Source organism: Pocillopora verrucosa, chromosome 3 (genome assembly GCF_036669915.1).
Source record: "Pocillopora verrucosa isolate sample1 chromosome 3, ASM3666991v2, whole genome shotgun sequence".
Lineage (NCBI taxonomy): Eukaryota > Metazoa > Cnidaria > Anthozoa > Scleractinia > Pocilloporidae > Pocillopora > Pocillopora verrucosa.
The window spans coordinates 10,427,665-10,487,664 of NC_089314.1; the positions used below are offsets into that span (position 1 = coordinate 10,427,665).

The 60,000-nt window shown below is 39.8% G+C and overlaps 3 protein-coding genes and 2 long non-coding RNA genes across 6 annotated transcripts; 4 read left to right on the plus strand and 1 right to left on the minus strand.

Annotated features, from left to right (window-relative positions):
• The first annotated feature begins 18,857 nt into the window (after window positions 1-18,857).
• On the plus strand, window positions 18,858-20,543 carry LOC131794668 (uncharacterized). 2 transcript variants are annotated; one of them, XR_010717081.1, is made up of 3 exons: window positions 18,858-18,883; window positions 19,188-19,464; window positions 19,741-20,543. It is a non-coding gene; the product is annotated as an uncharacterized lncRNA (long non-coding RNA). The 2 variants fall into 2 exon arrangements; XR_010717080.1 differs by lacking the exon at window positions 18,858-18,883 and adding an exon at window positions 18,894-19,109.
• Window positions 20,544-22,916: 2,373 nt separating this feature from the next.
• On the plus strand, window positions 22,917-29,280 carry LOC131794669 (uncharacterized). Its single transcript, XM_066164485.1, has 3 exons — window positions 22,917-23,414; window positions 26,236-26,496; window positions 27,453-29,280. Exons 1-3 carry the CDS (start codon window positions 22,940-22,942, stop codon window positions 28,742-28,744), a joined length of 2,028 nt encoding a protein of 675 aa, XP_066020582.1. The 5' UTR covers window positions 22,917-22,939; the 3' UTR covers window positions 28,745-29,280.
• Window positions 27,050-41,425, minus strand: LOC136279953 (uncharacterized). Its single transcript, XR_010717078.1, has 2 exons — window positions 41,220-41,425; window positions 27,050-27,139 (listed from the first exon to the last, which is right to left on the minus strand). It is a non-coding gene; the product is annotated as an uncharacterized lncRNA (long non-coding RNA).
• On the plus strand, window positions 31,267-37,496 carry LOC131794665 (uncharacterized). Its single transcript, XM_059112200.2, has 3 exons — window positions 31,267-31,792; window positions 35,003-35,263; window positions 36,150-37,496. The coding sequence occupies exons 1-3, from the start codon at window positions 31,318-31,320 to the stop codon at window positions 37,439-37,441; spliced, it is 2,028 nt and encodes a 675-aa protein (XP_058968183.2). The 5' UTR covers window positions 31,267-31,317; the 3' UTR covers window positions 37,442-37,496.
• Window positions 40,211-50,843, plus strand: LOC131794666 (uncharacterized). Its single transcript, XM_059112201.2, has 3 exons — window positions 40,211-40,747; window positions 45,276-45,536; window positions 48,923-50,843. The coding sequence occupies exons 1-3, from the start codon at window positions 40,264-40,266 to the stop codon at window positions 50,194-50,196; spliced, it is 2,019 nt and encodes a 672-aa protein (XP_058968184.1). The 5' UTR covers window positions 40,211-40,263; the 3' UTR covers window positions 50,197-50,843.
• The last annotated feature ends 9,157 nt before the right edge of the window (window positions 50,844-60,000 follow it).

A 60,000-nucleotide genomic window follows, 5' to 3' on the forward strand; every position in this document is an offset into this window, starting at 1 on the left:
GGTCTAGTGGAGTTGTTAGAAATTACCAAGCAAAATTAATCCGCGACTTTCTTCCTTTGGGTGTTGTGCAAAAATAGATCAAGAACCCGATGAATGGGTTTGTCCTTCATGTGAACAATTACCTAGAAAATCCGTTTCCACGAAAAAAATTCCCTCGATTGCGGGCAAGCCATACTTTTCCAGTAGAGCATACTGTAAATTAAAAACATCGGTGGCAGCGTCACGCAACCTTGCGTGATCTTTCAAACATGGTATGCAGTTGCTGTATTATTTTAAAACTTAGAAACTAAATCACCCTGTAGAAATAAAAGAGGGCTTCATTTGCAAGCACTGTAGACTTCAACATAAGAAGAACCTAATAAATAGCTCTTTCACTTTTTATCTGTATATAAATTATTTAGCCAGAACCAAAAAATTAATATACGCATGAGTTGGAGCCATTCCTGTCAGCGGTGAAATACAGGAATGGCTCCAGTCTCTGGTCGTCCGCCTAGACAGACTAAATTAGTTTTGTCAGCGGAACTTGGCAGCGGATGACTTTTTCATCGCCGGAATATCGCTGAACGACCTAGCTGAAGAAGATAGACTCTGCCTTATCTTCGTTATGTAAGTAGCCATTTCTTGTTTGACACGTCGGTGTTTTCGCATCGATATTTCATTGTTCCGCTTCGGTACACGCGGTTAACAATACTTACGTGCAAGGAGTTAAGATATAACTTATGAACTTTTACTATTTTTATCATCCAATCACAGGTCGGAGCCATTCCTGTATTTAGTCGCTTGTCTAAAGAGGGAAATAAAAAAAGCAAAGCGATTTTTCAACAAATACTTGACATAAACCCCCGTTAGAAAGGCGAATCCACAATAGAAAGATACAAAACTGTATGATATTGAGATCAGGGAGGTTGACAAAATCAACAAGAGAGGTTGAAAATTCATGACGTTGGCTATAGCACATGCTTCGATGAATGGACACCCTTGAGGGCCGATAGAGGATCTGGATATTTTCCGTTTGTTCGCAGCGAAAAGCTGTTCATTCCCTCGGAAAACTCTCTAGAGGATAGAAAAGAATCGTTCCATGGCCAACTTGCTCGTGAAATAAAGAAAAAGCTTTGGTCTGGACGGCGAGAGGACCCTGATATAAACATAGACCTTAATGTTGACCAAGATGTTTTCATGGAAGGTGTTGGGAGTGTTTTGCCCGGCGTTCTTCAACGAGGGAAGATGGTTTACCAATCGGAGTCAAATAGGGTGCTTGATTCATATCTGGGGCTGAAGTGGGATGAAAGAATTTTAAATGTAGCTGAAGATTTTGCCTATGTAATTCCAGGAACTATTTAGTATCGGCTGGGACAAAGAAGTCCAATCATTGAATACAAGTGTTATGATAGTTAAACAAACGTTTGGCCTCATTTCTAAAGGCTTTAATCTACAAAAACCTCGTGCTACATATACTTCACAAAATGGCGTCTTCACAGAACGAGTCCGCTGACATATGTGTTGACGGGCACTAAAAGGTATCGGTATCCCGGATTAACAATAACATCAACAATGTAAATTACGAGTACCGGTAAAGTTACTTAAATGAAGTTTCCAATGTTTGACTGTCACTACATTCACCCCTTCCTATAAATCGAGCCTATCTACAGGGCGGCGCTCTCGCTGTGATCTCCTCAATTCTGTGGGTTCTGGTTCTTTAGTTGGTTCTTGCGTCTTATCAACATGATGATCGTTGACGGGAGAAAACTCACTAGAAATATTGGGTTTAACGACTGGGAGCTGGATTGAAGAGGGTGGTTCTAGAAGTTCCACTTGACCACAAGGAGCAAGATTCTTGGTTGAAACTGTTGTTTCTCTGCCATTAGGGTAACGAACGTGAGCGTAGTGAGTATTGGTCTGGAGAACATCAGCTTTTTCAACCAGAGGATCAAACTTACTGTGTCGTACATGACGCTTTACATAAACAGGGCCAGGTTCAGCCAGCCAAGAGGGGATCGAACTACCTGTGGATGAACGGCGTGAAAAGTTCAGGAAACGTTCATGCGGAGTCTCATTCGTTGCGGTGCACAGAAGAGAACGGATCGAGTGCAACACATCTGGCAGGACCAATTGCCACTGTTCTGCCTGAAGCTTCTTTGACTTAAGAGACGTTGTAATCGCCTTCCATACAGTGCCATTGTACCTCTCAACTTGACCATTACATGTGGGGTTATAACTGGTTGTACGACTTGTAGATACACCTTTGCTAGAGAGGAATTCCCGTAACTCTTGACTCATAAACGAAGCCCCTCTGTCAGAATGCACATAGGCAGGCATACCAAATAGAGAAAACAATGTGGTGAGACACTTTATAACGGTCGGAGTAGACACATCAGGGCAAGGGAAAACGAACGGGAACCGTGAAAACTCATCAACAACATTCAGGAAGTATTTGTTCTTGTCGTTGGAAGGAAGTGGCCCTTTAAAGTCAATGTTGATTCGTTCAAAGGGTTGGGTAGCTTTTATAAGTTGAACTGGGTCCGGGCGGTGGAATACCGGTTTACATTCACAACAGATTGGACAGGAGTTCACAGTCCTCCTAACATCTTCTAGAGAATAAGGCAAGTTCTTGACTCGAATAAAATGCCATAATCGGGTAATCCCAGGGTGACAGAGCGAATCATGGAGCTTGTAGAGAGCATCACTGACGCTAGAAGCACACGTGGCTCGTGAGAAGGTATCCGGTGCTACATTATCTCTGCCTGGTCGATACTCTATGTCAAAGCTATAGCAACTCAGTTCAATCCTCCAGCGCATTATCTTGTCATTCTTAATCTTTCCTTGATGACGCTGGTTGAACATGTAGGAAACTGACTTTTGGTCCGTTTTTAGAGTGAAGTGGGACCCGGTGAGAAAATGTCTCCAGTGCCTGACCGACTCAACTATTGCTTGAGCCTCCTTTTCTACAGCAGAGTGTTTCAGTTCACTACCTTGAAGGGTGCGGGAGAAAAAGGCTACAGGTCTGCCCTTCTGATTTAGGGTAGCGGCTAGCGCTACATCTGAGGCGTCTGTTTCCACCTCAAATGGAATACTCTCGTCTATGGCAGAGACAGCAGCTTTGGCAATGATCCTCTTTAAGTCTTCAAATGCTTTCTGTGCTTCAGAAGATAAAGGAAATGATCTACAGCTGGTTATGGGTTTAATTCTGTCGGCGAAACAAGGAACCCATTGAGAATAGTAAGAGAAAAGTCCCAGACATCTATTAAGAGCCTTTGAGCTTTGCGGCAGTGGGAGCTCCAGTAGAGGCCTTAATCTTTCGGGGTCTGGACTAATAGAACCATTTTCAATGACATATCCCAGTAACGGCAGTCGTTGAGCAGAGAAGACGCTTTTGCTGTCGTTGAATTTAAGATTCGCCTTTTGAGAAGCCTCCTGGAATAATATGAGGTTAGCATCATGGTCAGCTTGATCCTTTCCACATACAGTTATGTTGTCGATGTATGGAAACACAGCTTTCAAGTGGTTATCTTCAACAAATCTCATCATTTCTCTTTGGAAGCAGGCTACACCGTTGGTTACACCGAAAGGAAGCCTGGTAAACTGATAAAGCCCACCTTTAGCTTCAAACGCAGTGTAAGGCTTGTCATCTTCTCTTAAAGGTATTTGATGATACGCACTCTGGAGGTCAAGGGTACTGAACACTTTGTACTGAGCTATTTCGTTGATCGTATCACTGATCCTCGGCAGCGGGAAAGCATCTAGTTGGGTGAATCTATTGATTGTCTGGGAATAATCAATAGCTAGGCGTTTCTTGTGATTTTCATCCTTTGTGACAACTACTTGTGCCCGCCAAGGGGACCGGCTTGGCTCAATAATACCTTCCTTGAGCAACCGTTCTACTTCATTGCCAATGAAGTTCAGGTCTTCTTTGCTGTAGCGCCTGGACTTTGTTCCAATAGGATGGCAGTCGGCAGTGAGGTTTGAAAATGGTGATGGCGGCTCTATGTTCAGAGTAGTGAGACTGCATACCGACAGCGGCGGTTTTGTTCCGCCATACTTGAATGTGACACTATCATGTTGAGACTGAAAATCGAGTCCTAAAATCAGATCAGAGCAAAGCCCTGGCATAACCAACAGGCGAAAGTCTTTATAAGTTTGACCTTGGTAGTTAATAGTAACAGAGCAAGAGCCCTCGGTCTTTGTACTTAACAAAGATGTTACCATGGAGACCTGGCTGACCGAAGGGTTAACAGAAATAGCAGCTACTTCAACGAGGCTTGGATGTATGTAGCTTTCACTGCTTCCGCTGTCAAAAAGTGCTTCTACACTCCAGACCTTGTTGACAACAACAGTAGCAGTTGATCCTTTAAGAGATTGGGGAATTCCTACGGTGGCAAGAGTAGGTGGCCAGAGAGCAGCTGAAACTTCGCTGGGTTTAGAGGCCTTGCTTCGGCAGACTTTCGCAAAATGTCCCCTCTTTTGACATTTATTGCAAATTGCATCTCTGGCTGGACACTTGGAACGAGGGTGTTTAGGATTTCCACAGAAGAAGCACTTTGAATCAATTGCAGCGAGTGTGGAGTCTGACTGAGCAGAGTCGACTTGGATTGGATTCTGAGCGGTCATTTCTTGTGCTGAGGCTGCAACGCTGACAGGTTGAGGGACAGAGTAACTCTCTGAACTGCGCATGGCAGAGTCGAGCGCCCTGGCCTGGTCAAACATCGTTTTCAGATCTAGAGTTTTGTTTTCTAGTAGCCTTTGGCGTATTTGGTTAGAATGTAGCCCAGTAATGAAAGCATCCCGTATATATTCCTCACAATATTTGGCAGCGGTGACAGATTGAAAGTTGCAGTCTTTGGCGAGAGTTTTGAGCGCTTGAAGATATTCGTCTAGAGTTTCACCAACCTGTTGTCGTCTGGTAGCGAGCACGTGTCTGGCGTGGATTTCGTTCGTCGGCTTCACGAAAATATTTTGAAGAGTTTCGATTGCAGATTCGTAGTCGGCACATTCTTCTACATATTCGAATACCGCAGGCGAAATAAAATTTGTCAGGACTCCAAATTTATCGAGGCCTTCTTCCGTCAGTACGGCGAGGAAATTTTCGAAGGTTCGACGCCAGGCCTGAGGACTTTATCCATTTGTTTTTTTTTTTTTTTTTTTTTTGTAGATTAAATTGTTATGATAGTTAAACAAACGTTTGGCCTCGTTTCTAAAGGCTTTAATCTACAAAAACCTCGTGCTACATATACTTCACAAAATGGCGTCTTCACAGAACGAGTCCGCTGACATATGTGTTGACGGGCACTAAAAGGTATCGGTATCCCGGATTAACAATAACATCAACAATGTAAATTACGAGTACCGGTAAAGTTACTTAAATGAAGTTTCCAATGTTTGACTGTCACTACAACAAGCTCATCGTTGTAGGTGTTCTTAAACCCTTTCATAACCTGCTGCCTCCAGGAACTGAATCCTGTTTTTCTTCAGAAACAGTTGTTTGAGGGCATCAACCCCTTTGTGAATTGTGGATCTGAAGAGATCTTTAGAAGCTCTATTATTGTATTTTTCCAAGCCTTGCTGTGTGTAATATGCTATGTTCTGATAAAGTGACAGGAACTCAGGAACATGATAACATAGTGCATGCATGTAGGGAGTGACATCTTTTGCTTGGTAAACTTTGAGAAAGTGCTCAAACCATGATTTGCTATTTCTTTGCAGTTCAAGAATACCCTCTTCAGATGTAAAATCTAGCCTCAAATCACCAATTATGTCCATAAATTTAGCCCAGATCACTTGTGTGTCTTTGTTTTGACAAGCATAGGTCAGAATTTTTATATTCTGAAAGAGTTTCAACTTTTCTGGTTCAGTAAGATCTCTATATTCCAGCTTTTTGCTCTCTTTGTTGACTCTAAAATTAAAAGTGATTCCCATACTTTTGATAAATTCTTCATAACATGCCATGTGTTTATATTTATCTCTTGGGAATCTATCAGAGGTTTTTTTTCTTGTAAACAAGTTAATCAAAACATCTGAAATCCTCAGAAAAAAATGTAATATATCTATGATGACAAGGTCCATAGGTATAAAATCAAATAATGGTTGTGCCTTACAGTTTAATTTCCTTCCAGTGGAAAACCTTGCTATTTCGGTGACAGTTCTAGCACCAAATTTGGGGTCATTAATTGACCATGTTTTGCTTGTGTCCCACCATTGCTCCCTGGGACACTTGCACCACACACAAGCATAATCCTCATTTGCCCTGCCTAAACCACATACCAGTGCTAAAAATTTCAAATCTCCACCTAAAAAGTATTCAATTTTATAGGTGCAATTATTTGCACTTATCTCCTTTAAGTTTGACATTTCCATTTGAAGGTCTGCTAGGCTGTCTCTCAGATTATGATGTCTCTGTAGTTTTTATAACAGCAAGTACATAATTTCCCTTCTCAGCCATTGCCACATCCTTTTCATTGAGAATAGTAAATGTGAAGTTGACAACTGTAAGCCGCTTTCCAATATTTGTACCATCACCGCTAAGCTTGATCTTAATAGTTTCTCCATCATTGATTTCTCCATTCTTCTGAAGCCTAACAATGTGATCTTGCAAACTTTCTGCAAATCCTAACTGAACACCTTCAGCATCTCCTGGTGTTGGTTTCAAGTTCCATTTACTGTTTAGCTCATTAATTCGCTTCTTGATGGAATATGTATTGGGGAGACCATTAGCCTTAATGGCAATTTCATGCCAGGCTTCATTTGAAATATTGAATTTATCTTTGAGGTAGAGCCACATATTTATGTTATCAATGTCATAATTATCAAGGGCCTTTGGGTCAGACTCTGTAAATGGTAGCTCTCCCTCTCCAACAAGATTGAAAGTTTCATATTGATTAGTCTCAGTGTTGAGGACTTCAATTTTGGTTGCAACAAAATTGTACAGCCCAAGAAAAGAGAGTGTAGTTTGGCACTCGTCCTTCAGTTGGTTTTTAATTCTCTTTTGATGGTGCTTAGAATAGTCATAAAACTTCTTCTTAGCAGGGCCTCTACCTTTTTTCCCATTTTTAATCACTTTTTTGGCCAATTGAATAAATTTTTTCTTGTAGAAGGCCCCTTTCTTCTCAGCTTTCTCGAGAGCTTCTCGGGCTTTTTCATCCACTCGCAATCGCTTTGCCTTCTCCTGTACCAACGATTCTTCTAATTTTCTTTTTTCTCCCCTTAACTGGCTGTTCTCATCTTTAAGCTGATGCACATCAACCTCGTTGTAATACACCTTAAATCGATACCGAGGGCCCGCTTCCAAATTGCTAAGAAGTGCATTTAATTGCCTTCTGCCACGATTACTAGCTTTCTTGACAGCTTTCTGAAGGCTGAATATTTTCTTTCTGAAGACTTCTGAAATGCGGCTATTGATTATTACACCTCGTATACCTGATTGCTCAAACACTTTGTTTACGATTGTTGAAAGGACCGACTCATGGTTTTCTCCGTCTTCGTCTTTATATTGCTTTGAAATAGTATAGATTAGTAAGCTGAAACGAAAAATTAATCGGGGAAGTTTACGAAAAATACAGCCAACAAGCTTAGAAAAGGCATTTATTTAGACTTCATACTGCGACAAACTTCACAAATCTTACTTGTTTATCTCGTAAGTAAACGATGGCAGATTAATTCCCGAAGCGCTCTCTGATTTTCCAGATCCCTCTCCTACTGCTTTCACGCTTACAAAACAGGAAAAAATCAAAAGGAGGAAGATACAGCTGTTTTGAAACGCCATTTGACGAGGGTAAATCTGCTTTTTGTTCGACACTTTACATATCAAAACAAAGGAAATTTGTTACTCTTTTTGATTCTGGCGGTACATTTTTAATTTGCGCCTGCGTAAAAGAGGTATCGTTTGAAACCCTTCGCTTGGTTGTGTTTTGATCAAAAACGCCTTGTTAATTTCACGCAACCGCTCGGAGAAAAGGTAAAAATGACGGGGGAAAAACTTTACCTTCAAGTTAGAAAATTAGCGAAATAGAAAGCCAAAATATTATAGTTTAAAATTTCAGAGGTACATTGAGTGCTTTTTCCGTAGAGAATTCGCACGATGGTAAAATATTCGAAAATTACACTCGATTTGAGTGGGGCGTTGAACTGGGCGTGGTCGCTATATTCATGTTAAGACTATTTGTACCCCATGAGTTTGATATGGATAACAGAAATACGTCATTTGTAATAAAATTCAAGCTCTTCCTGAACTCAGTGACTGATATCCTGTTGCCTAAACAGTGCGAAACCTCTGGCAGATACTGGCATTAACACAAGCTTGAAGGGACCGTGTATTTTCCCAACCTAGGTTTCCGAAAATCCATCCCACGAGCCATCAATTTCCCCCTGCCCTCAAGTAACTAAAAATACTAACAGTTGCAATTTCATTGTGACAACAGCAATGCAACGAGATAAATAAAGAAACACAAATATTATTATTGAACTAGCTGGTAGTGAATCCAAGTGCCGTATGAAAGTCGATGCACACGAAATGTTCGTTTACAACACTGATGTCAGTTATTTGCCCGTAGGCAAGATGGGTCATGTGGCGATGAAGAATTGAATAAAGGAGAGGTCATTTACTTTTCCGAGGCATTTTCCGGCCAGAAGGTTCTGTCAGTCGCGTGTTTTGCAGTAGCAAGTTTTAGGTTCTGCAATTACGTAGGTTCTGTTTTGCTTCATGTCTTTGCTGGCCACCCTTCCTGGAGGGGCCAATGGTTTTTTCCAGGCAGATGCTGGCCACAATGCTCCGTCGGTCGGGTGTTTTGCAGTCGCGAGTTTTAGGCTCTGTAATTACTTAGGGTTTGGTTTGCTTGACGTCTTTTGTGGCCACCCTTGCTGGCGGGGCCAGTGATTTTTTCCAGGCAGTTGCTGGTTACAAGGCTCCGTCAGTCAGGTGTTTGCAGTTGCAAGTTTTGGGTTATACCGTGTTGTTTTGCTTTTTACCTAGTGTGGTGATTCTCATTCGGTTGGCCACGGATTTTCGAAGGGGTTTCCCTCAACAGAGCTCGGTTAAGGAAAAGGATAACCGTAGCCATATTTAACGTGGGCGAAACACCTAGCCGTAGGGCTAATTTACGGGTTTTCCACAACAGGTTAAAAAATAAAAAGATTAATACAATAATAATACTAATTATAATAGAAATTAAAAATACATTGATTAATTAATTATCTACCACAACTTTCCAACCACTTTCCAAGAAACATGCAATGGTCCTTCCCCAGAATTATCGAAAATTGTATGATACAAAATTGATGAGAAGTCTCGGAAACTCGCCAACACTCGTTTCGAAATAATTTACCTTTTTAAAAGCTAAAGAAACAGATTTCCGCAGTCACATTTGCATGTCAACCAACGAGCTGAACATGTGAGACGACCTTTTTCTCTAACAAAACAAAGATCATAATCACGGGTTTCCGGTTCCTTACTCACGTGTTTCCGGTCTCTCAGTGACGCAACAACAACGAAATGGTTGGCTACACTCCCCCATGTGGCGCGCGGTAACGAGGCATAAACAACATCGGAACTGGTTGACGAGTGAACTATTGAAAATAGATCAAACAATATTAATTGCCGCTCTCGCTAAGAGCGGTACTCCCAACTTCCCGTGAAAAAAAGTTTCCCTTTATTTTTTGCCCACGAAAGGATTTAGGACACATGTTTCAAAAATAGTCTGGTTGTTCTCCAATTCCCTTTTTTTTTCGTGTCGCCACAAGCCAAAATTGATTTTAAGCTAGACCCCCCGTGTAGACAACGCTCGAAATTGTAAATTTCACAGCTTTTGTCGAGGGTGGACCGGTGCTGCGACTGCAATAGTTTAGGTCACGGAATTCTATCTTGCTACAAGTTGCAAGATGCATTCAATGAGTTCACAGACAAAATATGGAAACTTCACTTGAAAACGTACTCATACCAGCGTGATCAGAAGAGACCCTTCCCTTCGACCTTTATTTGCATATCAAAAATTCTCCAATTTATAAGAAATAATTCTTATAAATAATAACTTAAAAAGTATATTGGTGGATAGTTTACACACCAATGAAGTGACTGATTTCCTCAAACCCGCGGGTATATCTGTAGCTTTCATCCACCAACATCTTAGAAACAACGCAAATCCATGTGTGTACTCAATGACGCACATGTCAAAGCTCATTTGCATAATCTTGAAAATTGACTAAAATATCTCTTTGACCGTTCAAACTTCGTTTGTTTATCTTCTACGCTTATTAGTTTAAGTTTTTGTAACAATTAGATGGAAAATAAATCCCAAGTTGTCCTAAAACGTTGCATAAACGTGATCAGTCGTAAAGCTAGCCGGACCAACAAAGTAAACAAAGGCGTTCGAAAGATGCCTTAAAAATTAAAGAATACAACTTGGCATTCTGGCCATTGCAGACATACCGCGTAGCTTAAAGGCACACACAAACAAGTTAAAATAAATGTTTGTTTCGGTGTTATCTCCAAAAAAATCACGTTTACACTCTGCAAGAATTATTGCAGTTCCGACTAAGGTTTGCTCACAAAATATGATCAACAGGCCTTCCTTCTGAAAATTTGCCGCCATCATTTAATATTTATGCTCTTACAGTGCACAAGGTTGTTTGCGACTAATTTAACCTTTCCCTGCGACCATCAAAACTTGCTAGGCAAATATTGAGTTAAGTTCCTCTTTATGCTTGTTACGGTACTTCACCGGTCCGGCAAGATCTACACCTGCCACGTCAAAGGCTGTATGTCGTATTCGTGCCTAAAAGAATGCACGACGTAGGTCTCCAGCAACTGCTACAGGATGAAATTGGTTACGAACAATGACACTTCACAGCTTGTTTGCAAAGGAGGCCCGGCGTGTGGGCAATCGTTCAACGACGGGGCTTTTTCTTGTGCACGTACAGATGCGTCGTACACGACTCTGAATTTTTTCGTCTCAGCATCTTCTTTCACAACGACGCGACGTTGTCATAAAACTCTCTTCCTGTAACCTCAGCAGGTGCTCGTTCTACCACACCTTCTTCTAGCTGTTCTCTGATCACTGAGTAAAACTCGTCCAGCATATCGGTTCTTCTCAACCTCCTTACAAGGGTATTCAATCTGTGCAAGCTTTCTTCTCGGTTGTTTGGTGATGAAGGAAAATTTCCTTCCAAGGAGGTCCAGGCTAGTCTCGTACCATTCCTCTGACGATCGAGCCAATTGTCCTTTAAATTCTTCATAGTTTTACGGGCATTACAAGCCTCTATACTTTCTCTTTAAAATTCCTAAAAAATTAAGAAATTAAGTCAAGCATATCCCCAGTATCAGTAAGAATCAAAAACAGACATAAACACAATTTGATGTGTAAAATCAAAATGTACAAAATTTAAACCAAAGGCAACTTTCATCGTGTTTTCACCCATATTCTTTCTTCACCCTCCGCATTTCTTCTGTTCCCCTAACCTTTTTAAATTCTTATTTTCCCCTATTGTCATGGATTCTTGCGCAGAAATTTCCTTCCTCAAAATGCATCTTTCGGAAAAACAATATTCAAAGAATGTTATTCAGTAGGAGTTGAAAAAAGTCAAATTTAGTTATAAAATTTGTTTTTATTTAGGGCGCCACGAGCAATCATTTCCAATCTTTAAGACTCCTCGCGACCTATTTCCAAAGGAACTGTCTTTGTTCATCATATTTTGGCGATTTGTTGTTTTGCAGCACATCAAGCGGTGAGATGTTCGTCTTTTTCATTCCTAGAACCTATTTTTGTTCACCTTAAGGCAACCAATTGTATTGGTGCTCGTAAGGCAGGGACATGTTGGTCCAAATATCTTGACTCGACCGTCGAGCCTCTAAAGTACTTAGTTGAATGAGGCACTGTGAGGAGCAAAGAGTCTTGTCGAGTTTCAAAACTGTTAACCGATTCGTAATTCAGCGAAAAAAAAGGGAAAGAAATACATAATTAATTGATAAACAGATGAATAAAAGATAATGACAAAAATGATTCAAATAATAGAATAATAGGGGTAACTTGTATCTCTCTAATGAAAGGCTATGTAGATTTTTTCAGTACTACATTCGATACAGATCAACAAGATGTGTTATGGGTATTTTCCATTTTATAATTATAGTTGCTTACGGACTGCGTATTGAAAACAGGCAATAGTAATACGTCGATACGGAAAACTCAAAATTCTGATTAAAAGACGTGAATGAAAAAAAGATTTATTATTTCACTTAGTAAGAATACACTGAGGAAAAAATATATATATTTCCAAACAAAGGGAAAATTCCTTGTCTGGGTATGTATCATCGATCACATGTCCGCTTCAAAGTGTGGAACACCGTACTTCATTCTAACAGACGCTTTGTAAAATCCTTCTGCGTTGAAAAATGAGAAATTTCACCATGTGAGGAGTATGGAACATCTTACTTCATTCTGACAGACGCTTTGTAAAATCCTTCTGCGTTGAAAAATGAGAAATTTCACCATGTGAGGAGTATGGAACTCCTTACTTCATTCTGACAGACGCTTTGTAAAATCTTTCTGCGTTGAAAAATGAAAAATTTCACCATGCTGAGGAGTATGGAACTCCTTACTTCATTCTGACAGACGCTTTGTAAAATCCTTCTGCGTTGAAAAATGAGAAATTTCACCATGTGAGGAGTATGGAACTCCTTACTTCATTCTGACAGACGCTTTGTAAAATCTTTCTGCGTTGAGAAATGAGAAATTTCACCATGCTGAGGAGTATGGAACATCTTTCTTCATTCTGACAGACGCTTTGTAAAATCTTTCTGCGTTGAGAAATGAGAAATTTCACCATGCTGAGGAGTATGGAACTCCTTACTTCATTCTGACAGACGCTTTGTAAAATCTTTCTGCGTTGAGAAATGAGAAATTTCACCATGTGAGGAGTATGGAAATCCTTACTTCATTTTAACAGACGCTTTGTAAAATCCTTCTGCGTTGAAAAATGAGAATTTCACCATGTGAGGAGTGTGGAAATCCTTACTTCATTTTAACAGACGTTTTGTAAAATCCTTCTGCGTTGAAAAATGAGGAAATTCACCATGTGAGGAGTATGGAACTCCTTACTTCATTCTGACAGACGTTTTGTAAAATCCTTCTGCGTTGAAAAATGAGGAATTTCACCATGTGAGGAGTATGGAACTCCTTACTTCATTTTAACAGACGTTTTGTAAAATCCTTCTGCGTTGAAAAATGAGGAATTTCACCATGTGAGGAGTATGGAAATCCTTACTTCATTTTAACAGACGCTTTGTAAAATCCTTCTGCGTTGAAAAATGAGGAATTTCACCATGTGAGGAGTGTGGAAATCCTTACTTCATTCTGACAGACGCTTTGTAAAATCCTTCTGCGTTGAAAAATGAGAATTTCACCATGTGAGGAGTGTGGAAATCCTTACTTCATTTTAACAGACGTTTTGTAAAATCCTTCTGCGTTGAAAAATGAGGAATTTCACCATGTGAGGAGTATGGAACTCCTTACTTCATTCTGACAGACGCTTTGTAAAATCCTTCTGCGTTGAAAAATGAAAAATTTCACCATGCTGAGGAGTATGGAACTCCTTACTTCATTCTGACAGACGTTTTGTAAAATCTTTCTGCGTTGAAAAATGAAAAATTTCACCATGTGAGGAGTGTGGAACTCCTTACTTCATTCTGACAGACGCTTTGTAAAATCTTTCTGCGTTGAGAAATGAGAAATTTCACCATGCTGAGGAGTGTGGAACACCTTACTTCATTCTGACAGACGCTTTGTAAAATCCTTCTGCGTTGAAAAATGAGAAATTTAACTATGTGAGGAGTGTGGAACTCCTTACTTTATTTTAACAGACGCTTTGTAAAATCCTTCTGCGTTGAAAAATGAGGAATTTCACCATGTGAGGAGAATGGAACTCCTTACTTCATTCTGACAGACGCTTTGTGAAATCTTTCTGCGTTGAAAAATGAAAAATTTCACCATGTGAGGAGTGTGGAACTCCTTACTTCATTCTGACAGACGCTTTGTAAAATCTTTCTGCGTTGAGAAATGAGAAATTTCACCATGCTGTGGAACACCTTACTTCATTCTGACAGACGCTTTGTAAAATCCTTCTGCGTTGAGAAATGAGAAATTTCACCATGCTGAGGAGTGTGGAACACCTTACTTCATTCTGACAGACGCTTTGTAAAATCCTTCTGCGTTGAAAAATGAGAATTTCACCATGTGAGGAGTGTAGAACACCTTACTTCATTCTGACAGACGCTTTGTAAAATCCTTCTGCGTTGAAAAATGAGAAATTTCACCATGTGAGGAGTGTGGAAATCCTTACTTCATTTTAACAGACGCTTTGTAAAATCCTTCTGCGTTGAAAAATGAGAAATTTCACCATGTGAGGAGTATGGAACTCCTTACTTCATTCTGACAGACGCTTTGTAAAATCTTTCTGCGTTGAGAAATGAGAAATTTCACCATGCTGAGGAGTATGGAACATCTTTCTTCATTCTGACAGACGCTTTGTAAAATACTTCTGCGTTGAAAAATGAAAAATTTCACCATGTGATGAGTGTGGAACTCTTTACTTCATCGTGACAGACGCTTTGTAAAATCCTTCTGCGTTTAAAAATGAAAAATTTCACCATGTGAGGAGTGTGGAACTCCTTACTTCATTCTGACAGACGCTTTGTAAAATCCTTCTGCGTTGAAAAATGAGAAATTTTACCATGTGAGGAGTGTGGAAATCCTTACTTCATTTTAACAGACGCTTTGTAAAATCCTTCTGCGTTGAGAAATGAGAAATTTCACCATGCTGAGGAGTATGGAACACCTTACTTCATTCTAACAGACGCTTTGTAAAATCCTTCTGCGTTGAGAAACGAAAAATTTCACTATGTGAGGAGAACACAAACTTTAGTCGATCCTTATTTCCACGGAAGAAACTCAAAATATTCTTTATTATACTCTCCTATTGAGGCTATTCAGAATTAAATTACAATGTAAAAAATGATATCAAAAGAAGAAAAAAATTATAGTAATGTCATGGTGCATATGATAATTATATTTAAAAACTGTATCAGTACTCCTTTAAAATATTCTTTAAAACTAGTTTAAAACTTGGAAAAGAGTCAATATATCTAACGCTCTCGGGCAGATTGTTCCACTCTGTAACTGCTCCATACAAGGAACTGCGGGGACCTGTAGATGAACAGTACTACGGAATCTGCAACAGATTCTTATTTCTTGTGTTGCGGCCGTGGATGTCTGATGGTATGATAAACCTGTCGCTCAAGTACGATGGAGCTAGACCTTTGAGGCACCAAAAAGCCATAGCAGCATCTCTTAATCTGACGCACTGGGAGCCAGTCCAACTGTTCCAAAGCTGGCGTCATATGATCGTATTTCTTAATGTTAGTTACCAGGCGTGCGGCAAAGTTTTGCACGTTATGTAATTTTGTGATGTTCTTCTTTGACGTGTTACACCATACAGATGGTCAATAATTCAGCCTACAAAAAGCTAAAGCATTTACAATTTTTATCAGAGACCGCTCATAAAGGATTTGTTTCACTCGATTTATCTTACAAAGGCTGGCAGTGTATTTTGACACAACTTCGGTGACATGCCCATTATAATTTGGAGTAGAGTACAATATTTTCCCGAGATCTCTGGCCGGAGGTACTGGCATAACCTCTTTCCCATGGAGAGTTAAATGGAAGTCTTCTGGTATTTTTATTTAGCAACTGACGTGTTCCTTGAAGTTTTGTCTTATCCTTCTAACCAGGATGGTCTGCTGTTATTTTCAGTAGGAGGGTCTCGGAAAACGAAAATCGAATGCTGCGCTTTGTGGTGTATCTTCTGAAAAACCAGTGGCCTTTTAGGTCTCTGAAAATCCAGCCCCAGCTATCGACAGTTGTCGATGAACTTATTCCTTTTTGTGCTTTCTGTGACGTTCTTTCCAAAAAACATCGTAACAAATTGGGGAGATTGACCAAAAGCGTTTTCCTCCCAAACCTTTCCAACAAGATGGTCTGTTGGAGCAATCTCAATAAATAGTAGTAGATATTTTATTCTGATTAAAATCGCAGCCAAAAGCTGAATTAGATTAATCGTTATAATAGTAAAATCTAATAAAAGTATGAGAAAAGTATAAGAAAAATGTACACAGATTAACTACAATTACTATATATGAATGTATTCATGAGTCTCTTCGTCTTAGCCAGAGGAACATTGAATTTCCTCTTTCGTCTCAAATTGAGTTCACAGTTGTTCTGGGGAGGCAGGAGCTTATACAGTTTATGGTCTGAGTTACAGGTGATGGAATCAAGAAGCTTAGTTGTGATAGACTGCCTGCGTTGGGAGAGCGTCTCCAAGTTAGCTTGATTTAATGCGTCGAAGAAAATAATTCGCATGGCACGTTTCTGTAGCTTTTCTAACTCAACAGATAAATATGCAGGAAGCGCCTTGTAAAACACCGGGCATGCGTATTCCATTACTGGGCGGATACAAGTCCTGTAAAAGATTAGCAGATCTTTGGTGGGAATATTCGCTCTCTTCAGTTGTTTAAGAAAATATAATCGACTTGCAACTTTTTTACTTATTTCAGCAACATGACAGTTCCACCATGTGTGATGGTATTATCTCGTAGTGGTGATAATAAAAATGATAAATAAAACTTTAAATTTAAATAAATAATAATAACATTAATAATGATAATAACAATAGTATTAAAATAATTTATTCAGTCCATTCGGTCTCTCAGGAATAAAAAAGTAGAGTTCTTTTGGCCCCAGTGTTCGTTTACGGATATCTGGATAATTTGACTTCACAAACCTCACCCATGCACACAAGCCTTAATGCAACAACACTGATGTTCCTCATGCGCCTCGCGTCCAATATCAATGGCACGCTGTTTTATCCCTCCACGCCGGACGCACCAATTGGGGCGACAATTTCAGCGAAATCGAACGCTTCAATATTAGAGTTAAACCGTCTTTCCACGAAACTTCTCACTGCCAACCACAACAAAAACCATTCCACCGCACACAATAGCAACCGGCGGCAGAATTATTGCCATGAGTGGAACCGTAACGGCTCCTGCAGCAGCTCGCCTCAACAACAGGGTGCAGAACATATTTGTGCATACTGCAAACTTCCGGAGTTTGCCTAACTCTCCTTCGTTCCGCAGATTTCGTAGACCCTATCTTAGCTAAGGGCCCTGGCTGTTACATTTTCAAGAAAGACTTGGAACGCCCATACAGGCAAATCCCCGTAGACCTAAAGGACTACATCTTTCTTGGTTATCGCTGGCAGGATTTATTACACTGTAAAATGAAAAGAGCCAAATTGACCCCAAAAGCCAAATTGGCCCCAATTTCTCGAGGTCCAGTTTGGCCCATCAAGGTTCGTTTTGGACTATTTGAGCCAAAACGGGCGGGACAGGTACCATTTCGACCCCTCCAAAATCTGAATTGAATTCTACTATGGAACTATGAATTCTACTTTGGAACTTTTTCTCAATTTGGCCGTTCCAAGAGCCAAGTAGGATTGACCAATTTGGCCCCAACGAGGTGCAATTTTTGAAGAAAAAAGAAAATATAAAAATAATTTTCTTTTTTCGACCATATTTCGTTCCCTATACTATTCCTTATAAAGTGTTCAAATTTTCAATGGTTCCTCTCGTTACTGAACACTGAGTCACACAACGAATTAATCGTTGGCTTTTTCTCGAGACGTGAGCGTGAGCTGCCTGTGATGGCATTAGTCGAACCTAGACCACGTGCGTTGGAAACAATAATGAATTATAGCAGCGAATTCGTCACTGAAGAGGCTGTTTCTTGGCTAAAGTCGCATGGAATGAGACTTAAGAAAGGAAAGGTAGGCAAAAGAAATTTCTTAACAACGTATTTTACTGCAACTTTACATTCACAAACTCGACCGCTCCATTGATCTTTGTTCGTATCTTATCTTGCAGAAAAAGACAGTTGCGATGGCCAAGATCTCCTTGCCATCGCCCAAGATGCAGACGTACCAAGGCACTACATCCCTATTATAAAAGAGCGTCTAAAGCTCAAGAAATTGATTGCAATGAACGTTGAACCTAGAGATGACACGAGTTCTTCGTCGGTACGATAATTAATTTTCCCACCAGAGAATTTGACGCATGAATGGTTCGCCTCTTCTCCCGAGTCTTGTTGAGTCTCAGCGGTTTCGCAACTAAAGTCACGTGATCAAATTTTGGCGCCGAGAGATAGAGACGGTTACAGTTCGAATACTGCATTTGCGCAAGATGGATTTAACTTATTTCAAGATTCTCTGATTTTAGGATCTCTCACTCTGAATTCTTAATCTTTTTCTTGAAAAGATGAACTGATATTTTTATGTCTATGTCTTTGTTTGTATCCACTTAAGCTGATTTTCTGGCTCTCACTCTTTCAGCGTGCAGAATCAAGTCCTTCGAGTAATGCACCTATCATCGGCCATCCCCTTGGGGGGGGACCCCGGGCAAGGGTGGGGACTTTGTAAAGGACCCTGTCAAAGTTCTTATTTTCCCCCTCCTAGGTGGGGACACAGAGGAATCAAAGTTCCCCTCCCTGAGGGGAATCACCTTGAGCAGCTTGAAACCTGACAAGAAAACAGTACTTTATACCCTTAACGAAATGTCATGTTTTAATAGTGCTTACATGTTCGTAACAATGCAAATTTACAATACCTGCGCCATCTGCCGAGGTCGCCATCGCAAACACGAGGAGAAAGGTGGACCACGTTCTTCTGCACAGCGGTCTTCATATTTCTTCATTTAAGACAACTTGAAACTGACCTGTTTCGTTTGCAAAGTCCCCTGTTTTCCCCGCGGTGCAAAGCTTTTGGAAAACAAACCTCCCTCATTTCCCCCGCCTCCAGGGTAAGTTAATCGTTCAAATCCCCGTATAAGTCCCCATTCAACGTTGAATTTGCCCGGGGTCCCCCCCCCCAGGGGATGGCCAATGATAGATGCATAAGACGGTTCAAACGTCGATTGATGATTCAGATAACATCAGCGATTATGAAAATTTAGAGGTGACATTGGCACCGAAAGAAAAGGGTAAATCGCCCAAGGATCTCTGGCGACAGAACTGAGCACTGTCTAAGTAAGTTCTTGTATATTAAACTTAGCAGGATGGTGAAGAGTACATTATCGATTACTTTCTTTCGATTATATCCTAAAGGAAAACACACAAGATGCCAGTTGGTCAGTTAAAGATGACAAATCTCGGGGATTGCACCTACAAAAATGGCGAGATTTGCTTTATTTTTATTGAAATATATTAGATATGTATTTACTTGCACCATGCATAAAACAAAGTAAACCCAATTTTTAAATCTGGTAAATTAAAAAATTAGTGAATTGATAGGATGTTATCAGACAGTTTAATTTTTTTGAAAACAAATATTTACCTACAGGTTCCTCCTGAATGGCTTTCAAAATTCCAACTACCATCGAGGGTAAGAAACTTTTCTTTGTTTTGTTTTTTAAGTCTACAAGCAATCCTTATTTATTCATGAATACTGAACTAAAACTGAAGTGCATAGAGGTATGATTTCTTTTCTTGATAAGTACATATGCAGTTTGGTGAAAATACATCATTAACGATCACCATTATTGTGTTTTTACTTCTTATGCACAGTTTGCTTACAAATATTTTGCAACTTTGTAGTTGCAAAAATTTACTGTTCTCCAACAACAAATTAATTTGCTCATTTTTTTTTTTTTTTGTACAGTTCTCTGCCTCAGTAGAGTTGGATACCCAGAAGGGATATCTCATCAGCAGCCTAAAGTACTCTGAGCAACAGTGGATTGCAAAAAAAAAATTATTGCAGAGTATCCTTGTATGGTTAGCAGGATACTAGACTAAGTTGACTTGGAGACTGAATGGATTGGTATGGTCTAAATATCTATTGCTTCACCTCTTCTGCTTGCAGTGAAAAGAGACAATTTTGTGGTGCTGAATCTCTTGCCTTAAACTAAAAAGTTGCAAAATAATCACTCTCACCTTTTAAGTTCATGACCTTTGTTCTTGTGTGTTTGTCATCACATGCATTTAATGAAGTTGTGACCATTTTGGAGGTACAAGTCCAAAAAACTGCTACTTTGGTACTAAGATGAACAGCTAAAATTTCTGAGCCCATTTGCCAATGAAGTCCAGATACAAAGGTTCAAGTACTTTGGGGTTGTATTAATTTTGCCTTTTTGTTTAGTTTTTTTGATTTTGCAAATTTTTTAAAATATTCCTGTTGTCAAACCATTAGATAAATATTGGACATAGAATAGCTGATTTTTTTCAGATATTTTGGGAGTCATACATTAGTTTTTCAAGTCTTGAATGGGAGACAAATTACACACATTGAGCTAAACTTCCACTTCCATTTCTGGTGTTTTAGCTTATAGTTTTAGAAAAACAATATATATATATATATATATATGTAAATGTGGGGGTAGAGTCTACCTTGGCATAAAGTGCTCAATGCTGTGGTAGCAGAGCTAAGTATACATAAGTTAAAGAATTAAAGAGGACACATCAATTCTTTGTGACTCTGAATTTCGCACCTAAGCGCCTGTCAGACAGAACTTTTCTGTCTGACAAGCGCTTAGGCACAAAACTCAGTCACAGAGAATTGATGCGTCCTCTTTAATTCTTTAACTTAAGTGTGTATATATATATTCTTTTTTTTTCTGGCTACAGGCACTTTTTGCACTTTGGCTTGATTTTAATGTGGTTGTAAAACTTGTTTTTATTGCATAGAGTAGCTGATGTTGATTTAGCAATCAGAGATTATGTCCAGCACAAATTTTAATTGTTGGAGATCTTCAATACATCAATCACCTGAATATAGTAACAGAGGGAAGTGTAATTTGTCACTTCTCACAAGAAAAGATTCTTGATGCTCTCATTGGGTTACTTGGCTCATTTATATTTTCTTACAATCGGTCAAAGGCAATTTTGACTTTTTTTAGAGCAAGCATTGCTTGAAATTGGGCACAGGCAGACTCTTGTCACTGTTTCCTCTATTTTCAATGACTTGGCAAATGCCTGTGGTAGTACTTGCTGATAATTTATATTTTGATAATATCTAAAGTAGCAATATGAGTGCATGTATTCTCACATCCACTGGAAGAATACTCTTTGCTGCTCTAAGGCTCTTTGTTTTTCATATGCACAAATCAAACAAGATCTATATTCTTGTGCAGGAACTGGACCATTTGTTCCTCTGTCTTATTTTGATAATTTTCTGTACTTTAAATCAGTCTTAATTATAAGCTGCTTTACATTACTACATTTGCTAAGTCATTGAAAAGGGCAGCTTTACTCACAAGTGTCTCTTGGGTGTAATTTCTTGCAATGCTTGCACTGTTAAGAAGTATACTGATTTAGGGAAGAGATCTATTTTAGAAAATGGTTGAATTAATGTTAAATATGTATGTATGCTATATTCTTTCACAAGATGTTTCAAAGTTTGTCTGTTTTATACCACAATTAAGATTCTTAATAACTGTAAAATCAGGTAGCATAAAAGGTTTTTACATAAACAATATCTAGAACCTAATAAATGAGTGTTGGAAAGATAAAGTATGTGGTGTATTTTCATTATTTGAATGTAAGGGGGAAAATCAGCATAGAGAGGAAAGAGTCCTCTACTTCTGAAGTGGCCCACACTGGAGCTGAATTGGCTCTTTTTAAAGGGGCCATTTGTGAGAGGGCTGAAATTTCGGGGGCTGTTTTGGCCCCTATAAATTTCAAAGTGGCCTCTGTATTTTTCAAATTCACCCTTCACATGGTCCAATTTGGCCCCTACAACGGGATCAATTCAGCCCCAAAATTGGTGCCAAAAACAGCCCCTTTTTAATGGGGCTGAATTGACCCTAAGCGAGTGCCAAACTGGACTCACTCGTTTTGGCCCCATTTTTGGGGCCAAATCAACTCTTTTAATTTTACAGTGTACATTTCGAGTTTGTTCTCCGTTTGGCCTCCGCGCGGCGACCCTCGCACTACCAATACTACCGCTCACTTCTTCCGTACATCGTTTCACTTTGATCGTGTGAATTATAATGACGACTTTCGAGGCGTCGAGGCGTCCTATGATGAAGCGGTAGTGGCTTTCACGCACCTTGGACAACTTTTCACCAACCTGGATCTCGAATCCTCACCGACAAAGGACTGTCTTCCCTCTACTAGAATGATCTTCCTTGGTCTCACCTACGAAACCGTTGTTGTGACACTGGAAAAGTTACACCAAACTTCACAGCTTCTCTGCTATTGGCTCAGCTGGTAACGGGTTTCCAAGTTTGACATAAGTTTTGCGACCAGCAGACATTTAAAACGCGACCCATTCACGTGAGATGGTCCAAATCTTGTATTATTTCTAAAAGAATACACGGTATGCAGAATCGTTGAGGAAAGAATGAAAGGAAAAGTGATGATTCTCGAAAGGAAAAATATTAACTAAATGTAAACACTGGGCCAAATAGGTAGTGAAAAGCGTAACCTACTCGTGACTGATGAGATAAAAAGTAACTCTAACAGTGGTGGAAGCTGATATTACACCTTTTGCTGATCATTTACGCAAAATGTACATTCATTAACGTCAACAGTTGAAACTATACGGCAAATATACATTCATTAGCACTTCCATGAAATTCATGAACGCGAACGAACTTTCAATAACGCTAATTGCATATGTATTAACATTTAATAGCATCAACGGATGAACAATTGCACCTTTGAACAATCAAACAGAACAAATATACTTTCAATCTCGCGTAATGGTTGATCGTTAACACTAATAGAAAAAAAATCAATTGCATAGTATGACAATCAATTGCGTACGCGCGAACAACTTGTCCCGTGAGGGATCTGGCACTAGGTTGAGGTATGCGCATTGTCAATTGCGGAAATGTTTATGCGAACAGCTTGTGCTTGAAATGTCGATGTTAAAACTAGCAAGAAATACTTGTAGGAAACGTCGTCGCATCCAATTTCATTTCGTAATTGGAATTTTCATTTTGTTTTCATTTGGCTTCGTCTACCGAAGATTGACAAATACTCCTTCCTTTGCTAACGGTTTGTCAAACCCCACCCAGACATTGAAAGACAATGAAACCAAGAAGGCTGAAATTAGATTTACCAAAGAAATAGAAGAGGATAGAAGCATTATTGCTTGCAAAGTTCCTAACGTAGATCCATTCCATCCGAGTGTGGTTAAGTTTATTAGGGATGTTGGAAAACTAAATTGCCAAGGACCGAGGTTTTCAAGTTATGACAACAACGTGCTTCGGATTGAAGGCCAAGGGCTCGTTTCTGCGCAGTACAGAAAGATTTTAAGGGCTCCTGGAAACGACTTCAGTGTTGTGTTATCGGATCCTGTAAATATTCAAAACGAAACAAGCGATCAGAAAGGTAAGTTGCAAATGTCTGACCTAACCTCACTCGCATCTATCTTGCTCTTCTCTAGGTACGCATCTGTGTCGCTTGATATTGAATCGATACAAAAATCTTCCAAGTAAATTAAAACAGGGCATATTGGAAACATTAGTAGATTTGGTAACTTGCAAGTACATGCTCATAAAAAACGACTTAAAACTGCTTGTCGATGTGTTGTGAAACCTTGTGAAAAATGAATAATGGTAAACAGCATGCATGGATCACGTAAGCCAAACTGACCTCAAAAGCGGAGCTTTATTTTTAATGTTAATAGCTTTTATTTCCTGAATGTTTTCGGTGTAATCGATTACCGAGGAATATATGTCAATGTAAAAGATATTGTTGGTCTGATTCAACGGTTTTAAAGCTTCGCAAAACATTGATTGGTCATGGAAGTTTAAAAACAAGTGGTAACTAGTTGAAAAAAGCCCCAAGCAATTTTGCTTAACTCAAATTGCTTCTTTCCTCTTGGTTTTGGCGGACAACCACATAGAGAGAAAATTGCTTCTTTGGCAAACTTTTCTTTCTGAAGAAAGTTTCTTTGTGAATGATTCACTGATAGAAGTGAAAATTCGACGTTATAAATTCACAGAAGCGCATTTCTATTATCAACAATTGTCAATGAGTAGTAGCCAAGACAACCGGATTAGCAACTTCAAAACTTTTACGTGTTTGATTAAATACCCCTGAGGAAAGAGCTTTTCCACTTGGATGGTTGATGTGAAAGCAAACCTTAAATTGTTGAGGAATCAATTCGCGTCGCCGCGACGCAAATTAATTCCTCCCTATTCCGGCAGAATAGGATCTGCTTAATTTCTCCATTGTTAGTAAATATGTTTTTACTCTTTTCCGATGAAGTTGGCAACGATCTCGGCGGCCATGTTAGTTAATGGCGATGCTATTGGGTTAAGTGCTTTGTTGCTGATTTAAGACCTCTAGGAGAATTTTAATTTTTTGAGGAAAAGTTTGCCAATCAGTGATGAAAACCTTTTGAAAACCTTGTGTGAACTTCAGATAGATTACACTCCAGGTGAGCAACAAGACGTGTACAAAATAACACCTGCTGAAAGAATTTATTATGAATTCCTGATAAAGGAAACTGAAGCCGAGCTACTTTAATTAGTTTTAAGAGGCTCATAATACTGACTTGTCAGAAGGGAGAGGAACGGGCAGTGAAATTTTAACTGCCCGTTCTTTTTTACCTTTATTATCCCCCTCCTCCCAAGTTTTTTCGGCCATTTCTCTCTCTCATCCCTGATTTTTCCTCCCTCTCTCCCTGATTAGTGCTTTACGAGGTTTAAATCAGGTGACACTACACTGCAGTACCTCGTTTCCATGTCTGAAAAGAAGGAAAACATTTGAAACGCGTTTTTCTTCTTCTTCAGCACGTGCAGTAGTACTTTATTTCTTTCCATACCGTTTGATTTTGTAACGTAAGCTTGAAGCTTTGATCTTACAACATCTATTAAAAATGCTTTACATAGGGCAGAATGGTTACTCATAACTACTTGCCAGATGAAATAGAATAACACAAGTACATTTATTAAACATTGTATTGTATCTACATTGTGTGAAACTAATTAACAACTTACCACCTCCTTTCCGGCTTTAAAGTCAGAGAATGTCGTGATATCTTGCAGGAACTCGAACCTGCTTGCTGCTGTACTTACGTGTGGGCATGTTGCACTGGCCAATTTGTTCTGCCAGTTCATCGCCACTTTCGTCACTATCATTATTGGACCTATCGTGCCTATCATAATGTCCTGTCGTGCGTGTTCAGTCAACAGTTTGCAGCTAACACAGAAATTTTGACTCGAAAACAAGTCCCAGACACTCTTCAAACTTATTTCTCTATGCTCTATGAGTTTGGGATCGCATTCTATCGCGTTGTTTTACAGCTTCAAGTAGTAAAACTCTTCGCAACTGTGTCTAAAGGCTCAGTCTCTCGAATAATCCTTAAAAATGATGTGTTTATTTGTAACATTCAACAACGAGGAACTATAGCTTGTTGGGCTACAGGGTAGGCAGTTAACAACACACACCATATCAAGCATAACACGTAAATGTTGTAAATCATTGTCAGTGTTTCCATTTGCAATGTTTTCAGTGTGGATTTCCATGGCTTTCTTATACTTTGATCCACAATCAGAAGAGTTGAAAATCACAACTAATTTTCTGCACTGCATTTCTATGCTCGTGAATGATATGAAGTTGAAAATGGAAAGAGAAATTCCATATCAAAAAGCAACCATGTATTATTTTGTTTATTAAATAAATACCACGGGCCTTAGATGACAAGAAAAGTCGACTCTATCAATGAATGAGCAAACCATCCTGGATTAAGAATGGTGAACGTTTTGCCATTCATTCCTCAAGCTGACAGAGTGATGCGAATGGCGAGTGACGTGAATGGCGAGTTTTTCTGCGGCTGACTGGTGATATCAAACACATGTAAAAAAATTATCGTAATTTTACACGTGTGCAGTTACTGCTTTTCTCGGCCGGGATTGGAAAACGTTTTAAAAACACGGCAGTTTATTGGACACATAATATTCTGTTCAGGAAGAGAGATTATATTCTGTGCTATCAGAGAAATAATATTATGTGGTATCATCCTTACAAATTCTTCGATTAAGTAACCTATAATTTCTCCCCACAATTTTACTGCTGAATCAAACAGTTATTTCATGAGAGTGGAAGAAATTGTCACCAACTTTAGAAGCATTTTGGTGCCATAAGGAATGTATGGAAAACAGAAGGGAAAAAAAAGTCTATATGTATTTCGTTTATTTTTCAGGTAGTTTTCATGGTGAAGCAGCGGTGGATCACGACTTTATCCGAGTCGAGGTCGTGACGTCTTCGGGAGCCACGAAAAGTGACGTACACATGCACGTGTTTCCTAAACAGGAAGTTCTCAAAAGGGAACAGAAACCTGGCGGTATTCCACTAAATGTTGCGCTAGTTATGTTTGACTCTACTTCAACTGCTAACTTTAAACGAAAATTACCCAAAAGCTGGAAACATTTGACTACGAATTTAAACTCTATTGTTATGCGAGGTAAGTCCCATAAAACTCCATTTCACTTAATTTTACCCGCAAAAGATGTAATCGGTTATTAATACGCCTATCGATGCAAAAAGACAGCCGTGACTAGCCTCTTGCATTAGAGGTTACCCCAGAAGAGCTTTAACCTTTCAAAACACCCTGCTTCTCGACCTTACACCCCCGTTTACTGACTCGACTTTTCTTCCTCACCGGGAAATAAGGCCGCCTCCACAACCCTTTCGGGAAATTTGCGATAACAGCAGCTTGTCGACTACTATTCTCTCTTTATCTATTATCCGAAACATCCCTGCTGTTTCCCATTTATTGTTTTCCCGCTGGTACGACTATGGTTTCTCTCTCTGCCCCAGTTAGCTCTTAGAAGTAGTGTTTTCCAATTTCAGCAAAAAGTCATTGGTTTTTTTCCTAACCTTGAAGGAAAATACTATCGCGGGTCTAAGGTCCCGCCTAATAGTTCACGGTTTACTAGCTCTCTGGCTAAAAACTTGATTGTGATGAATCTGCGTGCGAATCGATCACAGTAGATTTTCTGGGTGACACAATATGAACGCTTCAAATGGTAATGGCCCTGAGGATGGTAGTCCATTTTCCTAAGCTATTCCATCGTAGGGTTGAAAAGATAGAAATCGGCTCCGCTCTAAAAATAAAGAAAAGAAAGCCTTACCAGCTCGTCCATTTCCCCTACTTAACGGAAAAAGTGAGGCAAGTGGTACTTCTAGTAATCTAACACTTTCACTGTATTTTCAACGCCTTGGTGACTATAATTTATAAGAGTCCTTTCTTTCTACAATTTGTGATATCCCCTTATTCAGAGTGAAACATTCCTTTTTTGTCTTGTCATTTGGTGACTATAAGCGTACGCGCAGCCATAGCTTTAAATCAGTCACGCCTTCCTTTCTGTGTGAAGCAAAGATCAGTTGAGTCTTCCTTGCTTTTTACCCAATTGACAGGTGAGACAATCGTAGGAGATGGCACCGCTTCCCAGCTGGTTGCAATGTTAACTGGTTTACCGGAGAAAAACCAACAGGATGCACGAAAGAGAAAACGTTCATCGAAAACTGTCGACAGCTGGCGGTGGATTTTTAAAGATCTAAAAGAAAAAGGATACGCTACTTGTTTTTCAGAAGATTCACCAGGAACTGCAGCGTTCAATTATCGCTTAAACGGTTTCCGAGACCCTCCTACTGACCATTACGGCAGACCATTCTGGATGGAGGCAGACAAACTTTTGAGAGCACATTGTGTCAACAGCCGAGCATCTCACAATGTATCTTTTGAATATCTACTGAGTTTCTTCCGTAGATATAGGGATCGGCCGAGGTTTGCGTTCGCCTCGCACTGTGCAATTTCTCATGATGACATAAACACGATTGGCTACGTAGACGATGATCTAAAAATATTTCTCGATGAGTTTGAGAAAGAATCATTCTTAGATAATACAATGCTGATTATTTTCAGTGACCATGGAGCGCGCTTCTCAAATTTGAGGAAAACACTTCAAGGTAAACTCGAAGAAAGGCTTCCATTTATGTCAATCACTTTACCGAAATGGTTTCAAGAAAAGTACCCAGACCTCAACAATAATCTCGTTTACAATTCGCATATTCTTACATCACCGTTTGACGTTTATGCTACTCTACGTCACATTCTTTCATACCCACAGTATCCAAGCGGAATTATCACTGGTCAGAGCCTTTTTAGCCGAATTGAGAGGACAAATCGCACATGTGCAAGTACAGGTGTAGCAGATCATTATTGCCCTTGTCTTGACTTGGAAGCCGTGTCACTCGATGAGCCCGTTGTCAAAGAAATAGCAGCTTTTGTCTTAAAGCATATTAATGATCTGACGTCACAAACCGATGAATTATCAAAACTATGTCAGCGGCTGCAGTTGAAGGAAATAAAGAGCGCGTTTCGTGAGATGCCGAAGGAAGCCATGCAAAGATTTCAAAGGTCAAAGCACGCCGCAGATGACAGATGTGACAGCTGCGAAGCGCTGTTGGGCCAAAAGACTGAAAACACTCTCGTCAGGGACACCTTATATCAGATACAATTTACAACATCTCCGAACGAAGGATTTTACGAAGTTTCTGTTAGAATGAAGCAAGGTGTTCCTGAACTTACAGCGGAAATAAGTCGGATTGATGCTTATAAAAACCAGGCAGACTGTATCTCACACAATTTTCCTCTACTTCGGAAATACTGTTACTGTTCGACAATTTCTTCATCTAGGGTGAAATAATCATTTTGCTCTCTATGAAGACCAATTAACAAATTTGGACCAAGGAGCGGTCGACGGTCAAATATAAGGAGAGGGGTAAGGTGGGGGAGTTAAATTCTTGCCCTTTCCCCGCCCCCTACCCCCACCGTCCACTCTAACTCCAAAATAAACATGGCCAGTCGGGTAAACGACCGCGTGCTTATAACGTTATTTCGCGCTAGCTAATAGGACGCCTGCTCTTCAGGCTACTGACGGTTCAATTTTAGGTCTGACGGTAATAAGGAAGATGTTTCTTCAATGAGTTTTTGTTAATGTTATGTTTTTCATCGTTTGACATAAATGGATTCGGCTGGATTCATTAAGGCGGTTGTCTGTAGTAGCTACATTTGGCAATAAATGGCTTTCACTTGGGGTAAAAGAGCACAGAACACGTCATCACAATGCAAGTTAAGATAAATGTGAGTAAGGTTAAGACTTATTTGCATATTTTCAGACTTCCACACTTATACAGTTCCAAATGATAAATAAATAAATAAATAATAAATATAAATAAATAAAAAAGATAAATAAAAATAGCCACATACAGATAGCAACTTTAAATTTAAATAAATAATAACAACATTAATAATAATAATAATAATAGTATTAAAATATTTATTCAGTCCTTTCGGTCTCTCAGGAATAACCAGGATGGTCTGCTGTCATTTTCAGTAGGAGGGTCTCGGAAAACGAAAATCGAATGCTGTACTTTGTGGTGTATCTTCTGAAAAACCAGTGGCCTTTTAGATCTCTGAAAATCCAGCCCCAGCTATCGACAGTTGTCGATGAACTTATTCCTTTTTGTGCTTTCTGTGACGTTCTTTCCGAAAAACATCGTAACAAATTGGGGAGATTGACCAAAAGCGTTTTCCTCCCAAACCTTTCCAACAAGATGGTCTGTTGGAGCAATCTCAGCCATGTGTGATGGTATTATCTCGTAGTGGTGATAATAAAAATGATAAATAAAAATAGCCACATAGAGATAGCAACTTTAAATTTAAATAAACAATAATAACATTAATAATAATGATAATAATAATAATAATAATAATATTAAAATAATTTATTCATTCCATTCGGTCTCTCAGGAATAAAAAACTGAGATCTTTCGGTCACAGAGTTTGTTTACGGATATCTGGATATTTTGACTTCACAAACCGCACCCACACAAGCCTTAATACAACAACACTGATGTCCCTCATGCGCCTCGCGTCCAAATATCAATGGCACGCTGTTTTATCCTTCCACGCCACACGTGCCAATTGGGGCGACAATTTCAGCGAAATCGAACGCTTCAATATTAGAGTTAAACCGTCTTTCCACGAAACTTCTCACTGCCAACCACAACAAAAACCATTCCACCGCACACAATTATTGCCATGAGAATTATTGCCATGAGTGGAACCGTAACGGCTCCGGCAGAAGCTCGTTTCAACAACAGGGTGCAGAACATATTTGTGCATACTGCAAACTTCCGGACTTTACCTTACTCTCCTTCGTTCCGCAGATTTCGTAGACCCTATCTTAGCTAGTTAGTCTTAGCTAGGGCCCAGTTTGTTACCTTTTCAAGAAAGACTTGAAACGCGCATACAGGCAAATCCACGTAGACCCCAAGGACTACATCTTTCTTGGTTATCGCTGGCAGGATTTATTACATTTCGAGTTTGTTCTCCGTTTGGCCTCCGCGCGGCGACCCTCGCACTACCAACACTACCGCTCACTTCTTCCGTACATCGTTTCACTTTGATTGTGTAAATTATAATGACGACTTTCGAGGCGTCGAGGCTGGCGTCCTATGATGAAGCGGTACTGGCTTTCACGCACCTTGGACAACTTTACACCAACCTGGGTCTCGAATCCTCACCGACAAAGGACTGTCTTCCCTCTACTAGAATGATCTTCCTTGGTCTCACCTACGAAACCGTTGTTGTGACACTAGACAAGTTACACCAAACTTCACAGCTTCTCTGCTATTGGCTCAGCTCGTTACGGGTTTCCAAGTCTGACATAAGTTTTTCGACCAACAGACATTTAAAACGCGACCCATTCACGCGAGATGGTCCAAATCTTGTATTATTTCTGAAAGAATACACGGTACGCAGAATCGTTGAGGAAAGAATGAAAGGAAAAGTGATGATTCTGGAAAGGAAAATATTAACTAAATATAAACACTGGGCCAAATAGGTAGTGAAAAGCGTAACCTACTGGTGACTGATGAGATAAAAAGTAACTCTAATAGTGGTGGAAGCTGATATTATCATAACTACACGTTTTGCCACGAAATGTAGATAAAAGGTGTTCTTCAAAATTTTCGCTCTTTTTGGGATATCTGCGGTTATGGTCGCATCCCCACACAGAGTAACGATCTCCTCAGCCCATCGTAGAACGAAGAAAGCTTTGCAAACGTTCGAGGCTTTTCTTGACTCTGTTTCCCGCCGAAGTTCAACAAACGTTGATGACGCGCGAACAACTTGTCCCGTGAGGGATCTGGCACTAGGTTGAGGTATGCGCATTGGCGATTGCGGAAATGTTTATGCGAACAGCTTGTGCTTGAAATGTCGATGTTAAAACTAGCAAGAAATACTTGTAGGAAACGTCGTCGCATCCAATGGCATTTTATAGCTGGAATTTTCATTTTGTTTTCATTTGGCCTCGTCTACCGAAGATTGACAAATACTTCTTCCTTTACTAACGGTTTGTCAAACCCCACCCAGACATTGAAAGACAATGAAACCAAGAAGGCTGAAATTAGATTTACCAAAGAAATAGAAGAGGATAGAAGCATTATTGCTTGCAAAGTTCCTAACGTAGATCCATTCCATCCGAGTGTGGTTAAGTTTATAAGGGATGTTGGAAAACTAAATTGCCAAGGACCGAGGTTTTCAAGTTATGACAACAACGTGCTTCGGATTGAAGGCCAAGGGCTTGTTTCTGCGCAGTACAGAAAGATTTTACGGGCTCCTGGAAACGACTTCAGTGTTGTGTTATCGGATCCTGTAAACATTCAAAACGAAACAAGCGATCAGAAAGGTAAGTTGCAAATGTCTGACCTAAGCTCACTCGCATCTATCTTGCTCTTCTCCAGGTACGCATCTGTGTCGCTTGATATTGAATCGATACAAAAATCTTCCAAGTAAATTAAATCGTTTTTTATGAGCACGTACTTGCAAGTTACTAAATCCAATATGCTCTGTTTTAAAACTGCTTGTCGATGTGTTGCGAAACCTTGTGAAAATGAATAACGGTAAACAGCATGCATGGATTCTGTAGGCCAAACTGACCTCAAAAGCGGAGCTTTATTTTTAATGTTAATAGCTTTTATTTCCTGAATGTTTTCGGTGTAATCGATTACCGAGGAATATATGTCAATGTAAAAGATATTGTTGGTCTGATTGAACGGTTTTAAAGCTTCGCAAAACATTGATTGGTCATGGAAGTTTAAAAACAAGTAGTAACTAGTTGAACAAAGCCCCAAGCAATTTTGCTTAACTCAAATTACTTCTTTCCTCTTGGTTTTGGCGGACAACCACATAGAGAGAAAATTGCTTCTTTGGCAAGCTTTTCTTTCTGAAGAATCAACTAAGGACTGAGAATTTTTTCCGTGACTCACTGAGTCTTCAGCGAGGAACGCAAGAAATTTGCATTTTTGTCATGCAAAGAAACTTTCATAAATATAATTTGCGAAGAAGAACAATAACAGCTGGTGGAGTAATAAACCTTCTACAGTTGAATAGCCTACTTAACTAGAAAATTGTGTCCATGAAAAAGTTTCTCTGTGAATGATTCACTGTTAGAAGTGAAAATTCTACTCAGTTATTAATTCACAAAGTTGCGCAACGTGGGAAATTTGCATTTTCTTTCACGCACAGACGCATTTCTATTATCAACAATCGTCAAGGAGTAGTAACCAAAACAATCGGATTAGCAACTTCAAAACTTTTACGTGTTTGATTTAATAACCCTGAGGAAAGAGCTTTTGAAGCACAAACAACGAATCAGAAGGTTATAGTTCTTTTCTTTACTTTTTCAGAATGCTAGAACAAGGGCTTTCCACTTGGATGGTTGACGTGAAAGCAAACCTTAAATTGTTGAGGAATTAATTCGCGTCGCCGCGACGCGAATTAATTTCTCCCTATTCCGGCAGAATAGGATCTGCTTAAGTTCTCCATCGTTAGTAAATATGTTTTTACTCTTTTCCGATAAAGGTGGCAACGATCTCGGCGGCCATGTTAGTTAATGGCGATGCTATTAGGTTAAGTGCTTTGTTGCTAATTTAAGACCTCTAAGAGAATTTTAATTTTTTGAGGAAAAGTTTGCCAATCAGTGATGAAAACCTTTTGAAAACCTTGTGTGAACTTCAGATAGATTACGCTCCAGGTGAGCAACAAAACGTGTACAAAATTCACCTGCTGAAAGAATTTATTACGAATTCCTGATAAAGGAAACTGAAGCCGAGCTACTTTAATTAGTTTTAAGAGGCTCATAATACTGACTTGTCAGAAGGGAGAGGAACGGGCAGTTAAATTTTAACTGCCCGTTTTTTTTACCTTTATTATCTCCCTCCTCCCTAATTTTTTCGGCCATTTCTCTCTCCTCCCTGATTTTTCCTCTCTCTCTCTCCCTGATTAGTGCTTTACGAGGTTTAAATCAGGCGACGATACACTGCAATACCTCGTTTCCATGTCTGAAAAGGAAAACATTTGAGCGTTTTTCTTCTTACTCAGCACGTGCAGTAGTACTTTATTTCTTTCCATACCGTTTGATTTTGTAACGTAAGCTTGAAGCTTTGATCTTACAACATTTATTAAAAATGCTTTATATAGGGCAGAATGGTTACTCATAACTACTTGCCAGATGAAATAGAATAACACAAGTACATTTATTAAACATTGTATTGTATCTACATTGTGTGAAAGTAATTTACAACTTACCACCTCACTTCCGGCTTTAAAGTCAGAGAATGTCGTGATAGCTTGCAGGAACTCGAACCTGCTTGTTGCTGCACTTACGTGTGGGCATGTTGCACTGGCCAATTTGTTCTGCCAGTTCATCGCCACTTTCGTCACTATCATTATTGGACCTATCGTGCCTATCATAATGTCCTGTCGTGCGTGTTCAGTCAACAGTTTGCAGCTAACACAGAAATTTTGACTCGAAAACAAGTCCCAGACACTCTTCAAACTTATTTCTCTATGCTCTATGAGTTTGGGATCGCATTCTATCGCGTTGTTTTACAGCTTCAAGTGGTAAAACTCATTGCAACTGTGCCTAAAGGCTCTGTCTCTCGAATAATCCTCAAAAATGATGTGTTTATTTTGTAACCTTCAACAACGAGGAACAACATACACCATATCAAGTATAACACGTAAATGTTGTAGATCATTGTCAGTGTTTCCATTTGCAAGGTTGTCATGTTTTAATGAAAGCACCAAAGCATGACTCACCACAGGCGGCCCAAGCTCCAGCTGTGAGATGATCATCTTGCGCAATAACAGTCATGGCGGAATTATAAGAGTTTGTATGGGCATATTTACGACCGCCCTCAGGAATAAAAAAAATACGTCAAATTCTCAAAAAAAATACCTCACCTTACTTCCACAGTGTATCATTTGTTATCTGACCGCTTACTTTGATGAAAAGAGCCCATTTTAGCGAGTTGTTCATTTCGACGTTTTCAACGTACATAAGAAAAGCCCAAGGCTGAACATTCCATTTCCGAACGCCTGAGCCGAGAAGCGCAAAATCCAAGCTCAAAATGACCGGGCGACCACAAATCCAACGCAGAATCCAAGCAAATATACTGTAGTTTCATTTCAATACACTAAAAACTCAATCTTCCCCGCGCAACCGACACCACAGGCGGCCCAAGCTCACGTCTCGAGAAAGCCAACGATGAATTCATGAACGCGTCATGAAATCATCGTTGGCTTTTTCTCGAGACGTGAGCTTGGGCCGCCTGTGGGTTACCAAGCTGGTTTTCAACGGTCGTGTGCCAAGGTTGATGTGGCCGCGGGCTGTTAGAAACCTCTAAACTGGAAATTTTTGAAAAGACTCGATACAGGGAAGGACATAAGATTGTTGATACCACAAGCGGAGAATGAGAATGGAAGAAATTGTCATCAACTTTAGAAGCATTTTGGTGCCATAAGGAATGTATGGAAAACAGAAGGAAAAAATATGCATACAGATGTTTGAGTACAAGGTGTTAATCAAAAGTCTATATTTTCGTTTATTTTTCAGGTAGTTTTCATGGTGAAGCAGCGGTGGATCACGACTTTATCCGAGTCGAGGTCGTGACGTCTTCGGGAGCCACGAAAAGTGACGTACACATGCACGTGTTTCCTAAACAGGAAGTTCTCAAAAGGGAACAGAAACCTGGCGGTATTCCACTAAATGTTGCGCTAGTTATGTTTGACTCTACTTCAACTGCTAACTTTAAACGAAAATTACCCAAAAGCTGGAAACATTTGACTACGAATTTAAACTCTATTGTTATGCGAGGTAAGTCTCATAAAACTCCATTTTACTTAATTTTACCCGCAAAGGATGTAATCGGTTATTAATACGCCTACCGATGCAAAAAAAAACAGCCGTGACTAGCCTCTTGCATTAGAGGTTATCCCAAAGAGCTTTAACCTTTCAAAACACCCTGCTTCTCGAACTTACACCCCCGTTTATTGACTCGCCTTTTCTTCCTCGCCGGGAAAATAAGGCCGCTTCCATAACCCTCTCCGGAAATTTGCGATAACAGCAGCTTGTCGACTACTATTCTCTATTTATCTATTATCCGAAACATCCCTGCTGTTTCCCATTTATTGTTTTCCCGCTGGTACAACTATGGTTTCTCTCTCTACCCCAGTTAGTTCTTAGATGTAGTGTTTTCCAATTTCAGCAAGAAGTCATTGTTTTTTTCCCAACATAGAAGGAAAATACTATCGCTGGTCTAAGGTCCCGCCTAATAGTTCACGATTTACTAGCTCTCTGGCTAAAAACTTGATAGTGATGAATCTTGCTGTAGATTTTCTGGGTGACATGTGGCTTCAAATGGTAATGGCCCTGAGGATGGTAGTCCATTTTCCTAGGCTCTAAAAATAAAGAAAAGAAAGCCTTACCAGCTCGTTCATTTCCCCTACTTAACGGAAAAAGTAAAGCAAGTTGTACTTCTAGTAATCTAACACTTTCACTGTATTTTCAACGCCTTGGTGACTATAATTTATAAGAGTCCTTTCTTTCTACAATTTGTGATATCCCCTTATTCAGAGTGAAACATTCCTTTTTTGTCTTGTCATTTGGTGACTATAAGCGTACGTGCAGCCATAGCTTTAAATCAGTCACGCCTTCCTTTCTGTGTGAAGCAAAGATCAGTTGAGTCTTACCCAATTGACAGGTGAGACAATCGTTGGAGATGGCACTACTGCCCAGCTGGCTGCAATGTTAACTGGTTTACCGGAGAAAAACCAACAGGAGGCACGAAAGAGAAAAAGTTCATCGAAAACTGTCGACAGCTGGCGGTGGATTTTTAAAGATCTAAAAGAAAAAGGATACGCCACTTGTTTTACAGAAGATTCACCAGGAACTGCAGCGTTCAATTATCGCTTAAACGGTTTCCGAGACCCTCCTACTGACCATTACGGCAGACCATTCTGGATGGAGGCAGACAAACTTTTGAGAGCACATTGTGTCAACAGCCGAGCATCTCACAATGTATCTTTTGAATATCTACTGAGTTTCTTCCGTAGATATAGGGATCGGCCGAGGTTTGCGTTCGCCTCACACGGTGCAATTTCTCATGATGACATAAACACGATTGGCTACGTAGACGATGATCTAAAAATATTTCTCGATGAGTTTGAGAAAGAATCATTCTTAGATAATACAATGCTGATTATTTTCAGTGACCATGGAGCGCGCTTCTCAAATTTGAGGAAAACACTTCAAGGTAAACTCGAAGAAAGGCTTCCATTTATGTCAATCACTTTACCGAAATGGTTTCAAGAAAAGTACCCAGACCTCAACAATAATCTCGTTTACAATTCGCATATTCTTACATCACCGTTTGACGTTTATGCTACTCTACGTCACATTCTTTCATACCCACAGTATCCAAGCGGAATTATCACTGGTCAGAGCCTTTTTAGCCGAATTGAGAGGACAAATCGCACATGTGCAAGTACAGGTGTAGCAGATCATTATTGCCCTTGTCTTGACTTGGAAGCCGTGTCACTCGATGAGCCCGTTGTCAAAGAAATAGCAGCTTTTGTCTTAAAGCATATTAATGATCTGACGTCACATACCGATGAATTATCAAAACTGTGTCAGCGGTTGCAGTTGAAGGAAATAAAGAGCGCGTTTCGTGAGATGCCGAAGGAAGCCCTGCAAAGATTTGAAAGGGCAAAGCACGCCGCAGATGACAGATGTGACGGCTGCGAAGCGCTGTTGGGCCAAAAGACTGAAAACACTCTCGTCAGGGACACTTTATATCAGATACAATTTACAACATCTCCGAACGAAGGATTTTACGAAGTTTCGGTTCGAATGAAGCAAGGTGTTCCTGAACTTACAGCGGAAATAAGTCGGATTGATGCTTATAAAAACCAGGCAGACTGTATCTCACACAATTTTCCTCTACTTCGGAAATACTGTTACTGTTCGACAATTTCTTCATCTAGGGTGAAATAATCAGTTTGCTCTCTGTGAAGACCTTGACTCAATAAAGTAAACTCAAAATCTTGGAGTAGGGACGTATAGAAAATATTTTTAAAAAAATAGCTGCCTTTCGAATGCAGGGATCACACGTACGCATATGACAGACGGTAAAAATCCGGCTGGGTTTCTCTTTCCTTTCATGGACAAATTGCACAGCTAGCCAATAGGAATGCGTAAAATCGTTATCGATTTTTATCTATGGTAAACAAGGATCATTGCGTTACAATGCAAATATATATTGAGCCACCACGAGGCGAAGAGTGACCGAACTGGAAAATAGCGGAATTTGATTCGTGCAGGCGAAGTAAGATTTGGATTCAAGCGGTTAAATTTGACGAATTTTGAATTTTGTGTGTGAGTTAATTCGTCATTTTCGTTCTTTTCTGCGTTAATACTCTTTCCTTTTCTAAAAATGTAGACATCACTTACAATGTTTCAATTAATCCACCCACCCAAAAAATAACTCTTGCATGCATAGCGTGCCTACGTTTGTTTGTTTGTTTATTTGTTTGTTTTTTTTTGGGGGGGGGCATCTCTTGCTTTTGTTTATTACAGTGGTTTCATTACCGATCAATCATCTCTAAATATGCTTACGATCTGCTGCCTCCAACACAAACATTAGCAAAAGGAATTGATGAAACTTAAGTTGAGGAAGAATATGCCGCTTTTAGACTTCCCGTACTTGATCCATTTCATCCCAACGTGGTTAACTTTGTGAAAGATCCGGGAAAACTTTACGAGGGTATAAGTTATTCCAGTTTTGAAAACAACGTTCTTCGAATTAATTGAAGGCGAAGGTTTCGTTTCTGCACAATACAGAAAAGTTGCAAGGCCTTGAGGGACGATTGTTACGTTCTTCTTTCTGATCCTGACAGAAAACTGCGTTTGGTTCCACAGTAACTTTATTTAGTTCATGTCGACAACCAACACGACCTCTAGTGTGCTCAACTTTGTAATCGCCGCGTAGTCATCGATGTAATCGCCACGCAGTCGTTTATGTAATCCCACGCAGTCGTCTATGCAATCCAAAAAGCTTTACAAGGAACTTCCTAAAGTACTTTCGAGTACGTGGTTCTATCGTTCTCTAAATTTAAAATATTTTGAATACCATCACAAAAGAAGAGGAAAATGTCAGCACGAAAGATACTAGCAATGTAAACAATGCACCAAATATTTGCACAAGCGCTTCTTTTGAGAAAGATTATGCGGTCATGTCAGTTTCAAGTGCCTTTTTTTAACCTAATCCGCCTTGTGTCGGGAAACTGCAAAACAAAATCGTTTGTGACAAACTAGCACATTTATCAACGGTGTGACAACAGTGTCACGCCACCGAGCATATGCAGTCATGTCAGAACGTGACAGCCATGTCAGTTTCAAGTGCTATACTGTTGAAAGAAAAAAATTGGCATCAAGCAAGAATTTTCTACATGTGTGTTTTTAACTCATTTAGGTGTTGAAAAATGAATAACATAGTATACTAGCCATTCAGTTAAAGAAAATTTTATAAGCTAATTGATCATTTCCTATTTCTTTAGCGGTTTTACTTTGCAAGTAGAGGGATGGATATCTTTTCTGTTTAGGAGAAAATAGTTCATTTAACTCCACAAATGTTTGTATAAGGCTGTTATCGATTTTAGCCAAGTTACATAATCTCCTATCGTGGAATTTGACTTGAGAGCCGATGTGCAATTTCTAATGTAATTCTAAGGAGTACTTTATAATTCTTATACCAGTCTTGTTTTTGTTTTGCCCGATCTTAACCGCAAAAGTGTGAAATTTTTAGGAAGAAAGTCGTTTTGGAAAGAATCAACAAACCGAAGGTACATACTTAATATGCGGGAACTGTTTCAGGTAACTTAACATGATTCGCTAGTTTAATAATGACGCTTGTCAAAGATTGACAGCTTGATAACTGTCACCTTTATAGGCTGGTGGCCAAAATTATCCTTGTGAGAGTAGTGCTAGAACCTGAGCTAGTGAGTTGTATCAAGTTTTAAGAAAAAGAATAATGGAGAGTGTCAACTACACTGGGAATGTTAGAAATTACTTGTAACAATATACGAACCAAATCCGCTTTGTGCCCCGTTAATGGACCATTGTACTTCCCCCCCCTTTTTTTCAACAATATTTCTCTTTCTATTAAACTGTAATTTTCATGGTAATTTAGTATCATCAACTGAGTTGATAACCTAAATTAGCCACTTAAAGGAATCCAAAAGCTGACGTTTCGAGCGTTAGCCCTTCGTCGAAGCGAATTCCCTTTTTATACCCTCCTAACGACGCAGCAGCACCGTTTCCTTAGAAACTTACCCCCTATGTAATTTTCATGTTCTCGTTGTAAAAATATATCAACTGACTTAAGTTAAAGACTTATTTCGAAAGTAATGGTTGTGCCTTAATGCCCGGAGCCCGCGAATTTAGACCCAACAATTATTATAACTTGAATAGAAACACTAGTCGATTGGTTCACTTGCGAGTTTTCAGTCTGTACCGAATAGAGCGCAGGACTTGTAGTAAGTCTTGGCTCCCTCTTTGTCACATGTATCGACGAACAATCTTCAACACAATCGGGACGCGCTGCAATTTGGTCCACGGAAAGGTTCGAAAACGCTCACAAGAATTCGACTGCAAAAGGTTTACTATTCATTAATTTAACCCGCGTGTGGCAACCTTTGGTTAAGAGGACTGGACGCAAGTCACGTGCGGGGCGTTTTTTTTAAAATTAAAATTTGTTTTCCTCCACCATTGCTCGTGTTGCCGTTTTTCTCCTTGTAGCGATATATTTCGCAAAAAGTATGCCCAGGAGACTCTTTCAAAAGACCTCTACCTTCTCCTCACTGGTTAGACGTTTGAACTATCGATGCTTCGCTTTATCGCTTGGCATTGTCAGTCTTACATCGTTTGCGCTTGTGTATTACAAAGGTCTCGATTTAAGAACACCAAACACGAAACTTCACCATCAAACACCAGTAAATGATGTTCAAGAGATGTTAATTCAAACAGCAGCCAATGATTCTGCCGCTTGTAAGCTGCCCGTTCTAGATCCCTTTCATCCCAGCGTGGTTAACTTTATGAAAGATCTTGGCAAACTCAGTTGCGAGGGTGTCAGTTATTCTAGTTTCGAAGACAACGTGCTTCGAATTGAAGGCGAAGCTGTCGTCTCAGCACAGTTCAGAAAAATTGGAAGGGCTGAAGGGGACGATTTTCGTGTGGTTCTTTCGGATCCGGTTAAAGTTTTGAACACGAGTGGAGGTCGAGCGTCAGCGACTGACCAGAAAGGTGAGATAAAACATAAGTGTAACTTGAGATAAATATGTTTGTAGTGAGTTATGTTTTGTAACTAGATTTCGATCAGTCCCTTCTCTACGGCGAAGTCCATCGCACGAGGTCGGAAAAATCAGCGAAAAAAATCGATGTCGATGTATTGCGGAAGCTCTGAGTGAAGCTCATGAATAGTACGTACTACAGTTTAAGGGCTCAGACGCACGAGGCAAATTTTTGTTTATTTTGAGAAAATTTAGGCGTGAAATCAATTTACAAGTCATGGTTTGAGAGAACACGTCAATCAAGAAAATTTGATGGCCGCCCACATGTTTAATTTTTACGCAGCAATCAAACTGTGAATATGGAAGATTTGTACCTCGGGATGCTGCATGACAATCAGTAATCAGGATATTCAGAATAAAGCTATTGTCATAGGCAGACAACCCTGTAGGACGTTAGTTATTTGATACGCTAGCTGAACTCTTACCTTCTTAGCTCAATCATGCTTAAAGTAATGAATGAGGTATTGTGGTGAAGCAGATGTCGACGGTTAGTTGTCGACCGTGGACGGAAGTTGTATTGTGGACCGTGAACTGAAGTAGTCTCGCATGCTACCCCTCCCTACTTAGTGAGAGTCAATATTACAAAATGCAGACTGCAGACTTGGTACAAAATGCAGACTGACAATTTATATGTTTTTTCGTCTGATACGTGATAACATGTCATCTTACAACTTACCAAGCGTCACGCATATCGCTTTTCCGCGATCATCTTTCACGATTATTTGCACTATTGTGGAATATTCCTTGCCCGTTTCTTGATCACAATCGTTTATAAAATAATTCCAAGCCTTCATATAGTCTTCTCACTATGCGCGCGAGTTGGTTGGTGAGATTTCTGTACAGAATTTACCAACTTAATAAAAGTAGATGTAGATGTAAATGAAATGTCACTATTAAATATTTTAACACACGCAATATTCGAGAAAAAATTGACAGCTTTGCACGTGGTCCATACGTTTCATCTTCTTAACCGATATGTGTTCATTTTGTTGAGAAAAATAGTGGAGACTTGATATATTTTCAATGTTCAGGGATGTACACGCACTGATTTTCACATATGTGCCTTAAATTGTTATTGGCTTACATGAAGAACCGGCGAATTTTAATAGGGAAAAGCGAAGCATTGCTTTTGTCACTGGCCATTTATTTACTTTTCTTGTGGTTTTATCTCTCAGTTGTTTGGTGACTACGCAAATATTAATATGTGAAAATCAGACCATACTAAGGCTTGAAATTCTATTAAGAACGATTGTGGTCGCTTTGTTAAAAACAAAGATATCAAGAAACGGGCAAGGAATATTTCACAATAGTGCAAATGATCGTGAAAGATGGGGGTTACTGATACTTTGTTGCTAGAGCAACATTTGATGCTGGGTTATGCCCACCCAGCCCACCCTCCGCCTCTCAAACACACACGCACACCAACAAAAAGGACAATATCTGCTTAATGACCTCTGCCCATCCCAAGCCATAACATGAATGAGCTGACTTCAATCGATCTCGACAAAACGCAATTGATCCCGAGAAATGTTTCATAAATTTCGTAAATCGGAACATTTCATCCCCAAAATCCGCTACTTTCCAAATTGAGACGTCTCTGCCAGTGATAAGAGCCTCTAGCGCCTCAGTCTGCTCTGGTGTCAGCGAACGAATTGTCGGAAACTGCAATAAACATTCCCGCTGGTCATCAGCCATGATAAATCGTTGACAAGGGTTGACACGCATGACCGCTTGTTTGAGAGATTTCCAGCGGAAATCCAATCATATTTCTGTGTTGTGAGCGAAACGCTGAAGTCAAACTCTATAATCTAAGGCGCATCGGTCACAGGTAGCCCAGGCTCGCACAATGAGCCTCGGTAAATATGTTTACATTGAATGTACCTGAGAAAGTTTCTAGGGAATTTACAGTTGCACTCTTAACTTAGAAAATTGGAACTGGGTTTGAACAAAACCAAAGTTACCTTTCTACAGTGCTTGTTCCTTTGTACTGTGTGAGTTTCCTGGACTGACTAAGCGCAGCGTAAGCATATTGACGTATTTACATACTTGTCATGACTAGTGAGTTATTTATTACCTTTCATATGCGTTCAAATAACATCGAGCATTTTCAAATGTTTATCTACAGTTCAGTTTAGGTAATCACATGATTTCGAGTGCAATTTGGAATAAATAAGCACGAGTTATTTTTTTTCAAAGACTAACAAAATTGCACGAGCCCTACGGGCTCTTGCAATCTGTACTCTTTGAAAAAATTTACAAGCGCTTATTTATTCCAAATTGCACGAGAAAAATCATGTGATTACGTATTTATAATATACATGAAAAAAAACGAGATAGCTTATCATAATTATGCAGAAGTAAAGCGCGCGCATCAAGTGCAGAAATAACTTATTCAAACCCTTCAAGTGAAATTGTGCGTTCGGTCAAAACAACCGCGCACGATCAAAACAATAATATATAGTGATATTTTCACGTCTTTAAGGCGCATAAAAGTTCAAAGTCTGGCGAAACAGTTCAAGGAACTGTTCAGTCTGGTTTGTTACTTCTATGCACTGAATTAACCCTCTTCTGCATTGAATTACCTGAAAACTGCGTTTGTCTTAACCAATCAGAACTGAGTAATTTTTTTCATTTATGTTATTATGATAGCTATGACATGCAAAAAAATTTTAAAAACCACCGAATGTTTTGAAAATCCAAAACGCTGAGCTGGCGACATTCTTGTGTCTTATGTAAATAATCTTGTTCAGCATAATTTTCTTTTCCTTGTGAGTACTTGAAGTGGCTGTGAAGAACGGGTTCCTCCCGAATTAGGTTACCCGGAGAAAAGTTACTTTCAAAATCTCTTTCCTATATGTAATGTGTGATTTGAAACTGTCAGACTGCTGTGTGTATTGTCAAGGGGCGAATGTACTCACAACAGTTTCGTTACATACATTATATCCTGGAACTGAAATTAAGTTTACATAGTAATTTTATCCCTAGCATCGCCCCATAATTAAGGCCTTCATTTAGTGTTGCGTTCGAATTTAAAATAGAGTCTGTTAACAAAAAATAGTCCCAAGTATATCTCTTATTGGTGGTTGTTGTCTTTCAAGCTTTATAGCAGTTGGGCTGTTGTTTGTACAACTTGTTCCAGGAAAAAAAAATGGGCCCATGTAATCATCATAATCAAACTGGACAATGGCAACAATTGATAGCAATGAAAGTTTCTGTGATCTTCTGCATAAATTATGTGTTGAACAGTTCCCTTTGCTCCATTGTAAGGCTCTACTGCAGTCCAAAGGTCTCTGGTTAAACCTTTAATTCCCAGAAGAAATCAAAATGAAAACTTTTCCCTATCATATCCTTACATTATCCAGCAAACAGGTAATGAGAATATTCAAACTTATCAGGTAGAAGTTGTTATCTTGATCTTACACCAAATTCTCATAATTAGTTTACAAGGATATGTGTGGCAGCTAGAAGTGAGTGTTAAGAATCAGATCTTGGGAATTAAAGGGTTAACTTTACCCTATCTTTTTGGCCAAACAAATAGTTGATTTTAAAGTTGCATGTCTTCCTCAGTAACATGCGTTGCCTTAGGGTTGCTGCGGTGTTTACTGACCGCAGCTTTGCCAATTTGTTTTAGTTTCAAAAAGTTGTCTTTGGCAACTTTCTCAATTCCTTATGACAATCTCATAGTAGATGCTTGTTATTAAGTTAAGTTATTCACATTTTGAGGTGTTCTTGACGTGAGCAAATTCCAGTTTTCTTGGCTTGTTGTGGTCCATCACCAACTCACTTACAGAAGGTAGCTATGTCACCAACTAAAATTACACACAAATGGAACAGTAGAACAGCCAGTTGCTTGTTTACAATGCCTATTAATCCATCCAAAAATTTCTTGGCCAACAATTAAAACTTCTTAAGATCAAATATTGTACTCCTTTCTCTTCATTTCCTTGGAATTTATGACAACTGGGAAAGAGGCTTTGAAAATGTTGCAGAAATACATGAGGCAAATGACACTCTGTTGTTGCACAATCAATAGTCGTTTTCGTACCTTAAGTTTGATTTATAACAGCCTTTTGATAAGAAAGTTTAGTTTGAGAAGTTACGATTTAAGGTAGAGGGTTTTCATAAATGGTATGACGTTTGTATCAATCGCGATTAAATATCAGGACGAGTCAATCGGCTGTGTTCTGACTCTTTGAAGTCTTCGATCAACCGACGTTTGAGAGCTCGAGTTATCAGAGAAGTCAAAGGAAAAGTAAAACTAGTTCAGAGTTAATGGGGAATTCCAGTTCAAATAAGCTGATAAAACGGGGTCAAATCCAGGGAAATCACATTTGTTTCGAGTTAGCGGGAAGTTCGAATTCACCGAGTTCGAGTTAGCGGGGACTATTGAGTTTCCATGACTGGAGTTGGCAACAGTTCTTGGCACTATCACGAAAAAAAATGTTAAAATTCTTTTTCATTCTTTTAATTTGCACTTGCAGGAATCTTTAGTGGAAACGTATCAGTTGATTACGACTTCATCCGAGTAGACGTCGAGACATCTTCAGGTGAGACCAAAAGTGACGTTCACATGCACGTGTTTCCTAAAAAGGAAGTTCTCAAACGGGAGCAGAAACCTGGTGGTATTCCACTAAATGTAGCACTGATCATGTTCGACTCCACATCACACGCTAATTTTAAAAGAAAGATGCCCAAAAGCTTGGAGTATCTGACGAAGAACTTAAACACCGTCTTCCTGCAAGGTGAGTAATGTTTTGTTGAGTTATGTAAAAAGGTTTTACTTTTGTGATTAACGGCTGTTAAATCGTCTTTGAGTTGAAATTCCACTGCTTTGGAATGACGTATCAGTCTGAGACGTCAATCACGCGTGCTTGTACGCAGGGGTGGTAGCTAGGTAAGCACTTCATTTCGTTGATTCTGTGGTCGCAACTTTCATCGTTAAGATAGGTCTAAGAGTCCTCCTGTACATTAGGAAATCAACTGCACTTTAACCACCACCAGTAGTTTACTTTTCATGATTATCACTGGTTCAGCAACTGTTCAATTTTTCAGGATGAAGTATTTCTTTTAAATGACGGATATTTGGCCATATTATTCACGCCTGTCCCTAGTAATGACGGAATGAACACATGTGTATGTCAAGGGAATCCCGGCGAAGAAGTCATTATAGAAAAAAATATTTAAGTCAACGAAAGGTGCAATGTAATAGTATACTTTCATTGTCCCACCTTTTTAAAGTAATTTTTGAAAATTAATACAACTGTCCGTTAGAAAATATGTATATGTTATTTGCCGGCTAAGGGTCGGTCTGTATGGTGAAAAACTGTGACTGAGGTCTTGAAAATGCTGCCCGAGGCCTACGGCCTCGGGCAGCATTTTCAAGGCCGAGGTCACAGTTTTTCACCAAACGGACCGACCCTTAGCCGGTAAATAACATATTTTTTTTTTAAACTTAACAAAATACATTTTGAAAGAACCCGAATGATTTAGGGCTATAAATACGGCAAGATCTTCCATAAACTGAACAATTTTTGAGCGAGTAAATGGTAGGTAAAGTAAAGGTGATACAAATTAAAGAGAGATGCTTCACTGAAACATTTTCACTTGCGTAATGATAAAGGTGATTTAAAAGGCTTCCAAACAAAGTTTGAAACATTATTTTTACAAGTATCTGTCACAATCTGACACCTGTCAATTAGAGAGCGCGTAAGAAAAAAAAGCGCAAGAAGATTTGAAAAACAACGGAACTAGTTCGGCAAGGACTGTCACGACAATGTTTTCTTCAAAAACAATCAATGATATAACGGAAAGTATTTTTCACTCTCATCGACGATTCATTCATGTATGAAGATTTACCTCTGTTCATTAAGTAAACGGCCAGGAAAGTAATTGTGAGTAAATTCAAATTTTTTATTTTGAAGTTGTGAGAGTTTGCTCGTTTGTTTGCTGCAACGGCGTGTGTAAATCTGGTCTTTCCTCCACAAAAACTAAATTCGAACGGCACACTCCAACGAGACACAAGGGGATTTAATGCGGCCTTTTCTCAATAAATTCCTTCAGTTTCTGTTGTGCAATTTATGGTCCAAATGTCCAAATTGAACGGACTTTGAAAGACTCACCGAGAGCGTATATTTATTGACTAACTGAAATTAAAACTTCGCTCGCTCTTTCACTACGAACAAATTGTTTGAGAAAATTCAGACATTAAATGAATGAAAGTTCCATTGTTCAGTTTACCAAATACCTCACGTTTTAACTTTCTAGGTACTTTTTTGAATGATTAAAATCAATTGCAGACGGTTTTCAGTTAGGCCGCTTGTCAACCAACGTAATGACACTATTGCTTATACAAATTCATTCTGAAACCAATATTTTTTTGTCAACTAAAGTGAATTGAGAGAGAGAAAAGAGAGGATTCATAAGTCGGCTTGAGGTAGTGACCGATGTGTTTGCTTAAAAATACTGCCCAGCGGGCAAAACGAGGTATATTTATGAAAAATGGCAACGAAAGTTGAGATGTACTCGGCGACTCACGAAAGCGTTACCGTGGCCCGTGGGCAGAGATAGAAAAATACTGACCGGGTAAAGAACCAATCAGATTGCAGGGTTCGTTACCGTGCCCTCTGAAAAAAAAATTAAAAAATTATGGTCCTCATTTCGTTCAGATTTGAAATCAGCAAATCAGAATGAGAGAATGAGTTCATACGGCGGGTGATGTTTGCGAAATAGATGTCGAGGGGTGAGAGAGTTGATCGACTGTATTTTTTGCTGTTTTGCGGTTTTGGATGATTCTTTTTTTCTATGGTTTTGCGGTTTCTTATAGACCCCAATGCCCCCCTCCTTGAACTCTCGACTTCCTCCTGCACGGCAGTCCGGCACTCTACAACCTGAGCCTAGCAAACGGCGACCGAATCTTTGGACAAATGAAAAACTGCGGAAAGCCCTGAAAAGGGGGGGGGGGGGGGGGTGGGGGATTGGCTTGTGTTTTCTATTAGGGTCAGTCTACAGTCAAGCGCTTTAATCTGATTAGCTACGCTACTCGTTATCCGATTACAGACAGAGTTGGACGACACGAAGTCCTGTTACCAATTAATTAAAACTATGACAAAATTTGGGAAAGAAATTAAATATCGGTTATACGTTTTCACAAAAAACAGCGACAACAATAACAACAGTTTACTCGGCGAAATGCGAGACAACAGCGTGCGCACATGATACGTTCTGTCCACTTACACAGGCATGACGTGTTGACTGTCCCTTTAACTGTCCTATTACAAGCATGACGCGTACACTGTCCTATTAGTGCTGAAATCGGGCTGGTGATAACCAATCATGTTCGAGAATTTTGTTATTAGTTTAGTATGATTTAAAACCAAATTCCTCGACACGAAGTTCAATTACCACTTTATTACATCCACTTTGAAATCACAAAATTCAGCTGCTCAAATACAGGTCTTTTCGGTCTTTACAAATATTTTATTGATCCAGTGTTGGGCTGGTTTGTAAAAAGTTTCAATAGTTGTATTTCATATTTCTCTAATTTGATTGGTTACTCTAAACAAGCCTTGAAATGTGACTGGTTGATGTGTTTTAATAAAGTTTTCTCATAAGCTGATAGAAAAGATGCGATTTACACCAAGAAATGATACAATTCATGAATAAATCGCACCACTGAGAGCCAATAAGATTGCAAAGGTAATCAGTGACTTTTGATTCGGGGTTCTTCCTCATCAACCATCACGCGAGAGGAATCTCCAGCTCATAATGTAACTGTAAAAATAATTCAGCTGATTATCGAGTGTGATGTTACTGAACAATATAGAAGAGTCTAGAATAGTATCCTCTCTTTTTAAATTCTCATGCTTGAAAATAAAATCACAAAAATTATTTTGATCAGCAGAAATTGCAATCACATTTTATCCTGTAAAATACAAAACAGCGCCAATCCGCAAACAAGATCTCCCGCAAGGTTGCAATACTGCACGGCGATTCAAAATATCAAAGTCGCAAAAAGAAGGCTCAAATGGTCATACTGATTTCTATATCATTAGCTTCAAAAGTTCTAATCATTTCTAGATAGGGTTAAAACGCTAAAAACGATTCAGCCTCAATTTTACGTTTTTGATAGGAGAAACAATCATAGGGGACGGCACTACTGCGCAGCTGTGTGGAATGCTCACTGGAATCGACGAGAATAAGCAACCTGAGGCTCGACGGAGAATGAGCGGCTCACAACCTGTAGACAGATGGCGCTGGATTTTCAGAAATTACAATGACAAAGGATATGCTACTATGTTCTCGGAAGACGCTCCAGGGTATGCAGCCTTTAATTACCGTCTACATGGTTTCAGAGACCCTCCAACAGACCATTTCGCCAGACCATTCTGGATAGAGACAGATAAACTTTTAAATGGAAAATGTATCAATAACAGACCTGCTCATAACGTATCTCTCAATTATTTGTTAAGTTTCTTTCGAAGTTACAAGAACCGGCGTAATTTTGCGTTCTCATCTCATGCTTCGATTTCACATGATGACGTAAACATGATCGGTTATGTAGACGACGACCTGACGACTTTCTTGCAAACATTCCAGCGAGAATCATTCGAAAAGAATACCATGCTGATTATTTTCGGGGACCATGGGCATCGGTTCGCTAGTCTGCGAAAGACAATTCAGGGTAAACTAGAAGAAAGGTTTCCATTTATGTCAATCAGTCTGCCTAACTGGTTTCTTGACAAGTATCCAGACCTCCACAAAAATCTGGTCCAAAACTCTCGCGTTCTAACATCACCTTTTGACGTTTATGCCACATTACGTCACGTACTGTCATATCCACAGTATCCAAGCGAAATTATAACTGGTCAAAGCTTGTTCAGCCGGATTGACGAGAGAAATCGAACATGCGCAAGCGCAGGTGTGGAAGATCACTGGTGCCCCTGTCTTGATTTGGAAGCCGTGTCGGTGGATGAGCCCGCAGTCAAGGAATCAGCTGAGTTTGTCGTCAGGCACATTAACAATTTGACGTCACAAAGCGGCGAACTGTTAAAGCTATGTCAGCGGATGAAACTAAAGGAAATAAAGAATGCTTTCCGCGAGATGCCGAAAGAAGCCATGCAGAGATTTGTAGACTCCAAAAGAGGCGCTCACGATGAATGTGATTCCTGTGGTGTGGTATTGGGTGAAAAATCGGTTAATACTCTCGCTATGGACACTTTGTATCAGTTACAGTTCGTGACATCTCCAAACGAGGGATTTTACGAAGCTTCTGTTAGAATGAATAAAGGTGTTCCTTCACTAGTAGGAGATATCAGTCGAATAGACGCTTACAAGGATCAACCATATTGCATCGCGTCTTCATACCCTCGTCTAAGAAAATACTGCTATTGTTCTCCGAAATAGAAAGAGGCCATTGAGAACACAGGTTAAAAACATGCAATTTGCTCGAAGTGTCGGAAATTGCGAGTGATCAAGTCACTGATCTGCTTTATACATGGACCAGTTTGACTTTTTGACCTAATATGAGTTTTCTGTCTGGAAACACCGTATTTTCGGGTTTATTAGCATGGTTAGATGTCTTTTTGTTGTTGATAAACTAATGTTTTCACATCTGCATTAACACCCTATTTCAGCCATTGTTTCACAACTTGTAGGTACAACTCTGGTAGTGTGACCAAATAATTTTCTAAGTTAACTGTGGAAGCGGGCGTTAACGCAGATCTAAACCGCCTCTGAATGATAATACTGACATTTTATTGAGCAGTGGTCATTTTTGTAAATTACTAAATTATGGTCCCGCTCTTCGTTTGTCACTCAGCTTATCAACGTGCAATAATCTGTGATTAGTTAATAATTGTATATCTATAATTAGTTGTAGCGTCGAAATACACAAGCCCTTTTCCGTAAATTACTGTATAACACTATTTGTACGAGTTATTTATATACAGAACATTCTATATTTGTACGAGTAATTCTATGTAGATAATGTTGCGTAAGATGTACAGTATAAGTGAGAGAATTGTTGCAATAAATCTCTCTTGAAACTGGAAGAGTTACAGTATTCTAGTGTACTATCTAGTTAAACAAGAAGGCGCGCTATAAAACGAGAGGTGCCTTAGGTACCTCTGGATCATTTGCCAATCAACCGTCGTGGCATACAGAACTCCAAAACAGCTTGAGCTGCAGCCAATGCAAGGCACTGACCAGAGGCGCATTTCTCGGTAAATTTCTACGTTTTCATGACAATGGAAGAATTTGTTGAGGTTTGCATTACCTTCCTCCGATCGAAACCTTCTTCATTTGTGGCGGTAAATTTGAAATTCGAAATGATTCGCTTCGCCATCGCCTAAAATTGCCATGGCGTAATTTCATGTCTGTTTCTAAATACTGGATGTAGATGACCGTAAGAATAAAAAGAAAAGATGAAGAAATGTTTAAGGCATTTTTTCAACAATGCGAAGGGGAGGTGCTGTCAACCCAGCGGAAGAAGAACAAAAGCAGAGCGACCGCTGCATGCAAAGTTCTGGAGCGCGCGAGTGAACCGCCGCCGAGCACCGATTCACTTCAACATGTCCAGGCGTCGATGTCGCCAAACGAATCATCTGTACGGGCTTCCTCCACAAATGGTGCGATTTATTTTTCTTTCTTTTTTGATCTAAGCATAATATGATTACAACAATACTGAATGATATTTGACCTTTAGAACAATACATTAGTAAGGTAACTTAGGACTACAGTTCGATCGCAACAATCACTGTGGTAATGTATCACCAAGATTGAAACACTCGCGTAACGCTATAATTTCCCAGTAGCAACTAATAGCAGATATTTTTCGAACTTAGTAATACTAGCGAGGATACACTTGTAAACCACAGATTTTTTTCCTATGATGCGACAGTTCAAGTCTTAGACTGCTTCCTTTTGTTGCCTTCATTTTCCGAAATGCAGCCTTGCGTGACACCCACGAAACGTTTTGTCCTGCCTAAGAATGTTTTGAAAGGAGTTATTTCTTTGGAACTACAGGTTATACTTATTGCGATATTTTATTCTACACATTAGGCAAATGCGTCAATGAAATATGAAAAATGTACAGAAAAATTGTCCAAAAATAAAATGTAGGCGGGAGACCAGTTGTACGATCATATCAGACTTCATGACCGTTCAGTTGCGCTTTCGCTCTAACAGTTATTGTGCTTTGTCTCTACAATAGCTGATGCAGGAGGGGACGAGCTCGAAATGTGTATTTACTGTCGGCAAACGCCATGTGTAACGACCGACAGTCGACCGTGAGTTGTACGGCTGCCAACAGCGCTCAGTTGAGAATTACTTTTCCCAAAGGAGTCAGTGTTCAATTTGAAGTCGGTCGAGTTATGTCCAAAAGGGGGAAGCAACAGGGAATTAATCGTTTTTTCAGTCCACTGCCTAGTCATACGTCTTCAGGAAAGTAAGCATGCTAGTCGTGAATTATTCTATCGATCATTGAATCAGTTATCTTGACTCTGACTTAGGGTACACCGTTTAGTCATTTTACAAGCGAGGTGACAGATCCTGTCATGATTTTGAACCGCGTGTAATTTTTGTTCTTTAGATCGGACAACTACGAAAATGATGAGCAATCGTCAGCCAATGAGAATTCGTCGAGAGCAAAGAGGATTCGCTCTGCCAGCGATTAAAAATAATATTTTTTTCTTGGTTTCGAATATAAGTTGATGGTGAAATTTATTTCGTTTTGTAGAGACAGAAGAACTAGTGGAAACACAAAGTGATGCAGGCCGCAGCCAGTATTTAGTTCTGACCGTCACTGAGGACGAGACAACACTTCTTTCCCAAATACAGGTAAATGAGCTATTGCTAGCCTAACTCATCATAAGTTCAGTGAGTGTTCAGTGAGTGTCCATTAACAATTCAAAATTGGGGGAAAAATAGATCCCGAATTTCTCTGAGTAAAAGTGCCCTCAGAACATTAATTTACGATACTGCCTTTTCTTTAAATTTGTCTATAGAAATGCCGAAAATGTTGTGACTTTGATTAATGAAAACATTTGTCCATGGCTAGAGGATCGACACAATGGCATTACGCACGTGTTTCATTTTTGAATACACTTTCAGTTTATAAAATGTTCTAGGAATTGCGTGCGCTATTATTAGTCAGTTCGCCTTCGGGTTCATTCTTGCGCCACGCGCGTGCTTTATGGAGCTTTAGTTCACACGTTTGAACGCACGCAATTTTGTCGGCATTTTATAAAAGAAATAAACTTGCTACTCTTGCATTGTTGACTTTATAAGCACTTGGGAATTTTTAAGGTACTTGAGACGTGCCACTGCGGAAACTCGGCCATGCATGATTCAGTTCTCTTGTGTTCTTAAACATACTTGCGTGCTTACATGTAAAATCAACAACGCTCTCCGGCAGCGCGCGTTTTCTTCCTTGCGGAAAAAACAAACAAACAAAACAAGTAACCTGGACGCAAATAAAAGAGGCTTCCATTTGATTTGGCACTTAAACTTTTGCAATATTTTTATAGGAACAGCATGTGCCATGATGATCCTTCCTCGTGAGGTCCTTTTGGAAATCTCTAAGTGGCTTTCCCTAGAAGAACGCATGACGCGCCTTGCACTAGTGGGCAAATATCTCTACAACGTTATGCACGATCTTAGTCTTTGGCGAACTGTTTATTCGAATGCTGAATCTACCATTTCCTTGTTTAATTGTCCGTTTAGACGTGATAAAGATTTACGGTACCTACACTAACGTTTATTTCTGATGAGTTATTAGTAGAAAATACTTGTACCAATTTGACATTTCTGGATCTTGCACGTGACCGTCACTACTTCGATTTTTTCGCTTCACTTTGTGCAACACATGTCAAGTTTAAAGTATTTTGATGAAGCAAATTGCTAAAATATGACTTTAGAAAGTCTTGTAAATTCTCTTTACAAGAAGATTCGCGAAGAGTTTTTAAGCTTCCAGTCTACCAAACGAATAACTGGATAGGTGATCTTGCAATTGATCCTTGGAAAACTTGAGCAGTGGGGCCTGGATATTTCCCACTGCTGAGGTCAAGGTAACGACGGTGCCTCATGTTACGGGAAAATTTACTGATTTTCCCGTGTGTGTTATTCGAAACATATTTATTCGTAAACATTTAACCATTTCAAGTCCTTTCATTTTAATAAATCAAAAAATGCATAAAAACCACAGTAGCTTTTGAATAGATTTTTGTTGTTACTCGCTTTCATCATATGCACCTGGTTGTCGGCACTTTTTTTATTTATTACATGGTTTTTTTAGGTAAATATAAGTGTTAATGGTCTTTCTGGAAACATTGGTTTTCATGGTAGATAGCAGCTGAGTTTATACTCGTAACTTTAATTTCTTTTCATGCGATGGTTTCCAAACCAATCTTGCATAATTAAGCAGAAACTTTTAATTACTTGTCCGTTTTTATTTTCTGAGCTGCGCTACTGCAATTAAGATAGGTATTGTTTTCTATATCAGAGCTGTAAATTCGCACTTAAGTTTCCTACATTAATGGCCTAGAGTTAATGGCATCCGTCCTTTTAATTTTGAGATTCTTTCCGTCGTGGAAACAGATGGAATATTTAAGTAGTTTTCGTTTAACTTCAAAGAGACTTTTTTCCGCTCCTTTGTGTCCTTATTCAAATATTGCGATTTGTGTAACAATAGCACTTCACAACAGTTACTTCTTAAGCAAGTACCTTGTACAGCTTTGATGATTACAAACTAGAGTACGCTAGAGGTCATGTCGCTTGTTGGCCTGACCTAGAATAAAAGTGCTGTGGAACCAAAGATTGTCTTATCCTTGACGTCCGTATAAGCTCGCTCGAAGTAGATCTCCGTGTACCAGGAAATCGTGACGAGTTTCCGTCCTCGCTGGCGAGTCGTCTCTACAGAGTTATTTCTCCCCGTTGTCATTGTGCCGTCCGCGAAGATTCAGTTTTCCAGTTTGGGCGCGAAAACCTATGACGGGAGATATTTCTCTCTCGACCGGTAATAACAGAAATGACTGGGCTAGAATCGGGACTTCCTGGCCAGGAAAGTAATGCCACCGTGTTGGGAGAGTAATCAGGATCAACTTCTAGGCGTTTTTCTCGTGGATGTTTCTTGTAGAAGCGCTCGAGAAGTCGCTTGTCCAAAATATTCTCTGCGTCTTCCCACGTGTTTTGACTAGCCGGGAAACCCAACCACTTGATTTGGTATTCGGGTTTACCATTTTTTAGACGCTGTGAGACAATTTCTTCCGCAGAATAGACGTTGTCCATATCAACTTCTTCTTCTGATTCCTCGTCCTCCTCAGAGGTATTTTCGTTTGCTACTTCAGGGCCGTCGTTCGGCGCTGGGGGCTGGTCAGCGGTGTCGTCCGCGTTGGTCTGGTCACTGGCGAAACTGTCATCGGGGAGATCGCTATCGAGCAAATAAAGCTCATCAATGTCGTTGGGCGGTCGACGGATTGGGCGAGAAGCAGGATCAACATAACGCTTCATTCGGGCCACATGAACCGTTGTAGAAATGCGTCGGTTATCCATGGCTCTTAAGACGCAGTGGACGGGGGGAAGGAACTCGACGATACGATAAGGGCCATGGTAGTTATGAGCTAACTTCTTGGAGAGCCCCTTTCGGTTCTTAGGAGTATAAACCCATACCCTATCTCCGACAGCGAAAGGTGGTGACGAGGCAGTAAGGTCATGGAGTTCCTTCATTTTCTGTTGTGCTCGTTGGGTATTCTCGGCGGCAATTCGCCTAACTCTTTCCACATGCTCGACAACACGAACTCTATGCTCGGCGACGGACACAGACATTTCCCTAGGGGGAATCAAGGTGGTGTCCATAGGCAGTAGGGGTTCTCGGCCATACAACATGTAAAAGGGGGATTCCCCAGTGACTTCTGAGGGTGAAACTCAATAGGCGAATAGGACGGAATTCAAATGTTGATCCTAGTCCTTTTAGTCGCTGCTGACGTACATGGAAAGACTCTGAGCTAAGGTGCCATTGAATCGCTCGACTAAACCATTTGTCTGTGGTCTGTATCCACTAGTAAATATCTTCTCAGTGTTCATTAAGAAGCAGACTTCTCAGAACAGACTGGAAAGGAAATTAGACCCGCGATCTGACAAGAGCACGCGTGGCGCACCGTGACGACTAACAATCTCCTTCACGAAGATCTCAGCAACTGTTTTTGCCTCAATATTTGGAATGGCGAAGGCTTCGGGCCACTTGGTGCACATGTCAATGAAGACCAGAATGTAGCGGTTGTTGTCGTGAGTTACTGGCCATGGTCCACTAATATCACAGCTTACTTTCTCGAACGGTGCCTCAACGGGGATCGGGAGTAATGGCGAAGTTTGTCGCTGTCTTGGGGTCTTCTTCATTGCACAGTGCTCACAACTCAAACACCAGTGTTGAACATCCATGTAGATCTTGGGCCAAAAATAACGCTCGCGAAGCTTGGCATAAGTTTTGTTTACTCCCAGATGACCACCAGTTGGGAGATCGTGTACGTTTACAAGTATGTCATGGCGTAACGAGGCGGGAACTACGAGCTGTGATTTGGGTGTGGACGACCGTTAACCCCCTGGAACCCAAATGTAGCACAGAATTCCCTCAGGATCTAGGTAATACTGTTCAATCGTATACAAGAGCTGCTTGGCTGCTTTACTGTCATTGGGAAGCTCCTCGAACTCCAGGTACTCAATTATATCGGCAAGGGCGGGGTTCCTGCGCTGTAGGTCGCGAATCTTCTCCGTTTGGACTCCACCCTTATCAAGAGGGGCGATTAGGTTATCATAATCTCGTATAGAGAGGGCATCTGCGTTTCCATTGCTTTTACCTGAACGATGAACAATGTTAAAGTCGTATTGCTGGAGGAGTACAGCCCAACGAGCAAGTCGCCCAGTGGGTTCCTTAATATTCATCAGCCAACGTACTGCGTTATGGTCAGTGTGAACGGTGAATCGACGGCCATAGACGTAGGGCTGGAAATACTTGATGCCTGCAACAACAGCCAGGGCTTCTCTTTCTGTCATACTATAATTCTTTTCTGCGGGCAGTAATTTACGGCCACTGTACGAGATTTCAACTTCACGACCGTTCTGTACTTGTCCTAAAACCATTCCAAGAGCTTCATCACTCGCATCAACGTAGCGGTCAAAGGGAAGCGTGAAGTCGGGGTAAGCCAAAATGGGGGCCTGGATCTTCACGGACGGCACAATGACAACTGGGGGAAATAACTCTGTAGAGACGACTCAGCAGCGAGAACGGAAACTCGTCACGATTTCCTGGTACACGGAGATCTACTTCGAGCGAGCTTATACGGACGTCAAGGATAAGACAATCTTTGGTTCCACAGCACTTTTATTCTAGGTCAGGCCAACAAGCGACATGACCTCTAGCGTACTCTAGTTTGTAATCATCAAAGCTGTACAAGGTACTTGCTTAAGAAGTAACTGTTGTGAAGTGCTATTGTTACACAAATCGCAATATTTGAATAAGGACACAAAGGAGCGGAAAAAAGTCTCTTTGAAGTTAAACGAAAACTACTTAAATATTCCATCTGTTTCCACGACGGAAAGAATCTCAAAATTAAAAAGACGGATGCAATAAACTCTAGGCCATTAACGTAAGAAACTTAGGTGCGAATTTACAGCTCTGATATAGAAAACAATACCTATCTTAATTGCAGTAGCGCAGCTCAGGAAATAAAAACGGAAAAGCAATTAAAAGTTTCTGCTTATCTATGCAAGATTGGTTTGGAAACCATCGCATGAAAAGAAATTAAAGTTACGAGTATAAACTCAGCTGCTATCTACCATGAAAACCAATGTTTCCAGAAAGACCATTAACACTTATATTTACCTAAAAAACCATGTAATAAATAACAAAAGTGCCGACAACCAGGTGCATATGATGAAAGCGAGTAACAACAAAAATCTATTCAAAAGCTACGTACGCCTTATACGTACACCTTGTACTCTTCAACTCTGGTATCTTAACTCTGGTATTACCCGAAAAATGGAAAATGCATTCACTTGTATTTTGTTGTTTATCTCAATAACCTTCACGCTATCACGTGTCACTTCGCCAAAAAAAAACATCAAGTGACATTATTTTGCATACTTCAGAGTGACGTCACGGAACACGATTAGTGTCAGGTTTGCGTAGACGTTGCCTCGCCTCCGTTCCACCTTTGCCGGGGAAGGGTACGGCTACACGTAGGCTAAAATGTAGTCAGGCATTTATATTGTAGATACTTCATAGGAGATTTATTATAGTGTGTACGAAAATACGCCGGTCATAAAATCAGCAGTCCACTGTTTACAACGCTGGAAACTATACTATGCGGAACTCAGCGGAAGGATGTGTAAGCGTACGTGCGTGGGTCGCGTCGGTAGTTGTGACATTTTCCGCTTGGCAATTAAAATTTTAATCTTGAAACATTACTATAGTACCTGCAACGCATTTTGTGTGTGTCTGATTTATTGAGCGATCGTGAGAGGCAAAAAACTGCGGTCTATCTTCGAATTAGCAGTCCAGCAAAAATTTATCGCAGCCGGGAAGATGTTGACGAATCGACCAGTCTTTCCATTTTACCAAATACTCATCATCCTGTATAGAGTTTAAATAAAATAAAGTCATTTTAGCCCTTGAATAGTTTTGTGCGCAGCTCTGTATGATAATACTCTTAGTTCGACGATTTCCGCTTGCTGACAAGTATCCCCACTAGATATAATTTTGCTCCGGGTTTACATTTCCTCTTACCTTTAGAGGCTGTTTCAAAATTCGCTGAAGAAAGATTATTTTGTACAAACCACTGGACAGTCGGCAAAGACACTTGGCCGTTGATCCGCACTGATATCTTTTTACAGTAGTGCTGCTTGCTGACCAACACGTCGCTTAGTTTTAGGTCACGATGCATGATGGGTATTATTTGAATGAAGAAAACAGTGTCCCTCCGCGACGCAGCTTTCGGAAAAACAGGTAAGAAATGCTCAAAGGCTTCAATTTGGCCCTAAATCCCATCAAGAGTGTTTAAAAACTCCAGTAGATTGGATATTTGATGGTTGAGGCAGAAGGTACTAAAATCGAAGCACTCGTACTCTATCATTATTGTCGCTGGCTTTTAACAAACGCCCATAAATTGCGTAATGTTCGAATGGCACAAGCTTTTAAGCAGTTTTTCCTCCTTTGCAATATTCTTTAAGTGAGAATCCCCCTCTCCAAAGAATCGCTTAACAATAACAACTTTACCATTAGGAGCGCAATTGCCTTTCATCACCGATCCAAAGTTTCCCTTACCAATCTCACTCCACGCAAAACTGGGTAGGCCCTCGAAGTAACCTTTTGAAAGCGATTTAGGCTGAAGAAGTGGGACTTTAAAGCCATTATGTCCCTCTGTGAGAGTGACCACGTGGAGATCAATGCGGGCTTGAACTCACATGTGAAAATGAGTGTCCGAATCAACTACAGTGGCTTATCGTTTGAACCGGAAATAACTAATTGTTAAATTGTTAGAATTGTTCCGGCTTAATGTTTGAGCTGGAAATAAAAACAACTCTCAACTTGAATTAATCTGAATATTAAGAGAGTGTCTCTGTAAGAACGGTCCGGTCGATTTTGCTTGTAACACGGATTTCGCTCATTTCTTGTGTATTGTAAGACATTATGTACCTATACTAAAACCACAATCCGTTTGATCGGATCTCTTTATTTTTCAGAGTTTTGCGGAAATTAAATTTCACTCGAACGAAGGCTTGTCGTGACACTTTTCAAGACTTTAATTTCATACAACTTTGGAGGACAATTTACAAAAAACTACGGAGCTCAGCAAAAAACAAATATCACAGCCAGTTATATTAACTCTATCTTATCCATCGAGGCGACTTTCGTAAACATCACGTTTCAATCAAGAAAACAGGAAGACTTGAATGACACCTTATCGGTTCGCCTGAGTCACACCCGCCAAAACCGATCAAATTCAAGGTAAATTTTTGAAAAAGTGAGGCGTTCTTAACTGATCCAACTAACATAGCTAGGAAGTAGGTGCCATAGAAAAGGTAACTACAGAAAAAAACTTTGCGGCCCAACCTTAACGAAAACTTTATAACTCCGAGAACTTACCTAATTTTCGGCAATCTCCAAGTTTGACCGCCATTTTGAGGGACTTGTCAACATGAAGCGTAACCGATATA

Bases quoted from the DNA above. Each gene is read 5' to 3' on its own strand.
- LOC131794669 (XM_066164485.1), top strand. From the start codon at position 22,940: ATGTCGATGTTAAAACTAGCAAGAAATACTTGTAGGAAACGTCGTCGC. The intron at 23,415-26,235 runs GTAAGTTGCAAA...TTTATTTTTCAG, and splicing joins CGAAACAAGCGATCAGAAAG to GTAGTTTTCATGGTGAAGCA. The intron at 26,497-27,452 runs GTAAGTCCCATA...CCCAATTGACAG, and splicing joins AAACTCTATTGTTATGCGAG to GTGAGACAATCGTAGGAGAT.
- LOC131794665 (XM_059112200.2), top strand. From the start codon at position 31,318: ATGTCGATGTTAAAACTAGCAAGAAATACTTGTAGGAAACGTCGTCGC. The intron at 31,793-35,002 runs GTAAGTTGCAAA...TTTATTTTTCAG, and splicing joins CGAAACAAGCGATCAGAAAG to GTAGTTTTCATGGTGAAGCA. The intron at 35,264-36,149 runs GTAAGTCTCATA...CCCAATTGACAG, and splicing joins AAACTCTATTGTTATGCGAG to GTGAGACAATCGTTGGAGAT.
- LOC131794666 (XM_059112201.2), top strand. From the start codon at position 40,264: ATGCCCAGGAGACTCTTTCAAAAGACCTCTACCTTCTCCTCACTGGTT. The intron at 40,748-45,275 runs GTGAGATAAAAC...TTGCACTTGCAG, and splicing joins GTCAGCGACTGACCAGAAAG to GAATCTTTAGTGGAAACGTA. The intron at 45,537-48,922 runs GTGAGTAATGTT...CGTTTTTGATAG, and splicing joins AAACACCGTCTTCCTGCAAG to GAGAAACAATCATAGGGGAC.